This window comes from Haliaeetus leucocephalus, unplaced genomic scaffold, assembly GCF_000737465.1.
Source record: "Haliaeetus leucocephalus isolate CR32 unplaced genomic scaffold, Haliaeetus_leucocephalus-4.0 Scaffold76, whole genome shotgun sequence".
Lineage (NCBI taxonomy): Eukaryota > Metazoa > Chordata > Aves > Accipitriformes > Accipitridae > Haliaeetus > Haliaeetus leucocephalus.
Window position 1 is genome coordinate 2950754 of NW_010972512.1, and position 67887 is coordinate 3018640.

A 67887-nucleotide genomic window follows, 5' to 3' on the forward strand; every position below is an offset into this window, starting at 1 on the left:
TCTTGTGGAGGACAGGCCAGCTGAGAGAATAAAAGGCTGTAGTAAAGGCAGGGGATTACACAGTCCAGACACTTGGAGCTGAACTTAATCTTCAAGTCCATATTCAGCAACTTAGCAACAGAAATCAGTCACTGAGAAATATCGCGGAGGACTTTTGCCACCCAGCCACCACAACTACAACCTGTGAGTATAAATGGAGAGTGTTATTCTGTTTAATTGCTCAGCTAAAGGAAAACTGGACAGATAGAATTCTGTGTCAGTGTTCTTTAAAAGCTGTTTACATTTAAATGCTATCTTGATATTAAGAACTGTTACAAAATTAATAATTTCTTAAAAATGGGAATCTTAAATCTTCAGAATAATTGTTTAAAAGTATGTAGAAAAGATTGCATAGACAATATTTTTTATTGAATTTTAAGAAGTCAGTATTTGTTCTTTACAAATGTGTTCCTTTGATCTCTCATAGCCATCCACTTAAAAGATAAAGAGAAGAGAAAACTGTCAAACATGATTTGCTTGTGGTTCCTATCTCTTCTTGCTTATGGTAAGTGTGTATTTCTCTGTGTAGAAAACTAGTTGAATGGTAATATTAGTGTGACTGTTCTGTTTGAGCTCAGAATTAAATAGAATTTTTGAACCTGACCTAATTAAGTTGAGGCTAGGTTCACATAGAGTAACCTCTAGCTAGAATGGCATGTTTCCCTGCTTGCCTGTCAAATACATAATTGGCTCCTGTAGTTTGCTATGAAGTCTGCAAAGCCTTGTGTGATCAGACGTAGTTTCACAGGCTGAAGTCCCTGCAATTGATGCTGACATGCCTGTTTTGAAGCTTGCCAGTTGATTGTTTATAAAATAATTGCCACTACTTTTTAAGCAGTTTCAAATATTGGCAAGTTTGCAATATTTATAGAGCTTTATATATCCTCTCCTAGAGAGAGGAGGGAAAAAGTCAGACACCAACTTTTTGACATCTTTTCATTCTAGGACTTACAATACTGCAGGGGGTGAATTGTTGGACATACCATTATTCAGACACAAACATGACCTACAGGGAAGCAGAGCTGTGGTGCAAAAAGAGGTATACTAACATGGTTGCCATTCAGAATAAGGACGAAATCAACTATCTCAATAACTTCTTACCCTTCAATCCGGGTTACTACTGGATTGGAATCAGAAAAATTAATGAGGTATGGACCTGGATTGGAACTAACAAAGAACTAACAGAAGAGGCAGAAAACTGGGCTTCAGGTGAGCCAAATGGCAAAGGGAACAATGAAGACTGTGTTGAAATCTACATCAAAAGAGGGAAGGATGACGGCAAATGGAATGATGAACAGTGTGAAAAAAAGAAGGTCGCCTTGTGCTACACAGGTATGGTGTGATAACGGCCATTCTAGTGTGACCCTGTGGAGATGAGATGGTGGGTGGGATGAGTTGGTTAACGTAGTCTTACATATTAACTACCTGACCCTGTAAGCACTTGTACGCTTATCCTTACTTACAGGGCTAAGGTTGTTCTTGTTCCAAGAGCTGGATTGATCTCACTTAGCTTTTAGCTCCCAAAATATTATACATCTTTTATGCGCAAATCACCAGACCTTCTCTATAATCAGTGGAGGGAAGCAGGCTCTTCCAGGTGGTGACTTTCATTCCACTCTCAAGTGGGTGTCTCAGCTAGATAAGAATTGCCCTTTTGGAGGCGTCTGCCTGCTGACTATAGACCACTGGATTAGATAGACACTTTGTGTAAGAGATGGCTAAGGCTAGGTCAAAACACAAATGCAAGTGAAATATCAGCCAAATTAGAGCTGTGGTGAGTTAATGAAGAATGTACCTGTTGAGGATTTCTACCTACCCCACTGTTGTGGTTTAACCCCAGCTGGCAATTAAGCACCATGCAGCTGCTCACTCACCTCCCTCACTTGGGGGGGAGGGAATCAGAAGGGTAAAAGTGAGAAAACTCGTGGGCTGAAAGACAGTTTAATAGGTGAAGAAAAGCCGCACATGCAAGCAAAGCAAAACAAGGAATTCATCACTACTTCTCATCGGCAGGCAGGTGTTCAGCCATCTCCAGGAAAGCAGGGCTCCATTGCGTGTAACGGTTACTTGGGAAGACAAGCGCCATAAATCCAAGCATCCCCCGTTCCTTCTTCCCCCAGCTTTATATACTGAGTATGACATCATATAGTCTGGAATATCCCTTTGGTCAGTTGGGGTCAGCTGTCCCAGCTGTGTCCCCTCCCAGCTTCTTGTGCACCCCCAGCCTACTTGCTGGTGGCGTGGGGTGAGAAGCAGAAAAGGCCTTGACTCTGTATAAGCACTGCTCAGCAGTAACTAAAACATCCCTCTGTTATCGACACTGTTTTCAGCTCAAATCCAAAACATAGCCCCATACTAGCTACTGTGAAGACCATTAACTCTATCCCAGCCAAAACCAGCACACCTACGGTATATTGTTCCTTTTGCATTTTAAATATTGCTACTATCTACCTGAGAACAAGTGGTCATGGAATTTCCAGTTTGTTTTGCTATATAAAGTGCTTGATTAGTGCCAGAAAGATAAACAAAGTGGTAGCCAGGTTTCATTAGTGGCAATTGATGATTCTTTTATAATTTGCTGTATTTTTTTCTTCCCCCCCCCAGCTTCTTGCAACCCATCTCTCTGCAGTGGCCGTGGAGAATGCATAGAGACTATTAACAATCACACTTGCCATTGTAACCCTGGATTCTATGGGCCTGAATGCGAGTTTGGTAAGATTACTCCATCCTGCTTTTCAACCAGGGCAATATTCATGCTAGCTAGTGTTCAGTTTGGCTTGTTGATTCACCTGCTCAGCCAATGAGACTGACTGTGTACGTTCTTGTGTTTCTTTGAAGTTGAGAGTTGTAATCCACTAAAGAAACCTGATCATGGGAGCCTCCAGTGTAACCATCCATTGGAGAACTTCAGCTACAACTCATCCTGCACAGTTCAGTGTGAGGAAGGCTATGAACTGACTGCATTGGAATCTGTGTACTGTACCTCTTCTGGGGACTGGTCTACCCCCCTTGCAGCATGCAAAGGTGAGCTTCTCAAGCATGATAGGTGAGCTTTCTACATTATACATAGCTCTGTAAAATTGAGTGCTGCTCTGTTAGTAGGTACAAATTGAAGTTCTGTCCCATTCCTTTGTAATTAGTTATGTGGTAAAGGTGCTATTTTATTGCAGCACACAGGTCTTTTTGCTCCTGAAGAGATTAAATAGGCAGGATGAACGTTCTGGCCCTGGTCTAGATTTCCTTGTAGGGAAAGACTTTTCCACCGCTTAGTGGGGAACAAGGAATGGAGATGACCTAGCTTTGAGACTGCTCACAACAGGCCAGTTAGTCCTGACTGCAGGAATTATTTTTGAGGTGTTCAGCTTAGAATAAGCTACTGTTTGAAGCAAATAAAAGCATCAAACATCACCAAGCAGCAGTCAAAATGGGAAAATTTTGGATTGTAACTAGTTGCTGTCATGAGCTGCAGATGAATTTGCAGCCTTGCTTTAAGAGTCAGTCTTCCATTTTGAGACTTTCCACTCCTATCTGCTTTCTGAAATGGCAGCATAGTAGATCTCGTTTTTAAAGCTGCTTCCATTTAGCCAATATGTTGCTAAGTTTCAGGAAAGAAAAAAACTTTTTATGGTTTATTGCAAGCTAAGCTCTGTGCTGTTTCTTACGCATTTCAGCTGTGACCTGTCCTGCCTTAGAAATGCCTGCTCATGGTGCTGTGAACTGCTCCCATCCCTCTGTGGAGCTCACCTGGGGTACCACCTGTGAGTTCACCTGTGAGGAAGGATTTGCCCTGACAGGACCAGCCACACTGCAGTGTGGGTCTTCTGGGGCCTGGGACAGGCAGCAGCCATCCTGTGCAGGTACCTTTCCTTATCCTGCTCACCTGAGCACTTGGGGCTGTCAGCATTGGTGTGTTGAATTCCTGAGGCATCTGTGCTGATTTCTGTTATGATCTGTGTGTTGCAGCTGTGAGATGTGAGGCTGTAACCTGGCCAGAAGAAGGCTTTGTGACCTGTGACCATGCTCCTGCAGATCTCGCCTATCGCTCGCGTTGTGATTTCCGCTGCAGCGAGGGCTACGTTCTGGATGGCCCATCCAGCATTGAGTGCACGGCACAGGGACAGTGGTCAGAGCCAGTGCCAAAATGCAAAGGTAGGATGTACTGGGTTGGCAAATACAGTTTTCTTGTCACTGGAGAACACACTGAAATCCATATTCCTACAGGGTCCTGGCTCCAAACTAAACTCTGTGCTGTCTCGTGTTTTCAGCTGTGATTTGCCCTGCCTTAGAAATGCTTGCTCACAGCTCTGTGAACTGCTCCCATCCCAAAGCCAAATGAATTTGAAAAAACAGGGTATATGTACTAGTGCAAAAAACAGGGCCAAAGACAGGAAAGTCCTTAATGACTCTTAACCATTTCTTTCTGTATTTCAGTTGTACAGTGTGAACCACTGAGCTCTCCTGAGAAAAGCTCTATGGATTGCTCACATGGTGCTGGGAACTTCACGTACAACACAGCCTGCCACTTCAGCTGTCTAGAAGGATGGAGGCTCAATGGTTCTCATGTTCTTGAGTGCAATCATTCAGGAAACTGGAGTGCCAGTCTGCCCACATGTGAAGGTATTTTACCTGTGACTAGCCACAGAGAGGTGGCCCTGGGTTTCTAGTCAAATGAGGTATGGAAGGGTGGAAGATGTAACACCAACAGTGAGACAGAACTTCTAGTGAAGTCCATGAATTAAAAAGCCCAACAAAATCTCTCAGTATTTTTTTTGAAAATAGAAGAGGGGAAAATTCCTAAAAGGTCTTGGTGAAAAATGTTCATTTCTTATCCAAAACCAAAAGCTGATCTCGGGTTGTTTTGTTTGGGTTTTAATTAAAATATTTCTCATGTTGAGCTTTTTCCATATGAATAAAGAAAAAAAGCTTTTCTGGAGAAACAGAACCTTGTGGTGAAATCTGCATCCATAAGTCTGTTTCTCAGAGGAAAAGTTTATAGATTTGTTAATTTGGTGTGATAGTTTCTTGGGTGAACTCCTTGGCCAAAAGACCTCACAGAGCTTTTCTGTCAAAGGCTGTAATTTTACAGGTCAGAAGTCTCAGTCTTGCCTTCCCATTCAAGGCATTAAGAGCTCTGTCACTGTCCTTAGTAGGAACATCCTTGCCCTGCCTGAAATGCTTTTGCTTGAGGTTCTAAAAGCTCAACTCCACTTTATTTGCTTGAGCAGAACTTAGAACCTTGAATAATTTAATTGGTCTCAACAGGATTGCTCAAAGAGGAAGACAGTGAGAATTAAAATATGAACTGAAACATGAAAAATAAAAGATGAGCATAAAGTGTCATGTGAGGCTGGAAGTTAGACAGACCCTGGTATAGCTAGCTTGTTGTCTTGCTGTTGCTTTGTCAATGGGTGGGATAATTTTTAGTATGCAGCTTTTTACCTTGTGTACAGAATGTGTCCTGTCTCAGCAAGAGAAAACTTAAGGGTTACAAGCTGCAATTCTGGTTCCTCTTGAAAAGCACAAGATAAAGGAAGAAATAGAGAGGGCTTCAAAGACCACACGTGACTCTTGATCTCACTGAAATTTTTTCATCCTCTCAGCTTCTGAACAAGTCAGCCATGTCTCTGTGGGCATAGCAGCCACAAGTGCCTCTCTGTTGTCCACGGCATCATTCCTCCTTTGGCTTGCAAGACGTTTCCGAAGAAAAGGTGAGCAATTGGAGTGGGTCCACTGGTTTTATTTACCTTCCTGAAAAATTTTCAGTGGAGGGAAAAAACACCCCTCCAAACCCCAATACCTCGCTTTTTGAAAAAATGAAAATTCCCATACTTAAAGAAATTTCAAAGTTATTTTCAAGAAGCCTGCATACATGCCATGTTTGGCTTTTGGATGAACATTTTAAAACAAAAAATAGTAAAAAAATTAATATTTAGAAAACAAGAATTAGAAGAAAAAAGCAACATTTTATTTATTGGTAATTACTACCAGAGAAAGTGAATGGGTATTTGAGATGGGGCTAATGACAACATAGTAATAACTGCCTGTGAGATTTATTGCTAGATAATGGCTTTTTATCAGATATTCAGAAATGAGAGGGGTTTTAGTAGAAGAAAAATTTTGCATGATGGGGCCTTCATCTTGAAATGCTAATATCTTTTCTTATTCTTCTTGCAGCAAAGAAATTTACTCCTTCCAGGTAAGTTCCATCTCAAAAAAAAAAAAACCCATGAAAAACACTGCAATCACTTTGCTAAAATCCTTTTGATATAAACCAGTTGTCATGAAAGTATTTTTCATTTCTGTTTTTTTTTTATAGTAGCTGCCAAAGCCTAACCACTGAAGGTAGTTTCCAAAGTGCTGGCCAGAATGTCTAACTCTGGGTGATTCAGGTAAGCACATGAGATAGCTGCACTCACAAATTGTCTTCCTTTTAATCACACAAGCAATCAGAGCTGTTAATTGCTATACAATTGCTGAAATAGCAATATGTGCTTTGGGGTACCTAATAGGCATCTTGGCATTGCATGAAAGTTCTTAACAAGACTCATGGATTTATTGCTTTAGAAATGGTTATTCAGCTTCTTAAGGATGATTGTGCTTAGCATTCTGTCCAGCTGCATATAGTATTAGGAACACTTTTGTGCATTTTTGCTACCTGCTGCATACAAAGTTCCTCTGAAATGAGAGCAAATACAAATCTATGCCAACTTTCCAATTTATAGAGGAATTTCGTTCTCTCTGCAGGAACTGAAGCCTTCTTTACTTACGTCTCAGAGATTTCTGGAGAATGAAACTGCATGCAAATCAGCAGCTGTCCAGATGTTTTTACCGCTTGCTGACAAGATGATTGACCTTGTGTATTGTTCAGAAATTTTGAATCCAAGCTGTCTGGTATTTCCACTGAAGACAAGCACAGAGTAAAACTCTGGCCTTCTGGCAAAATACTGTCTACATTCAGTCATGTAGTTATCAAAACTGGGAGCTTGCCATCTCTTGTCCAGATGGTGAGCAAATAGTAAGCTGCTGCCTAAAGAGGAGGCTGGTTTCTCCTCTGGTCTACTCAAAGGTACCTAGGTGAGGTGAAGACATGCATTATTTCACATCACTTACTACACTGCTGGAGATGTCTTCTCTGGAGTCATATGGGTTATACTTGTAGAAACAGAGTAATTGGGATGAAAAAAATATTCATTGAATAGCTTTGAAACCATTGATCTGGTTTGTTGTCGAAGTCAGTTTATTTTAAGAGGATGTCCTAGTCCATAAATATGCCTGTAATGATATGGGCCATTATTTGGGTTTCTGCTGCATGTCTCAGAAAGCTTAGGGACTTTAAACACTTCCTTTTTTTTTTTTCTTTTTCTTTTTTTTTTTTTGTAATAGCACTAGGGAATCATAGTGCATATACTAGGTACTCTGGTTTCTGAATGCAGCAACTAGATCTGAAATGATCTTATCCCTGTGGGATTATGCACTGTAATACAGGTGTATACATAAATATTTAATTGTGCATTTTTTACTGTGGATATTTCTGTGCTATTAACTGTAAATGTATTGTAAAATACTTGTTCCTGAGTAGGTCTGTGGCCATTGATCTGGGCCCAGGTAATTTTAAAATAATTCAGAGGTGTTTGTAAGGATTTCATGCCTGCATATGATTTACAAATAAAATGGAAGCCTGAGATTTGTGTATATATATTGCAAGTATGATTTATTATGCTGTTAAAGGATTTCAAATGAGAAAGTCTTACTTAAGTTATGTTTAAGTTATAATCATAAATTAAAAATCTCTGACATAGAATCTGATACGTATTGTCCTATTTGTAACGGTATTTAATGTTTTAATGTAATGCTCCCTTTTTGGAAATGTACATCATCTAAATGATTTAGGTCAGCTCTTAGATACAGCTTCATCAGGAGAACTTGAGGGGCTGGGGGAAGACTGGCTAAATAGCAAGGCTGTCCCTTATTTAGCTGTCCGTTTTCATAGCAGTCAAGGAAAGAGAAGCCAGCAGATGGCACTGACTGCCTGGGAACTAGCACAGCCAAAGCTGGACCCCAAACCAGCATTCCCAGTTCTGAAAGGAAGTAGGAAGGCTCAGCGACGTGTCCTTGTAATGCAGGTGCCTGGACCAGCAGTGAGCTTTGCGAGAGGTATGCTCAGGAGGGCGAGGAGAGCAGAAAGAGAAGCAAGTAGGTGATTTTGGTGCATAGTTAACACCACAAACCCCTCAGCCCATGCAGGTCTTTTGCAGACGTTTCTGCTGGGAAGTTAGCTGAGCGTGGGAGACCATGGACTAATAGGTGAAAGCACAGCTCTGGGGACTAGTGATGACTGCTGTTTATGGACCTTTGCTCCCACCCTGGCTTGGGCTGGAACCAAAGACTCTCCCATGGGCTTGTGCTGGCTAGATTGCAGTGATGGCCAGACACTCCTGTGGCCACCCTTTCCCAACCCCTGACATAGCCAAGGAAGCTGTGCTGTGGCTCTCTGTAGCTGCTGCCAGGAGCCAGGCCTTGATTATAAACCATGAGATGCATTCCTGCCCTAGGCAAAGCTCAAGAGAAGCCATCAGGCCTGTGAGCAAGGGAGTCAATTAAGAGGTGCTGTGCCACAGTGGACAGGGCCCATTGCTGTTTATCCCAAACCGATTAAAGAACTGAGAGCGGCTGTCAGCGCTTCCCCCGCCTTGACAAGGTGGGGCCCAACCATGTGAGCAGATGTAGAGCAGTAATCCTTTAGGTTCCCTGAGGGGACGTAGAGATTAGCCTGAAACGCCCTGCTCTGAATCCCTGCAGGAGCTGTTTTGAGAGCTAAACCACCACATGGGTCCCCCAGCCTGTCCTTGTTGTTGTCCTCTATATGCATGGCCCCGTAGCATCCTCTGGAGAGAGTCGCTCAGGCCAGCATGGTTCCTACCCTGCTGCAGTCAGGGCAGCCCAGCTTCTCCTTTCCTGACCAGAGATGGTGCTTCTAGCAGCTTTCCCTGGGATCTTACAGGGGCTTTATTTCCAGAAAAGAGACTATAAAATTATCCCTTCTCTTTCTCCCAAGCCTTCATCCCTTGTGACTTCTAGAGGCAGCAGGAGCGAGACCACATTTGGGTGGGATTAGTCCTCTATCTCTCCATATATCCCCTAGGCCAGACAAAGACTCCCTGAAGGGGATCTCCTTCCTTGCAGTGACTTACAGGTTATGTCTACCCTCATAATTAATGTTAGTCCAGGGCACAGGCAAAACCCTAGCCTGTGCTTGTCCAGGTTGCTTGATACTTGGTCCTCTCCTGGCACTGTTTTTTCCTGCTTCAGGATATGAATTACCAGTTAGGATGGCATGGTGTGTCCAGGTCTTTAGGATCTTCAGGAAGTTGGTTTATTTGCAGTAGATGTGTCTCTGTCACGGTGCCTGTGAACACAGCTCTTCTGTTGTTTGCTATGTGTATAGCTCCCATGCTGGCAAGAATGGCCATGGGAATGCTTGCTGGCAGGCAGTCATTTAGTAACTCCCTTATATCACTCCTCTATATGGTGCAGTGCTGTGTGACCACCGAAGGGCCTCAGGGTCTTTTCTGGAGGGGCTTTCCTTATTTTCTGTTGTTCCATTTCCCTTAAATTCCTCAGCTCTCCCTGGGCCTGTGGCATTGTTCAGAATGGGGTCCGTGTTTTGCCTGGCATCTTATTTCGGAGCAGATACCTGCTTGTGCCGTGACCTATGGAAGCTGTGAAGGTGACATTAACTGGGAGGCACGCATGTCCTTTCACAGCTCTGCGTGTTTGCTGCTTGGCAAGGGGATGGTTTTTGTGGCATAACTTAACACATTCCTGATGAACCGAGCTGCCTGGGTGGCTTTAGCTTTTTACATCTGTAGTCTGACAGAAGGGGACTTAGAAACAAAATTTCACTTAAAGTCTCAAACAGACAGTGTTTGATTTGGGGTGGGTGTTTCGGTGGCCCTTGATGATATGGACAGTATAAGACCTGCCCAGATTGGGTTTGTGCCTTCTGTTTTCATAAGCAATTCGCCATCAATCAGGAAGTCATTTACCAGGCCCTGGCTGAAGTTGCCTTCCACAGCTCCAGTTTTCAGGGGTTGAACTGGACCCAGCATTTGGCCAGCAGTTCTTCATTCACGAAGATGAGTCACTGCTACAGGCTCTGGAGACTGCACATCTTTGCAGGTCCTTGCGTGCTTTGCTGAGGACTGGCAGCACAGACTTTAAAGCAGCAGCTCCCACAGGAGTTGGTGTTGTGATCAAATCACTAACCTGCTCAGCTCCTGCTCTGGGAGCTGTCAGAGGATATTAGGGCCAGGAGGCCAGACTGCAACATACAATGTCTGTGCAATGCAAAATACTTAAACTTCTGTGAGTCTGGTTTCTGTCCTGAGTCTTAGTCCTGTTTGGATTCCACTGGTTCTTGCAGGGGGCTGGCTCCCTCCTCTTGGCTTGAGCACGCTGCTAATATGCGGCTGGTGGTGGGTATTTGGTGAGGGATCTTCAGCCCATAGACCTAAGGGAGCAAGTTGCTATGGTGAGCTCTTGGTCAGGGACATAAAGATCCACAACATCGCTGCTCCCTAGGAGCCATAACTCACATCAAAGGAGAAATACAGCATGGGCTTGCCCATGGACGGGCAGGCCATCCTCCTGTTGGTAGTGGGCAGTGGAAGCTTGGTGGAGGGCAGAAAAGCAGGCATCAGAGCCCAGCCTGTCATAGCATTTGCACAGTTGTACTATGGAGCTCCCTAGCCGGGTTTACAGCCTCTCTCATGCACATGTTTAGGGAGAAACAAGCAAAATTGCAGGTTAGATTTGACCAGCGGAGTCAAAACGTGCTGGATGGTTATTGCTACTCACCTGGCACTACTAAATCTCACCTAGAAGGGAAGCTGACTTGGCCAACATAGTTCAGCTGTGGCTCCAGTGGTGAGAAAGAAATCCACAGCCCAGAAAGTGTTTCCACAGCTGATGATGGCCAATGCTTTTTCCAGCTCAGGAGAGCTGCTGCGAAGAACAGGACAGTGTGCAAAAAGCACAAATGCCTCCTCAGCGAGGCAGCAGATGCCCCCGGGCAGCTGCCAGCAGGTTTTCTACCTGCATTCCTACTTCAGGGAAGGACATTCCCTGAAAAGCCCAACAGTTGCTTTGACTTTCAGCCTGGGCCAAGTGGGACCTTCATCAACTTCTCGCCTCGCCAGCTGCCATGAAAGCAGTGATGGCAGGTGTGAAATTGCACGTGACTTACTTGCTTGCTTCTGGCACTCCAGTGCTGTCATTTTGGGCTTTTGACAGCCTCTGAGTGGGCAGGAAGAGTGAATCACATTGAATCCATGCCTTCTGGAGCAAGCCTTGGGTCATAGAGCGCTTGGGTGGAAGAAAAAGAGTTAAAGGGGAGACAGGAAACACTTTGTTCAGGGCTTATTCCACAGGATGATTTCTGGGAAAGGAGGGGCTGCAATCAGACAGGATGTATTCACTTTGGGATCTTGGGAAATCAAGCCTAGCCTGGCCTAAACCAAGAGGAAAATATAGTGCAGCCCACGCTGCAAGAAACAGCGACGTTCCTGCTTCACCTTATCTTGTGTCAGCACAAACAATCCAGATAACATAAAAATCAGACATGGTGAAATGCTGGCTTCACATGAACAACCAAGATATCCCATGGGGAAATGATACAGTTTGAGCGGAAAGACAGTGGGAGCTGTCCTAGAAAGCCCCATCCTAAGACAGAAAGGGCCTTCTCCAGTCCTCACTATTTCCTCCTCCTCCCTTGCCTCAGTTGGTACCAGGAGCCCCAGGTTGGTCCCTGGGTGGAGAGCAGGATATGCTGTCTGTGTCACGGGGCTGTTCCCAGGCTGGAGTCTGATCTGCATGGCCTTCAAAGGCAGCAGAGGAAAGCTCTGCAGATGAGTTAGGAACTGCTGGGTCATTGTCAGAGAACAGAGATCTTTGTTGCTTCACAGCAAATCACTTTTGACCAACACAACCCCTGCAAACAACCAGATGTATCGGAGGTTCTTCTACTGTCAAAGGCACTTGTGAAGAAAAACTCACCAGTGTCAGTAACCTCTTGCAACTAAAGGCAGAGGATTTGGCTGAAGCACTTGGCAGTGATGAAGTAGTCATCATGGAGTCATGCAGGCAGGAGCAGGGAGACAGCCCACGTTCTCCACTGCTCTTCCTCCTTTCCTGGAGGGAAGAACAGCTCCATCTCTGTTTTGCACGGCCCTTCTCGCCTGCCACTTGCACTCTTCTTCCTGTTTTTTTTGGTGGGTACAGGGCTTGGGGTAGAGGTGAGAGACCCTCGCCATGTGCCCTCGGAGGGAAGAGTGGCAGTTTGCATTGTGTGGGCAATTGGTAAAGCCACAGTGAATTTTGCACGCACTACTCAGACATGCAGCGTTTGCTCAGGGTGGTGGTTTATCTGCACTAAAGAAAGGCCAGCTATTCACCTGAATGCATTTGTCACTCTGCTCTTTTGAAATGGGGCAGCTGGATATTACTGCTGAGGTCAGTACAGATCAATCTGGTTCATTTTCTTCTCCCTCTATTAGCACTTTCTTTAGGAATATTCAGTGCCCTGTTTAATTTGCCCTGCCTGAGTAGAGGGTTTCACTTCTGGTATAAAATCCTAGCTGATGTGCTGGGAGGAGACCACTCATTAGAAAATCCATGCCTTTCCTAGGATTGAGTTTAAAATCTGGATTTTGAAAACATACTAGACAGGAAAAGCTTCTTGTAAAGTAACTGTAATTACTTACAATCAAGACTTACTGAAGTCATGTAAGCACTGAAAAGAAGTCAGATACAGATCACCCTTGTCTCCAGACTGCAATTCATTCAGTTTGGCTGCATTAAATTCAGAAGCGGTTCCTTTAGGTGCTGGCAAAAGTGTTTCAAATGCTGCCAGACGAAGCTAATAACACGCGCACACACACGCGCGCCCACGTGCACACACACAATGGGTCAGTCAATGCTTTTGTCACTTTTCCTTCCTGTTTCCCTGCACACACACATGGCAGATTTTGGTTCTCAGCCCATTAAATGGTGAATGACCCTTTGCAACATCCTTCCCTGTCTACTAAGCGGGAGCAAGTCTTGCGGGTCAGCCTTTTGGTGACAGAAATTGGTGATGAAGACTCCGTGGACTTTAAAAGCACTTTATTCATGTTCCTGCATGAGCGGTGGAAATGGCAGTGGTTGCAAACAGCAGACAGGTAGTCTCTGCTTTCATGTCCGCACCGAAGTGTAGCTCCAGAAAGTGATTCTGCCTCAGAGAAATGCCCTGTGCAAGGATGAACCATCTGTCTTGGAGGAGTTTGGGGAACATGGGCTCCCCTGGCCTTTGCAATGAGCAAAGCTAACTCTGAAGAGCAGGTTTCTCCTTGAGCTTTCACCCGAGGAAAGAATTTGTCAGAGGATCTTAGGAAATGGCATTTGAGGAGCCCTCAGAAGTTGCAGACTCCAAACCCCTGTCCCAGGCTATGAATGATACTGCAGGTGGAAGTTGGTGCTGTGCACCCCGGGCAAAAAGCAGAGGCTCTCTGAGAGGAGCCTGGGTGGCTCCCGGTGCAGTGGCACTCCATGTCTGCAAGGATGCTCCAAGCAGCCCCAGGGATTTGGGTGCCCAAGTCCCGGACAGTGGGGTTGATTTGGTGTCTGAATCTCTTTGGCTGTTTTGGAAGTCCCAAGCTGGGGCTATTTGCTCTTCTAGCACTGAGCTTGTGGCCTGGAAAAATGAGCACTTGGTTTAATTCCCCAGCACTGCTGACAGCTAAGTCTGGGAAATTCATGCCTCTACCTTCTGTCTAAAACAGAATCATAGAATCATTTACGTTGGAAAACACCTTTAAGATCATTGAGCCCAACCGTAAACTTAACATTGCCAAGTCCCACTAAACCATGTCCCTAAGCGCCACATCTGCACGTCTTTTAATACCTCCAGGGATGGTGTCACAACGATACTGAACTCCTTAGAGAAGAGCTTTGGGACCTCCCTAGGGAGAGCAGAGGACCTGTACCAGGGGAATGACAACATTCTTATCCTCCTGCCCTCTCTCTCTGCTGCTGGATATGAGGCCAAACAGGCCTTTGCTCTGATCTGGGACAGCCGTCCTTCTGTCCCCATGTCTGGACTGGGAAAATCTAAGCCTTCAGGGTGTTTGGATGCTGTGGGAACAGGTGCAATAGGAGACCTAAAAAACAACAGATCAGAAAACATATGGGACCACCCCAGCTCTTAATTAACCTAATTGCTGTAGCTTCCACAAAGGTCTGTATGTTTGCCTAGCGTGTTGTTTCCAGTGCAGGCAAGCACCGGTCCCTGCGATAGAGTGCAGCCATGGTAATGCTATCAGCAGCGCCTTCCTTCCCAGAAGGGGCCCAGCAGGCCAGACCACCTCCATAAAATCCAGCTGGTGGGCCCAGGGTGCAGGTCCTCGTACCTAGATGTACAGCCCACCCCTCATGAAGAGGTGCTGTAGGCTTCTCTGGAGAGAGAGTGGGGGTGAGGAATGGGTTTCGAAAGCTAGCGAGGGTTGTTACAGCCCAGCAGTTTGACTTGTCTGCCTGTCCTCCATCAGAGGATGTCACTTGCTGCAGGGGCAATGAGTCATCCAGGCTGCAGGTGGTCGGCTGATAAATGTATTGAGCCAGCTCACCTGCATGTTCAATGGCACAGTAAAACCACTAGATATTTATAGAAAGAAATTGCATCCTGACTGGCGAAAAGAGAGCACGCTAAATGCTCTTTGGTTACAGAGCACAGCTGGGCTGCAGTCCTTTATTCAGGACTTCAAACCAAGAGAAAGGGTAGTCGAGAATCTTTACTAACCTCTTGATGCTCAAGACAACAGCAAGTTTTTTTTCACTGCAGAGTCACTCTTCTGCACTGAAAGTATTTGGAGAACAAAGTCACTCCCGGTTTAGTTAAATATTTGTCTTTTCATGGCACTGAATTGTAAATAAAACTTGTCCTAAAAATACTACAGATACCTCAAAGTTTCCTGAGGTTCAAAGATGTCCTCTAACAACAATCCTCGTGTTGTGCTGCAAACTGAAATCTGAAATCAGTTGTCCAGATGTCTGGTATAGAGCAGCCCAGCCGGCCAGCCTGCTCCTTGTAAGGGAGCAGCCATTCCCACATATGTGTTTCACTCCAGCAGAGCCTGGATCCTCTCTGAAGCTCAGGGGATGGAGACTTGAAGCACAGCAGAAGGAGCTGCCTTGAGAGGTGCAGAGATGCTAGCGAGTGAGGAGGGAGAGTGCAGTATCTGATGTGGGCACATCTTGTCTGGCCAGCCAAGCCAAATGTTTATTACCTTTGGATTCACCATGCTGCCCAAAAAGCAAAACAGACATGTAGTAGTGTTGGCAATCTCTGTAGGAACCTCCTGTCTGCCAGATTCTCTCTCCCTGCCCTCCCAGCAGGTGCCAGCTGGGTTTTTGCTTTCTTTCATCCTATGATCATGTTTCATCAAAGCAAGCACAGTCAGGGGATGCAAAGCCCAAAGGCTTACTAAAATTAGGCCTGATCTTTGGTCCTGTTTGTAAGTGTTTCTAGGCATGGTGACATCTGACATACAAACTGACTAAAATGAGGGTTTGCAAGTCCTAAGTGCAGCTATGTATTGTTGTTTGCAAAGTCCTTTGCAGCAGCTGTGTGTCTGTTAGAACAAAACAGCAGCACACAGGCACAGATCAAAGAGCCCCCGTGAAACAGATTTCAACATAGACAAGCAGCCTACGCTATCAAACTAGCTGACAAAGGAGGATCATGGGAGAAGCACCGCAGCTGTGATTTTGACACAATCAAACCATGTTCCATGCCCATGACTCAGTACTGGAGTCACACAGGTTCACTGTGGAGATCTCTGGATCTTCTGCAAAAACAACGAATGAACAAGATGTTAAGTCCCAATTAAGTTAATGGGGCTTAAACAAATCTTTCTAGTTGAATGTAGTGGTTTGTGTTTTAGTGGATCTGGGTCTTGCTAAAGCTTCCCTTCCCCCTTCTTACCATCAGAGCTACTTAAATAACAGTGGTTAGCAAGGAGGAATTACGAACAGCAGTTCAAACCCCAAACCATGACCAGAATAGGTGTTTGGAGTGCCTGTATGAAATACCTTCAAAGAGGTGATGAATTAGCAGCAGAGGAAAGGAGGGAGGGCAAAAGTGTGGTTGGTGCCTGTTTTGTAAACTTAGCTTGTGGGGTTTTGAGTGAAGAGGAAGTGTTGGATGTCAGGTCTCCGGTTTGGCTGATTGCCTAACATGCCATGGACATCAGTGCCCATTGGTAGTGCTGTCCTCATACCTGGGCTAGAAGAGCATTCGCTCAGTGCTGGATCTGAAATAACAAATCATCCCAACTCTGGTCTGCTCTTTGGGCAACAAATTTGGTCTAGTTCAAGTCTTCATGAAGACCTGGATGGCCAGAAGCGCTCCTCCAGGCCTATGCTCAACCTGCCTGCTGCAGAATGGGCTTCTAAAGGGCATGAACCAAGGTGAAGGTGATTTCATCTTGCAGCAGCCTGGGTATGCCATGATACACCTCTGGTGCAGAGCTCTCTGTTTTCCTTTTCCTTGCTACATGGTGTCCTCATATGCTGCAGCTTGTGAGAAGGAAAAGGGGGTATATGGGGTGCATCATGCCCCAGGATGGGGATGGAGCTCTGGTCTAGGATATCCTTATGGGAGCTGAAGGGATGCAAGTTGAAAATAAAAAAAGGAGGTGTTCTCCACTCTTCCTTCACCTGTCCTGGAGATTGCCCTCCTCGCAGCTCTCTCTCTGCCCTAGGGAGACACAGGGAATCCTGGTGGTAGCTCTGGCTTGGGGTAAGGGGCAGCTTCTGAAATGGGCTGCTCCTAGACTGTTAGGAGCTTTATAGGCCAAACCCAACATCTTAAACTGCACCTGAAAACAAATTGGCAATCAGGCCTAATGAACACACTCCCAGGAAGCTTTGCAAGCCATGCTTTTGTTGCGACTCTGAGTATAAAGGTCTACAGCCTCTCATTTGATGAACAGACAACAGCATTTTTTTTCCTCCTAACAAGGTTTCCTTAGAAATGGATCCACTGCTGAATCCCGAGTCTGCCTGGCATATTCCGGGGGACATCTGGCGTAAATTCTTCATTATTAGATTACATTAGTTGCAGCAATAATCATTCACATGGGATTATTACATCCAAGCTTGTCTCATTGCCTTTATCCTTTCACACATTGTCTTTCCTGGTTCCCCTTCAAAGGGCTGTTGTGAGTCTGTGTTGGAGCAAGAAATTAACTTGTTAGTAATTTATGCATCATTTCCTCCAGCCACATGTATTTAGGGCAAGATCAATAAAATATAATAAGGAAGTGGGTGGGTATTGTCACTGTGGGGCTGAAATAATTCCTTTGGTATCACTGTAAATCCTTCCCTCGCATATGAAAACCAGCAATCCTCTCCATCGTTAGCTTATTTTGCTAGACTGTATCAACAGGACATTGAATCAGCTCCTTTGTGTGCTTGCAGAGTTCATGTCCTGCTACTTGTGCTCGTAGCCACACAAAGTGCTCCAAGTGGAGGTTTAAGATTTTGAAAGAGCAGTGTTTCATAGCCTTTCTTCTGGCTCCTGTCATATAATTAAAGCTGTGCCACCTAACACTGGAGATTCATTTCTGGAGTGGTTCCATGCTCTGGCAGCTGCTGTAGTATCTTAGGTCTGAGAAAGGGAAAGGGATAGCAAGAGGGATCCAAGCACCACAGCTCAGGGCACCAAAATCTCACTGCTGTAGGAACTGGGGAGGCAAACCTGAGTGGATCTGAAAAGTCAGTGGCAGGTTTGAGAGGATCTGGAGTCCCTGACTAGTGACCTGACTGCTGGGCAGCCCTTCCTGGGTAAAAACAACAACAAAAAAGGAGTTTGGATCCATCTTACCCACAGCAGTGTAAGGATGTAAGAGGAGCAATGTTTGTGGGGAGAAGAGACAGCAGACAGAGCACACTGGATTTCTGTGGCTCCTAAAGAGGCCCAGAGCTGATGCCACAGGGTATCTTATCTTTCCATGCCTCTCTTCTCACCTCCTGGCTCCAATCCAGACTACCCTGCAGGGGAGGTTCAGCTCCATGAGAACTTGAATCTGGGGAATTTGTTGCAGTTTCAGATTAAGAATTTCCTAAAAGTGCAAGAAAAATCAAACCAGCAATTCAGCGCCCTTGCCAGCTCTGCCTGTCTGGACTCCCTGCGGCTGTTTCTCCTGTGGGAATGTCTTGGTGGTTGGCACTTAGGAGGAAGGGGCTGTGTGGCCCACCTTGGCTTTAGCAATGCTCTCTCTGCTGATCTGAAGGGGTTACAGCAATGCAGAGGCTGCAATTTCTGAAAGTGTCTGGAAGGAGAAGTCTTGAGATCACTCTTCACTCTGGCACCTGCATTTTTGTTGCTGTAAATGTGAAGCAGTCTAGGAGAGGGAGGTGGTTAAAACCCCCTAGCAGGTCTGACTCACATCCCAGAGGAATATTCTTTGTGCGGTTGGGCTGGGCTGGGCAGCACACAGTGTACGGGATGGGGCAGTGAAGTCAGAGCAATCCTGCCCTCCACAACCGCGACGATGTTGACACAGCCTGAAGGGGTGCGCAGAGGAGAGGAGATCCCAAGATTATCAGTGCAGACAGAGGAGAGGAATGTTGTTTGCTTGTAGCTCTTCTCCATCAGGACTGGCAAAATCCAAACACAGAGGGAAGATGCAGGCAGACGCCCATGTACAATTTGAGAGTTTAACAGAGATAAGCAAGCTCAGGGACAAAGCCAGGGGCTCTAACTTCAGCACAAGAAAAACTGGTCACAGTGCAGGCTGGTTGTCTTCTGAAAGCCTTCTGGAGACAAGGGTCTGTCCAGGTCACCTGCAAGCAGCTAGCGATGCTGCCCAGGAATGCGTACAGGACATCGCTCCCTTGTCACCTGCCCCCACAGTCCTCCGACAGCTTTGATGAGGGAAAAGCCCGCTATGCCTGGTCTCTACTGGAGTCCAGTGGTGATGTGGCTAACTCTACCACCTTCTCAATGGCAAAGTTTGTTATCAGACAGACAGAGTGGGTAGGCTTGCAGATGAGAGAAAAAAGACCAACTGGCAGAGAGAAGGAGGAAAGCAGAACTGAGACAGATGCTCAGACATGATGGCAGTTGTTTGCTTGGTTTCGTTCCTTTAGGAGCTGGGGTTAGAAAAGAAATCTCCTCCAGGAGACGCTTTCTCAGCAGAGCCACTTCGGACCAACTCCTTTGCGTTGCAGGGCTTTTCCTAGGCAGCCTGCGCAGCCAGCCCTCCCCCCAGCATTGCAACATCTCCCGCTTTCCAAAGAGGCAGGAGCCCAAAAAGCAAACACAGGAAACCCCAGCCCTGGTCAAGGTCTGGGAGGTAAATTTGTAACTTAGGACAGATCGTGAGGATGCTGCTCCGTAACGTGTAAACACTCTTTTCTTTCTCCAACAGCCCAGCGCAGCTGAGAGCTGGTCGCAAAACCTCCCTTCATGGTCGAGTCTGCTAAAGAGACAGGACGCAGGTTGGAAATGCAGCCGGGCACACAGGCTCCTTATCCCCTGGAGACGGGCTCCTTCCCTCACTTCTGTAAGTCCTTGCCCTGACCCCACACGAATTGGCGGTGCTGGGCAGCAGTGCGGGCTCAGCTGTGGGTTGGGCAGCAGCGCGGATGGGTGGCGGGACACCACTGTGGCCATTGCCAAGAGCCGTGGGGTTTGCCCAGCCTCCTGGGCACGCTACTCCTATAGCAATAGGTGTCAACTGAACGGAGCCTTTATGGGAGTTTAATTCAGGTGCAGGTTTTGGAAAGAAATCCTCGTAGTGCTGTGCTGCACTCTCCATTGCAGGAGGGGAGGCTCAGTTTAGATGCTGGGTAAAGCTATTTAACAGGAGTAGTGGCAATGTGATGGGACAGATGGGCTGGGGATAGAGGTGGCAGCTCTGTCCCCAAAGGTCTCTGGTCTGATTTGGGGCAGGAAGATGGGTGAGATGAGCTTGTCAGGTCTCTTCCAGACCTGTTTTCTGTGAGTCTGTGCTTTCCTCCTGCAGCAGAGGGAAAGAAGAGTGTTTAGGGTGTGGAAGGCAATACTGTATTTATGGGTGAGGGCTGCGATGTCTTATACTAAAGGAGTTCTGGGGGTCAGCTCATAAAGGTCACTAAAGGACAGGTGGAAGTTACATGTAAAGCCAGTTAAGAATTTTCCATAAGAATAATACTTTTAACAAAGCGGTGTTTCTCCAAAAACTGAAGCTTTCCCTGGATAAATACTGATTTTGTCAAATATATTGAATATGTGCATGGGTATGTACAGAGCAAGAGAATTCCACTGGGAAAATGCCATAATGGTGTAATTAATTTCAGATCCCTTTGAACCTTGTTTGTGTTTTGACCTGACCCAATGTGTTTCACTACCTCTGCTGCATATGAGCCTCTTTGCAATATATGTATAACAATATTCTGACCAAAAGGAATATGTTTACTTGCCTTTATATATAATTTCCAAGTCACATAAAATTTAAACCAACATCTTCTCTTGCTTTCTTAGTAAATACGTCACATATCCATATCAATATCAAGTTTAATTAGCATCAGCAGATACACTATTTGTCTGATTCCTGTATATCAGGTAAACCAGTGGCACAACGCTGGAATTGATCCAGTTGGATGCAAAGTAACCTTTACACTAGGGCCCAAACCCTGGGAATCGAAACCCACCCGTCTTAGGCAGATCGCAGGCTGGAGGGACTGCAGAGAGGGCAGGAGATATTAACTGAGTCCAAACGGGCAGGCAGCATGCTGAGATGACAAGGTAGCAGGCAGTGGGCAGGCGTTTGCTGGCTCTGGCTTGGGCTTGCGGAGAAGTTGCTTTCCCCTTCTCTCTGCCTCGCTTCCCTCAGCTACACAGCCCGTGACTGTCCTTGGTGTGTGGTGGCAGCCTGTGGGGCACAGCAGGGCCCGTTTTCACGTCCTATTGCTAATGTCTGCCCCAAAGGCACATTTGCTGGCGTCCAGGACTCACTGAGCTGGTACCAGCTCTGAGCATGGCAAGGGACTGGTAAATCTGTCCTGCCGTCTGGGCTCAGACCACCTGTGAGGCACACAAAGAGCCTGTGGGTTTAAATCCTTCCCTTGAGCAGGCTAAGGGGAAAGGGACTTCGGCAAAAGGCAGGACTGAGAGCTAGGCAGGAACTTGAAAGCATTTTGGAAAAGCCACCTAGGCTTGTGCCTGGTGATAGTGCTGGTGTACAGCTCCTTGCATGAACCCTGTGCAATTCTAGCAGGGTTTCTGTAATGCCACACAAATGGGGAGGTGATGCATGGCTGTAAGACATCCTTGGTATATTTCCACGCTGGCAGAACTCATATTATAACGAGGGCATTGACGAATTGTTGAAATTTTTTTAAAATTCTATTTATTTATTTTTACAAGTACGCCACTCAACATACCTGGATTATAAAGTGCTCCCAGGGTGAGGGGAGTTTGGGTCAAATTCCGTCAGTTTTGGAAGATTCCCTGGCTTTTTGCTGGGTTGATTCACCTTACACATGAGAAACTGCCAGCAAATGCCTGGATGCTCACAGCTCTGTTTCCTACAGAAACCTGGGCAAATAGGTGTGCATGCAAGTAAAAGACAGAGAGAAAATTATGCTCTAGTCTCAGAGATCTAAAAAGCTGATCTGGGTCATGAAAACCAGAAAGGCACCCATCCCACCAGCTTACTCCTCTCATCCTTCAGGATGAAGGAAGGGCACACAAGAGCTCTGCCTGGTGCTCAGCCCCAGTCTCAGTTTCAGGCTTAGTCCACAGACTCTGTTGTCTGGAAGTGATCTGCACAGGATTTGTCACCAGCTGCAGCCAACGGAGCCCAGAGTTGAAGTGTAGCGTGTGCTGCCAAAACCAGCTTGCAGGTACTCACAGGTTAGCCCCTTCCACTCTGCATCTGCCAATAAAGCAAGCATCCTTCCCATGCTGACTTTTCCCAGCTGACCTTTTTAAGCACGGTTGCAGGTTCTGCCCAATCTTCCCTTTGACAGCTCTGAAGATTCATTCCGAACTTTGCGGAGGCAATTGGTTTACAGGAGGGATCAGCAACCTTTCATGGGTGCAGGGCCAGCTTGCCTTTGTCTTCTTCAAAGACAAGCTCACGCATGCTTGAAAACACTTGCAGGGAGCTGGGAGATGCTGCCTTTACAATGGACGAGATGGTCCCCGTCAGACAGTGAGCTCGGAGCTGGCTTTTGCATGAGAAAAAAATTTCTGTATTGAATTCAGGGAGCTGGGAAATCACAAGTGACTGAAACAATAGGAACAAATCCTACTGCAACTTTCATGTAACTCCAGTGATCTTCTAGGGAGAAGACTTTTATTGCTGGGCCTACTCCTTGCAGCAGAGAGGGGACAGTAAAAGCCCTTTAATTAGCTGATGAGGAGGGGGTTTCTCCTAGGCTAGACCAAGAGTGTTGTAGTGGGCATTACTGCAGTGATAGCAGTAGGGGAAAGGGTGGGTAGGTGTTTCTTGCAGGTGTTTTGAGTGTCCTCTTGACCTACTTCAGCTGAAAACTGAAGGCAGGCTGCCTAAGGGCTTTTTTACCCGGAGTATGAGGTTAGAGGGTGGTTTGGAGTTTTTTTTTCTTTTCTTGCTGTGATCCTGCTTGGTTTCTCTCCTTGGTTCTGTTGCAGTAGCTTGCTGAGGTGATTCAGAAGTTGAGTTGAAAGTCCTCACAGTGTGCCTTGTGCGATGCCTGGCTTTGCTCCGCTCTTCCTGTAAGTCTCTTGCTTGTGCTGAGCCATCTCCTATTGCCAAGTGGGTGCTGCCTCTCTGGGGAGGGGTGCTGGGCTGCCCTTGGGAAAGGGAGAGGATGGGGAGCAGGGTTCTGTCTCAAGGCTCATCCACATGTGTCACAGTAAGGGCAGAGAGGAAGTCTCTGGGAAACTGCAATAATGCAGTAAATGAGAGCAAAACTGAATGTGCCAGGATGGGGAGGCACAGTGTGGTGTAGCGGTGCATTGCTGTGCCCCGAAAGCAACAACGTGTAAGGTCTTCTCTATCTGGGTGCCATGAGCTGTCTGGAGTAGGTTTCTCTGTGCCCTCTCCTGTGGAGGAGCATCACATAGGCATGAGCCTGAAAAAGCCAAGCAGCAGTGTGGTGGCTCTGATGTGCCAGGATGCGAACGCCTGCTCTGTCCTTGATGTCGGTGGCTGCTGAGCACAGCTCTCTCCTCAGATGGGCCCTGCTGCCCTGTGGGTTTTCTGTAATGCTCTTGTTTGCTTTCTTGTTATTGCTTTTTAACAGGAAGCTTTTGACGTGATTCTGGCAGAAATCGCTCTTGCCTTGGCCTGCCTCTTCTGAGTTTTCTCCAGAAACGTTGTTGGATCCTGAATGAGACATTTTGGGGTCAGGTCTTGGATGGCCCGTTACCTGTGAGGGGTGTCAGAGGCGGTGGCTGTGGTGTGGGGAGGCCAGGCTGCATCCACACCCAACTGGCAGAAGTGCTCTGCTGGCTGGAGTTTTGCAAGGGCTTTATCTGTAGTTTATGGCGTAGCCTGTATTACTGTGGTTCTATATATATATTTATTACTAGAGTAAAGCCTCTGTGTTCAGTGCTTTGAGGAAGAGAAGCCTTACACTGCAAATCTAGTTGGAGAAGCTGTGTTCAGAGACCGAGAGAGACTTGGGGGTGGATTCTCCTCTTGTTGGCACCAACCCTGCTGGGCTTGAGGGCACAAAGTCGAAGTGCAGAAGGAATCTGGGTCTCCTTCTAAAAACAAACAAGATCTGAGTTTGCAGTCCCTCGGCACCCTGGGGAGTATGTGGTGCTTCTGCTGCAAACCCAGAGCAGATGAAATCGGCTGGGGAGTTTGGCCGTTTTGAGGTGCAGGCTCGCTTCTTCCCCTTGGGTCCATCTCCTTGGGATCCCCAGCTGAAAGGAAGGCATCAGAGCAAAGATGCCTTGGGCTGGGTGCTGGGGCCATGCTTGCTGGTCCCAGCAAGGTTACAGGAGGATACAGCAGTGTTTTGGGAGGAAGGCTGCCTTGGTGTCTGGCTGGCCCTGGGGACAGTGAAGGGGTTAAAGCCCAGCCGTTCTGCCCAATCAGTCTGGCTTGCCTGTAATAACCAATTAACGGAGTGTAATTGTGCAAATCCATATGTGGCAGTAATTACCAGGGAGATTAATGGATTCCTTCCTTTCTAAGCGAACCCACCGCAGCTTGCCAGCGTCCCCCCGCCACCTGAAAGGACTCAGTGAGGGGGGGAAGGCAGGAGCCGCTCTTCCCTGGACACTCTGTGATGAAGCCCAGTGGACAGGGAGGCCCCGTGGGGACTGCGCGGTGCTTGTTTAAATAACCCTTTTCATCTCCCTGCGTTTCCTTACATACAGCTCGCTGCTCCCTGGCTCGGACCCGGCCTCCCGAGGACAGTTCGTGCCCAGCCTGCCAGGGCCTGGGCTGCCGCGTCCCTGCCCTCCCCATTGTCCATTCATTCCCTGCTCTCCTTTCCCCTGTTTAGCCCTAATTGCTGCAGAATATCGCGTTTGTTTGCCCTCTTCTTTTGTAGCTTTGTTATTTTAGTTGCAATGGGTAATCCAGCAAACTGTTAAAGGCATACATGAGGCAAGGAGGGGACAGCAGGGCGCTTGGGGCAGGTTTTCAAGCCAGGCAATGGGGTTGCATTTATGGGGATGGCAGCTTGCAGGCAGGCTGGGTTTGCCACATACTCTAGGATGGGTTTTCTTAGGGATATATGGCCACAGACGTGAGGAGCGACCCTGGAGCAGGTGAATACTTCCCCCTCCAAATGCTCTCGGTGGGGAAACAGGGCACCAAGTCCTGCTGAGGGAGAAGGGGATGCATTTGTGGACCTGTCCCCTGGCAGGTCACCACCTGGGCAGCACGGGCTCCATCCGCAGTTGTAGCAGCATCTTGGGCACTTGAGATGAAAAACCGCCTGTCCCACCCAGCAGCCCTGGCCAGCCTTGCCTCTACATCACATGTGCGGGTCTAAGCCCTGCTGACCCATGGTGTGGGGGGGAGCTGGGAATAGCTCAGCTCTGTTTCTGTGCCGGGCAACGATCCCTGCCCCTGACAGATAGCTCATGCAGAGAGTCAGCCCGTGGGGAGGGCTGATGTGCTAGCCAGGGAGCCATCCGTCTCTGGCTGCACGCACAGGGCTGCAGGTGCCCCAGGGGCAGCTCTGCTTGCTCAGCTGGGGATGGGGCAGGTGGCTGGGGAGCCAAGTGCCCTTTAGAGCCTGGGATGGCAGGGAGTGGTCACATCATATCTCACATCAAGCATCCTTGCTGCGTTCCTCATCAGGCCGAAACAGCGATGCTGGGATTTGAACTTGGGTCTCTGATTTTTATTTTTTGTTTGTTTGTTTGGGGTTTTTTTTACACCCTGTGTGTAGGCTGGGACTTGGACTTGGGGTAAGCTGGAGCTGTATGGGCTGGGTGAGAGCATCCAGTGGGTGTAAAAAGCAGCCAGACAGAGCCAGGCCAAAGGTCCATCTTGCAAATGGTAGATGCTTTCGGGGGAGATAGGAGCAGAGTGTGCTCTAGTGTCCTTCCTCCAGCAGGTGCTTCCCAGCAGCCTTTGCCCCGAACTGTTCTGCACCTTCCCTCAGCGATAACTGTGTGGGTCCGGGACTGGCTGCCCCCAAAATCTGTAGTGATAGCTGCACAGATGTCCCTGCAGAGCGCTGGGTGGCCCTTGTCTGGCTGTTCTCTGGCAGCTCTGGCCCCGTTCACTGCCACGTACACAGTGATGGACGTAAATGACCTTTTTCTTATTGCTGACTTGTTACAAAGGCCAGGAACATGGCTGCTCCAAGGGAACAGCTGTGCAAGGTGCTCAGCAGAGACATAAGCAAGGCTCTTCTCCAATGAGGGTTACAGGTGATGGGGGAGATTCTTGCCTGGAGGTGATGGGAATGCACAGAGAGGTGCATCTTCCTAGAGGACCAGGAGAGGTGGAGAGCCCTGACAAATGCTGCTTTGGGGTCTGTTTGCTTGGGGTCTGGGGAGCTAGCCTGCACTGATAGCTTGGTTTCCAGCCAGAAAGAGGCACTGGAGCAGCTCTAGGGTATTGCAAATGGGATAGGTTTGTTTGTCAGAGCTGTGTCTGTTGGTGTCAGCTGAGGCCCTTGACTGTTTTAGTTCTTCCATTTCACCTGACCAAGGGTTCATCAATACTCATCTTCCCTTGCTGCTGTGTTATCCTAGGTTAGAGGTTATGTGTGCCAAAGCATGGCATGGAAATGCGTCTCCTGGGTCTGCTCGGCTTGCAGGAGCTTGAAGTAGCCAGGTCTTGGGGGACCAGCCTTCCTGGAAATCTTCCCACCTGGCACAGGTGCCCAGGGGGATTCAGAGAAGTACTTGGGGCACTGAGGGATGTGACTTGCCCAGTTTCTGGGATGCTCGAAGCGTTGGGTCTTTGCTGCCCTGGATTTTAGGTTCCAGGGCTTCAGGATTTAGTGGATAGGTATGACTTAAAAGCCTCATTAATGAAGTGAGCCAGGAGAGTCTGGTATGTGTGGGTATGGCTTAGCTCTTAAATGTCCAAAGTTCCCTGTGGGAACAACCCTTGGCCTGTGCTGACTCCCATACTGTGCTTGGGAATTATCTGATGGAAAGTGCCAGGGACTGTTTTTACAACCAGCAGAACAGTCCCAGGGACCATTCCCTGGAGCTGGTGAATTTACTGGAATAGATTAGTCTTTAGGGCTGTGCTGCTGGTCTGGGAAGCTTATGATCAAGAAGGGACTGGGCTCTAGATTTTGCAACTAAGATACGTCCAGCTAGCAGAGGAGATAGCTCTGTGTTGGAGAAGCTGCTCTGGGATCTTCAGGGCTTGCTTTAATAAGCTGATTTAAGTCAGTATACATCAGTGCAGTGCCAGTACTCAGGCATGCATTGCTGTGCCTGCATCATCCCAGGTCCTGTCTCTGCTTCTGCTGTGCAGAGGCTGCTCCTTCTGCTCAGAGGCTTGAAAGGACAGGGCCAAAACATGTGGCTGTGGGCAGGTGCTCACTTCTTTCTTTCTATTGGGAAGAGGTTGGGGGGCAGAGAGCAGATATTTGACAGTGCCAGCAAATGTCATTCCACATCCCTGAAAATTCTTCACATGCTTGCTCCTTGCTGCTGTGCTGTCTTGGCTCTGTGTGGTGTGGTCTGTTCTTGTCTTGATCCAGGGCTGTTCCTTTCTTTGGGGCACAGGGATTTTTGTCATGCTCCCATGGCTTTAAATACCAGTGGATTTTCCATTTGATAGAGGGGAGCATGTGGCTTTTGAGAAGAGAATACGTTTGAAAGGCAATGGAGGGCATTGATGAGGAAAGGGATGCTCACTGTAGCTGGCTCCTTACCTGCCCCTCACCTGCACAGCGAGGCGAAGGGTTTTAAACAGTTTCTGCAGGGAAGCATTAGGAGGAACCAATCTCGTGGGAGAACATTTTGGCCGAGTTTCATGTTGTGTTTGTCTCCCTTCAGCTGCCATTGGAAGGTGAGTCCCAGGGGAAGGACAGCCACTAGAGCAGAGAGGTGTGTGTATCTGTCTGGGCAAGGCAAAGAGGTGGCTTGGTCCCCTGAATGTCAAACAGACCAGGCTGGCTGAGTCTTGAAGTGATGTTGGTTGGATCTATAGAGAGATGAACGTGTTGGTTTTCAGTGAAGTGGAAGTCAGCATGGCTTAGGGGATGGACCTAGACTATCAAAAGTGGAGTTGTCTGAGCCACCAGTGGAGGCAGAGGCAGTGAGGGCTGAGCTGAGGTCTTTGTATCACTCTTCTCCTGTCTTTTTTTTACTGCTGATTAATGAAGGGCATCTTTGGGCTTCAGCTCATCTTAAATTCATTTTGTGCCTCATGCTTGGGCAGCAAGACTTGCTTGTGCTTAATTTCTTCCAGTTGCCACACCTGGGCTGTGTCTCTGGATCCAGTATTTGTGGAGAGGCTGCATAGGCACGTCTCTGCAGCATAGCATTGAACACGGTGTGTCTCTGGGCAAAGATGTGGTCTGGTTTATTGTTTGGGGGGCTTTTTTGTGTGTGTTTCTCCCCCACGGTGACTCAGAGGCATTATAGGTGTGAGCTGGGGGCTTGCAGTCTGCAGGGCTGCTGTGGTAATAGTGCTAGGCCAGGGCTGCTGGATCAGAGTGTTTGGAGCTATGGAAACTTGTTCCAAGACTTGCTTGAAACTCAGTGGAGCTCAGGAGAGCCATCCCCAGGAAGATCCTGTCATTACAGAGACAGATGAGATCTTTGTGCTTTAGAGGAAACAGCAAAGCTTTGAGAAACCTGCCTCTCCCTCTTTCATGCAGACACGCTTGGGTTTTAGTGGTATTTTATTTCCTTCCTTGCTCTTAGGGGATCCAATGGATAGGCTGAAATCTACTGAAAAAGGGTTAATGAGCCAGTGGGATCTGCAGAAGTGAAGTGGAGGTGGGATCCAGGTGAGCTGCCTGGCTCCTGAGGAGCTGCAAGCATCCTAAGAAGGGGGCAGCAGCCCACCCACTATCCCACCAAGGCTTATAGAAAGTGCCTCATTGACTGGAGCAACAGCTAAACTATGAAGACAGCTGGCTGAGAAGTGCTGACTGAAGCTGCACCTTGGCAATATGGTAGATGTGGCTTTTGGGCCCTTGGTCCAGATCAAAAGCTCTGTGGCCGTGTGACACAAAGTGCTAATCTGGTGTAAATGCCTTCTCCTTCTTCAGATCTTTTAAAATTATACTAATGGGCCAACTTGATAAGGCAGGCTTTATCCTGGATCGGATACAGTGGGTGCCAGAGACCGGATTGTATTGTAGACGTAAAAGTGCAGGAGAGACAGGAGTGATTCAATGAAAGCCGGAGCCCTTGCTATGGCATTAATGTGACAGTGTGCAGTCAGATGCTTGCACTTAATCCAGGCAGTGCTCCGTGGAGAAACCCAGTGTGAGCAAGCTTGAAGCTGTGGCCTTGCTTGCTTGGAGAGAGCATGGTTAGAAATCCAAAGGTCCATGCTGATCTCTCCTATCCCATGTCAGGATACAGAGGGGCCTGGGATGAGGTGTCTTAGGATAGATATCAACCTTCTGGGCTTTTGGGGCCTGTCTGTTGTGGCTGGGACCTTAGGGACCGGACTGGGCTGTGGCTGGTGATGGCTACTGTGCCTTCAGCCATGAAGGTATTGGTGCTAGCCCCTGATGTGAAGCTGTTCCTCTTGGATGCCTCCAAGCCTTCCTCCCCTGAGAAAGTAGCTACTCGGAGCAGAAATAACCCCTGTTACCTTGAACTCCAAGATATCCATATTTGCCTGTCTGGTATAAATAGATCATCTGAGGCAGCCAGATGTGATGGAGATTGACAGGTTGTCTCTGGAGTTTTGCACTTGCTGAAGCAGGAGGAAATGCAAAAGCACGAACGTGGGGATGCACAGAGCGAGAGTAGCAATCAAAGCCCCCAGCTGCACAGGAGGCTGTGGCATCTGCTGTGGGGGATGCAGGTGGGAGCCCTTTGTGGCCTTGTGCGGGGCAGTGATGTGAGAAGACCTTCCCCACCCTGTGCTGAGCTCTGGTGGCCATCAACAAATGCAAGGTCCAGCAGACACCTCGTGTGGCTGGCCTGTCCCCCATCAGCTGTGTGCCACCCAGCTCTAGCCCTTGCCAAGGAGGGGAACATAGTCTGCTCACAAAAATCCAGGTTTGTCAGCAAAAGAGAATGAAGAATGGAGCAGGATCCGGGGGGGGGGCGGGGGGAAGGCTTTTGGAAAGTTTTGCAGGAGTTCTGCAGAGGTAGGTGGGGGGACCAAGTTTCACTTAGGTAATTTGTTTTTGGGTAATCAGAGAAGCCCTGAAAATCTGTAGGTATTTTGTTACTGAGGGATTGTGGGTTTTTTTTAGAATTCCTGTCCCTACAAGCAATAATGCAGGCTTAACGTGGTCAAGGAACCATTTCTGTTGAAATATTTCCTCTGAGAAATGGTGGTTGTGGGAAAACAGCAAAATTGCAGGTAGTTGCATGGACTGTGTCTTCTAAAGTTTCTCTGAGAACTATTTTTCAGGAGAGGAGGAAATGTTGGTCTTGAGAGTGTAGTTTTCTTTGAAGGAAGGTAACCTAGCTGTTTTGAAGCATTTTGCAGAAATCCCAGCTTCACATCATGTGTACAACAGTGTTAAAGAGGGGCTTGCATTTAAACGACAACCCGTAGGTCCTCTGGCACTCTGACTGGAAAGTTTGCTTGCAGCGTGGTATCAAGGAGGTATCAAGTGAACCTTTTCTTCACCTGTCCTTTGAAAGCCCCTTGCTGAACACCAAATAACATGTCAAAGTGGACTTTAAGAGCTAAGTGTTCATTTCCCACCAAAATCTCCTCTGGACATGAGTGCCTTTTGGTCAGAGACCTGCCTTTGGATCTGAATGACTTCAGCACTTGCCCGTAGAAATCTTAGCTTAATTCAGTTCTCATCCAACCTGGAATCCTGGTTTTATAGCCCAGTTTGCTGCCTTGCACCACTGACAAGAGAAGTCAGGTGCTTAGCTTGAAGTGCAGAGGGATGTATGACTCTCCCAGTTGCAGTATTGAGGTTCCTTTTTTGTCTCCCTGATCTTTATTCCAGCGAAGCTAAAAAGGTGGAGTGACTTGTCTGAAAGCAGGCAGGGAGCCATGAGCTCCCAAACCCTGAGTTAGCACTCTGTTGACCCAGCCATTGCTTCTTGATACAATGCATGCCCAAACCTCCATGTGGTGTAGCCCAAATCTCCTGTATTATGGGCTTGCTTATTCCCTGCAAACCCAACCCAAAGCAATGGATGCTTTTGACAAAAAAAGTATTTTCCAGAGGGTCCAAATGACTACTTTTTTGGATCCACCTTCCCAGGAATACTCTGCTGCATGCTTTTCTATGACGCTACTGCTGCTGACCTTTCTGCTCTGGCAAGGGGGAGTCGCTGGGAAGCACATAGGCAGTGATTCTTTGCTGTTACAAAGGCCGGGATTGTTGGCAGCTTGACGCCCCAGAAAGTGTCTAATTGACTTGACTCTCTCTAGCTGGGCTCCAAATGGATTTTCTGCCTCAGGATATCTCGGCATTATAGTGGACCTGTTGTTTTTGCTCCTCGCATGATATTAAAAAGTGCATTGTTGGAGCAGAAAGCGTGAGTCAGAACGGATGTGCGGAGGGAGCTGCCTGTCGCCCTGTGAATGAGCGCCAGCGCAGAGGAGCGGAGCAAGATGGAGGTCACCTGCCATCTGCAGTTAGGGGCTGAAAAGTTTCTTGGAGCATCCTAGAGAATGAGCTTGGCTTGATGGTTTAGATGACACTTCATATTCAGAAATGGACAGATGTAAACCTGCCCTTTGCATCTCAGATAGGGAGCATTAGCATAGAAAGATCTCTTCGAGTAACTTTGCAGTGTTTGCCTGCTCCAGTGCATCTCCAGTGTGGGCTTGGTCCGGGGTGCCCTTTGGGCTGGGCAGATGCCTTTCTCGGGATCTCTTGTCATCTGGCACCAGTACCTAGGAGTGTCTCACCTGCACCTGTGTCAAAATGCTTGTGCCACCACTGGTGCCTGCCTGGGGAGGTAATTCCCCGTAGGAGTGGGCAGCTGGGCCCTGCAACCAGCAAAGCTGCTGGAGGTGCTTAGGCAGGTGTAAGAGGATTTGGTGACACTGCTGATTAGTGTCGAGGGCCTCATTATGGTGCTGGTAATTGAAGGTCTCCCAAGGTTTAAACAGACTGGGAATTATCTGCCCTCAGAGGCTGCTCTTGGCTGCATGGGATGGTGCTTTCTGCAAGGTAGGCAGTGCCCTCCCTGGAGTAGTCTGGTGCTGGGGATGGTGGCCCATGCCCTCCAGACCCTGGGGAGGGGACCCACATCAGGTGGCAGCCGTGGGGCTCGGGGAGAGATGGGGAAGGCCTGGGGAGAAGGAGAGGGCAGGCTGTGTTACTACAGGTGTGTTTGTGGTGTTGCTGTTTGAATATGCTGCTGGTGGTAATTGCATTAGCCTGGTGGGGCTCTGGGGCTAATTTCATTAGCTTGGTGTCTGTGGTTATTGCTCTACAAGAGACAGTGGTGAGAAAAGGCAGGGCTGGGTGGGGAAGGGCTGATGCAGTAGCTCCCTTCCCCTCCATCCCCAGGGAATCATAGGGGGCACCTTGCTTCTGGTGACTTTTGCCTGTCCCAGGCCAATGCCAACCAGTACAGCAGCTAAATGAGGTTGGGTCAGACCATCAGTTAGCCTGGAGAAACCTAGTTTCAAGTCCCTGCTCTGCCACTGCCTTCCTGTTTGGCCCTGAGCATGTCACCTGGTATCTGTGTGGCCTCCCTTGGAGGCAAGCAGGGAGGGGAACAGGCATTTTGGCTCCTGTGGCACTCAGCCTGGTAGCCCCTGTTGCACCTCACTAGCCATGTGAAGGGAGCCCCAGCTCTAATGGCAGCACCCTGTGGGCAGTGAGTTTTCTCTGGGACTCTGTAGCTCTGAAGCAGTGTGTCAGGAGGAAGATGCACGTGCAGCTGTAGGCTTGTGAGGGCTACAACCTTTTTATTTGCATATGCTGTTGCCACATGCATGACCGTAGAATGCCTCTACCTTTAAACAGAGATGGAATGGGGGACTGTTGGGATTCTTGGTCATATTTGCAGTTTTCCTGGTGCAATCCAATGTGCAAGGGAAAGGGACCATATTTAATCTCTAGCTTCCCTGGTTCTGGGGCAGGGTGGGATAAGATTATTCTGCTTTAAGCCTTCACGTGTTTGGGGTCTGGCTCCAGAGACCAGCAAGTCAAAAGGCTTGGTGAAGTAGCACTGGGAGGTCTTTGAGATGCTATTCCAACACACTGCTGAAATATTGGCTGCGGTACAATGGCCTTGGAAAGCTAATGGGCAGGTGAGCGAGTCAGGTACCCCAATGCGATGTTAGCATCTCAGCTTGGATCAGCACTGCTTTATCGGGAGTCCCACTCTGACTGATGCCCCCCAAGGTGTGGCTGCTGGATCACAGTCAGCAGCACCGAGTCCCATCTGGGTGCAGCATGGCAATGGTTTTCCGTCCTAAAATAACAGTGGCAGTCATAATGTCTTCTCCTTTTATGTAACAGGGGGGGGGGGGGAGGCGGGGCAGGCAGAATAAAAAGCATTCAATAATTTGAAGCAGTGAATTGTGCAATGAATTGTAGAAATGGGGGGCTGCCTCTGGTCCTGCAGTACTTCTTAAGAGAGACTGGGTTGGTTCCTGGAGTCTGTCACAGACTGATTTGGGTACAGGGGCTGGAGCTTCTCTGCACCCCGAAACCCATGGTGGTCCCCTAAATGAATTGCCTGATGCTTGCTTTGCCGGAGGAAAGTGCCTGGAGGGCTTTCCTTGGAGTTGCTTATCATGTACATGTGTTCTGCAGCACTAAGCACTCACTAACCCAGATCTGCTAAAAATCAATAAAGTAATCCACTTACTGCTTGGGACTGCCAACCTTTTTAAGGAGCTCAGAGCTGTTTTGTCTTCTTTCCTCTCCCCTTTCTTCTAAGCTGGAAGAAAGAAAAAAGGGATGGGGAAGGGGGTGCTGGCAGAGCTGGACTAAAATCAGGCTCTTTGCTCTGGGCAGATCAATAAAAATAATTCCCTACTAAAACTTCATTAGCATGGAATTAAAGCTGCTGAGATCCTGTGTGGCTGGTAAGAATTAATGGTTCTACTAAATCTCAGCACGGTTGGTGCTTAAAACGCAAAGCCGCTTCGTTGCTCACACCTCCCAGTCCCAGTGCTGCTGGGGCTGAACTGGCCGTGCAGCTGGCTCTGCTGCTGCTCTGCCCACGGCTGCTCAGCGAGGGCACAGCCCTCTCATCCAGCCTGAGGGAAGGGACAAGCCAGGCTGGGATGGTATGAGGTGTGACTCAAGCAGGTGGAAGCAAAACTGCTGAGCAAGAGTGGATTTGTCTTGAAACAAGTGGCTTAATTCTGAGTGCTGGTGGGCACTTGGGAACTCGGGGTAGATGGCCCCAGTGCATCTCTGTGGGGTGATGGACAGATGATGGGAAAGGTCTCTGGGTGGATGCTGGACAGGCAGGCTTCCCGTCATGCCAGAGCTTTTCCCTGAACGGGATCAGAGAAACTTTCCTCTGACAGACTGCGTGTGGGGCTGTACAAAGTCCCTCTCTTCTGTGGCAGTCTTGGATCTTATTGAGAGTGTGCGTGTGTGAAAATCGCTTCTTTTGGAAGCAGATTGTTTGTTGGGGTTTTTGATTGGAAAACGTTTCTTTCAGTCTTGTCACAGAGAAAAAAACTCGCCCTGCTGAGAAATTCAATTTTCTAGCCAAAGATTGAAACAAGCCACCTTGCAGCCAGCTCCTCCGCAGCGCTCTGGGTCTCTGCCTCCAGGACCTTGGGGCATCCCCAAGTGTGGCTGTTAAAGGACAGCGCTGGAGGCAAAGCCAGCATTATCCTGAAATAGCAAACTTTGCTTACAGGTTAGAAACCCCTGTGGTTGCCAGTGACCTGCTGCCCCTTTGATTAGTGCAGGGTGAAGACTGTTTTGGAGGGACCCATGGGTGTGTGAGACTATGGCTGGGTGAGTGTGGGGCAGCACCCACCGAAACAGGAGGTGTGCCTACGGCTCCTGCACCGGGATGTAGCTGTGAACACTTGGAGGAGGACTGGGCCTTGCTGGGGATGTCCTTGTGGTATGTTGGGGTGGTGGCAGGGGAGGACACAAGCTCAGCTGAACACGGAGAGGGACAGGACATAGCACCGCCATCAGTTCCTGCTGTTAATGCTCTTGTGCTGGATATCGAACCCTCTGGTCTCCCTTCCCCGGAGCTCAAAACTTGTGGCTTGCGAGTGGGGTGTGTAAGCATGCCACTCAGCTGCTTCTCCTCCTCTGAAACAGTTCTGCAGTGCCATTAATGTTTGTGCAATAAAACAAATGAGATGTGAAAGGTGGCCAGATAGAAAATACAAGAGTGATCTCTTCTGTTTGTATTCCCCCTGCAAGACTGCAGTTACTTGGGTTTTTTGCCTCAGTAGAACCTACTCTGAATACTGATTTATTTTTTTTATTTATTTTTTTTTTAACTGTGAGGGGAAAAACAGTGCATGTATGCCTGGAGTACAGCTAATGGGCTATGCAGAATGCTGATACTGTTGCCTGCAAGTCTCCTTGCTCCTGAGAGCAGTCTGGTTATCCATTCATTCTCCTACGTGGAGATGCACTCCCAAGTGTTAGGTTGCCATTCCCAGGTAAACTCCAAGTACTGGAGTTGATCTGATGTACCTGCTACCCATGAAGAGCTGTGCGTCCATGTCATGGTATCCTCCTGATATTGCACATTACCAGGTCCTCGCACACAGCTGCAGAGCAGAAATGGGAGGAAGCCAAATCACCTTTTAAAAATAATTTAAAAGTTATTAATATGAGGGAGGGAAAAACCCCTTTCCTCGCTTAAACTCTCTGGCTAGAGAGAAATGGGTATGGCAGTGTCTGAGAGTGAAGGAAGAAACAGAGAAGGAAGAAACAAGAGTAACCTTTCCTTCTCCTGCACACGCAATACCTCGGGGCTGACAGCACCTCAGTCAGCATTTGCGTGAGCTGGGGCTGGATGCTGTGAACAGCTCTGTGCTGGTATATCGCATGCCTTCCCCTTGTAGCGGGCTTAATGCCAAAGGGCAGCATGGGCCCTCAGGTGACCTGAAAGGGGCCAAGGCCAGCGGGCCCTTGAAGGATGCCAAACACCCTAATCTGCTGTGCTTCCCTCTTTTTGTCTCACGACTTGTATGGCATCCTCCCCATCCTGTACGTGCGGGTGGTTCACGGTTTTCCTGGGAAGGCAGAGCCCCTTGCTAGCCCTGTGCCCCCTTTCTCTGCCACATGGCTGGTGCCAACAGCAGGGCTGCAGCCCACCTCCTCCAACACACACTCAGTCAGTGCAGACCTTGGTCTCCGATGGCTTTACGACCTCAGGCAAAATTCCTTCCTTCTCCATTCCTTCGAGGTGACTTCATCAGAGGTCACCCAGATCAGAAACCAGAAACAGTGGGCTGTGCTATTGCCTGCATCCCTGCCTCTCCCCAAAATTGCAGCAGCTGTGCAGGGGGCTTGCCAGGGAACTGGGACTGCTCCCCCTTCAGACTAGCAGTCACTGGAGGAGGCAGTGCTGGAAACTGCATGTGGCTTTGCCCCGATCTGGCAACTGGCTGCTTGTTTCTGCTTATTTCTACCTATTTCCTGCAGTACTTCACTGTCAGGGTGGGTGGGCTTTAAATTGAAGTTGTGGCTGTAGGTATGGGGCTGTCTGTGAAGCTTACTGCATTCTGCTGCCATAGCTGTCAATGCTTTACTGACTGTGTGGTGTGGATCGAGCCCCTGGGACTCTGTCCCATGTCCCCACCTCATTCCACACAGCTTTAGTAACCGGCTAATGATGCTTTTTTTGGGGTGGTTTGGGTGTCTTCTGGACTGCTTTCAGTGGGGTTGGGGAGGGGAGTTGAGCTTCCGACACCGCTAGCCCCAGTAAGGTCCTGGTCCTCCTCAGCCCTGGCTGTGTTTCCTAGGGGTGACCACGGACGAGCACCGCAGGGGCCATGACTCGATGCCAGGAGCGCAGCTGAGGCAAGCTCGGCGCGGGATGGGAGCGCGGAGCTCCCTGCCCTGCACATCCCTAGCCCCAAAGCGCTGGGATGGTTGCACGTGTGCTGCCGCCCTCTCAGCCAGCCCATCATCAGGGCACCGGCCCCTCTGGGCGAGGGTTGGTCCTTTGCGTGTCTGGAAAACACCTCCACATGGCTGGGGCTAGTATAACTAATAAACTGCATCGAGTCTTCACTGGTGGAAAAGCAAAGCACCCCCCTCCTTCCCCACGATGCTCCTCCCCTAAACAACTTAACCTCCCCCCCCACCCCCAATATTCTGATCTATACCGGAGTCGTCATGCATTGATCGGCGTCTTATCTGGGCGATTATGCTACCCGGACGGTCTGCCGTGAATTTGCAGGGAGCCGAGACAGCTGAGCACGGGAGCCAGCCCTGAGCGGCGGAGAACAAGAGCATGTCTCATCCCGGCGAGCAGCTGCCGTCGGCCTGAAGCAAGGATGAGGCCACGGGAGAAGAAGGCAGCTGCCCCGGCACCTTCCGAGAGCCCCCGCTCCTGCAGAGCCATGTCCCGACCCCAGCGGGTTGCACGGCACTCCGGGCGGCTTTGAAGTTAGAGGAGGCAGTTGTGTTCAGAAAGGCAAGAGATGAACTGAAGATTAAACATGTATGGGAATTATCCTCACTTCATTAAGTTTCCCGCGGGCTTTGGCAGTAAGTATTTTACTTGCGTTTGCAATCTGTGCCTTCTGGGTTAGGTGGAGGAACTGATCCCGCAGTAGGAGTATGGGGGGGGGCAGGTAAAGGGAATTTAAAAACACGTTTAACCTAGCTCGTTTGTGGCTGTAACCTACATTGCCTGTGTGCTTATGATTGAAGCTCTCCTGTGATTATATGTGCTGTGAACTTCAGCACAGCCAAACCGAGCTGCCTGAAATTATGCAGGCTTGAGTCAAACCACGACTCTTTGCTCTGAAGTTTAGTATATGGCATTTGAGAGATGCATGTACGTGTTTGCGTGTGATGGACTGAATCTATGCGTTGAAAGAATAGGATCAAACCAAGTAATTATCTTTCTAATTGCATTTTTATGAAGTTGTTGGAGGAAAAAATTCCTTTTGAAACATAAAACAGCCCCCAAGAAAATCTAAAGAGGGCTCTTTCCTTGCCTGGTGGCTGTCTCCTGCCCTTCTGACACAGATACCACCATAATCGCGTGAAGCTGTGTCAGATTAGCCAAATGAGGCTGCACAGTGAGATAGCTGTCTGTGAAGGGCTGCGTCTGCGTGGCTGTGAGCTGCAATACCCCCGCGCACGCCAGCTGTGAGAGAGCCCCAGTTGCAGAAACCAGAACTGCTCTTGGGAAATGGGCTTTGCAATTACTGGGGCTCGCTCATTATTTTTATCTGAAGTTATTCCCCTCTTGCCCTAACGGGGGGGATGTGTAAGGGGAATGGGTTGAGGAGCTGTAGGGTGCTCCCCAACGGAGGCAGGGAGTGGGCAGGTTGGAGCGCTTGGCTGCGAGGAGCTGGGAGCACCCACGTATCGGCTGTTGACAAAATATTGATGCTGCTCCAGGGAAGTTAAAGTGCATTGTTGTTTATGAATGTGCAAAGTCTTAGTATCTCTGGAAAACCCCTCGAGTTGTTCCCAGCCCTTCAGGGTGGGTAAATGCCTCCAGGACTTGCTCTGGATGCCCCCAGGCTGCATACATCGACCTTTTATTTCTCTGCTAGAGAAGAGGTTTGTGCAGGCATTGAATTGCACGTGGGATGTTCCTGCTACGTGTATATTTTTTTTTTCCTCCCTCTTGCACCAGATGCTCACCTCTGGTAATTGTCCAACTCCAGAAAAGTCATTGGTATTGCATCAAGTCATCCCCAAGTTTCACAAGCGCTTGACTTTCCAAAATACCTTTTTAGGCAGTTTCTGCAGAAAAGAGACGACTCGCTGGAAGAATCTATTGCTCACTGGTGGTTTTAAGGAACAAGCAAAGACAAGCCAAACTCTCCTATTGCTGCAATAAGAGTAAAACAATGGAAGTGTTGTTTGTGTTTAATTTGTGGAGTATTACGAATTTACAAGGAAGCGAAAGAAAAGTGACATTCAGACTCATCTTCATAGGAACCAGGCACAGATCCCTGTAGAAACAGGGGTCACAGCACTCAGCATAGCCTTTGGGAGATTTCTAGGAAAAGAAATTGGTAGTAGGAGCAGAGGTGTTTCTGCTCCACCAGTAAAGGCAAAGGAACTATTCTCCAGCCCACGGACAGTTCAGTGTATTGGGACTTTAACTTTCATTTAAAAGTATATTTAACTGGTGTTTTAACCTGCTTCTAACTTGGTTTAGAAAAACAGAGGTGTCTTCTGCAGGGGAACTGCTGACAGAGACGCAAAAGCATTGCCCAAGTTTTGTTTGGGCTGCTTTAAAACAGCTGCTCTGGCCTGGCCTGTGCTCCCTGGACGCTCTAGTCCTGCAGGTTACCACTCACATCTACACCCCCTCAAAGCCGGAGGGCTTCCATGCTTCCATCCAGGCTGGTGGGGCTGGGGACCTGCGGGTGGTGTGGGGGCTGTCTCTCCTTGGGTTGTTGGGTCTGCAGAGAGGGATTTCTGGCTGTTTGAGAAGGCAATTGCTGCTCTGGCCAGACAACTTTAGGGCCCATGAGCTGTGCGAGAGGGCAGTCAGGCTTTGAGAGGGATGAAGCAGGGCAAGATCATGGTGACCATTGATGAGATGGAGTGTGTGGCAGCTCCCCACCGCCTTGGGGTCCTCGCCACAAAGCCCATGAAGGCAACCTGCATCTCCATCAGGCCTGCAATACGTCTTTGCTGCTCCCCCCTCCTTTAAAATAGCTATGAAACTGTTCCTGGTCCTGCCTGTGCTGGCACCATGAAGGGGGACATCAGGGCGGTGGAAAAGGGCAGTGTCCACACTAGGCTGTCAGCTTGTTGCATTCATTATTCTTGCACCATGTTGCTGGCGGGCACAGTTAAGGTGATGTGGCTGCTGCTGTTCAGTGTGTCTAGATTTTATCATCGTATTCAGATTTCCTTTAGCTCTGAAATTCTGGGCTTCATTTTGAGCATAACAGAAAAAAAAAAAAAGCCTGTATTTGCTGTCTTCTTTCTTGCATTCAAGTAACTGTTACATATGCTTTAACTTAATTTTATCTGCATTCAGGTTAAAAATAAGGTACATGTTTTTGACAGTGTGTATAACTGTCACTTTGATCTTAAATGTCTGAATAACACCATCGAATTTGGCTGAGAATGTACATGCACAAATTGGTAATAAGCAGATGATCTGAGATGACAAAAGGACAGTCAGACGCTAAAGTATTACAGATGAGTTTGTAGACTAGCAGGGAAAGTGTTCAGATGAGTGACCCTTAGACATCTAAGGCAGGAGACTTGCACTAAGGTAGATGGATTTGCCTTCACAGCCTGGGCTATAGGAGCAAGGAAAGGGCTTCAAAATGCGTTTTTTATTCTCCAGAAGGATGCATTTCATCCGGACCCCAGCTCCCAGGGCAAGGAAAGATGCTGTGCTGGCTGTCTTCTCTCTTTGAGCACTCTCTGGCAGTTGGTTGGGGACAAGAACTAACTTGGCTCCTCCACAAAGTCTCTTTTATTAGTACTCATGTAATTTGGCCTGTGGCCACACCACCTCCGGCTGCAATCTTGTCAGCTCTCCCAAGCAAAGCAGGGTTAGGCCAGGTCGTTTGGGGGATAGGGGGAAGAAAACCCAGGCTGTGCCTGCAGTGGGGCTGCTGCCTGGCTGGTGGGCACCTTTTTCACCTGTGATGGTCCCAGGTTTTGTGACCTGCAGGATGCTTTTTTCCCTGGGTGTTACAGCTTGCCATGTCTGTGCCTGTAACTGCATATGTGAAGATGGAAGAGGGCTCTTTGGCCCAGCAAAGGTGTGAGAGAATCCAGTGACTGGGCAACTCCTGCAGCCAAAGCAATGCAGATTTTTTTATTTTATTTATTTTTATTGTTTGGTGGGGTTTTTTTGTGTGTGTGGTTTTTTTTTTTAATTGCCTTCAATTGCCTGGGGCAGCCACAGACCCTGCAGCTGGTGGGATCCTTTCTGATGGGGACCTGTAGTCTCTCCAGGAGTTTAAAGACCACTGTAGGAATTTGTGCCTGTTTTTTCAGTGGGAAATCTGATCAGACAATCATGAAAAACCCTTCAGGCCTCAAATTCAACAACTGTTATTTCTTTGGAGATGAGAAACTTTATCCAACTCTTATGTGTTACTGTGGTCACCAGGGGGGATGTGATACCTTGTTAGGGTGAGTACATTTGCTTTGCAGTCTTTATTTTAATTACCTGACAAGCAGTTGATAAAGGAGTCTTTGGTTGGCAAGATCACCATGGTCATAAAGTTACCCTGTAATGCATGGCTGCTGTCAAAGTCATGGCAAAGCCTGTGTAGTTTCTGTGGATTTTGCTCCTTCCTTCCCTCCTCCTTCGCTTGGCTTCCCAGAGAGGAGAATATGTGGTTGCACTGCAGGTACGTTTTGTCCAATGTCCTTGGACATATTAAGCTATTGAGCCACTGTTCACTTTCAGTCAAAGCAGACCAAGATCTCAAAATAGCATCTGATGCTGAGACTGCACCAGGGCAGGTGAAAGTCTCGTGTGCTTCCAGCCCACGGCTTCTTGTGGGTCAGGTTTTGGGTGGCCCCTGTTTGCAAGGGCGGCACAGGAGCATTACCTGAGAGGAGAAGGAGCAGCTCTTCCCACCACCTGGAGAGCTGAGGGAAACTTTCTCCTGCCCTGTGCAGATCCCTGTCGCAGAAGCCGCTGCTCATGTATGTGCCAGCACACCTCCAAAAAGTTTTTTCACCTCCATGATGTTTACTGTCAGGGGGAGGCTGCATTATTTATTGACTCAGAGTTGACTAGGGAGATGGAAGCACAAAGGTTACTGGACCTTAAAAGAAAGACAAAAACAATAACCTTTCTGTAGGATATTAGCATGGCAATCTGTACTGCCTGTGGAAATCTGCTTGGACAGTTAAAAATATCACCAGAAGGGGAACAGTTTTTCAGTTTATCTTCCATGTATTAAATAAAAACTGCTTCTGCAGTCATAGCAGCAAAACTTTGATTCCAGTTAACACGGGTTCCCTGCTACATAACTGCATCCAGTTTCAGGAGTGTTTCTCACAGGTATTTTCCCTTGAAGGTCGTCCCCAAGGACAAGTTGCCTGCCAAGCTGTACCTCCCACGCACGCCTGTGCTCCTCTGTTGAAATCAGCCCTTCTCTGCATGTCTCTTCCCACTTCTTGGTGCTTTCTGATCTGCGGAGGATGAAGTATCTGCAAAGTTTTGCTAGTCGTGTGTCAGGCGGGGCAACTTGCACCTTTAATTGTTCATGCCAAGGAAATGAATCCTTTCCGTGTATATCTGAGGCCTCAGAAGCACAAGTGTGGTTTTTGTTATTTGAACAACTTCAGCTTTTGATTCTCTCTGACATTAAAAACAAAACTGTGAAGGTTGAAAGTATCATCATCTCTAGGCTTGCCCTGGATCTGCAGGTCTCAGGAGGTAGGATTGCTTTAGGCCTTAGTTGAAGAAAGACCCCGGTGGGTAACACAGATACCTTGCCTCTCAAGGCTTTGCTAGGTGTTAGAGCTGAAGGGGTATGAACCAAGACAAACTTGCAACGCATGTTGGTTAAATAGACAGCGTATGTAGGGCTTGGATGTTTCTGGTCTCTGTGCGTTCTCGTTCCACTTTCTGCTCAAATGTAGTTGCTGAGACTGGTGTTTCCTGCCATTATTTGGGTGAAAATCAAGATAGCTTTATCGGTTGCAGCCTGGACGCTTCTCCTGCCTTTGCTGAAGCATTTGGGGTCACTTGCACACTCTTGCAGGTAGCCTTTGCCTCCACGCCTGCCCCAGCTTTACCTGTGAAGTGCTCACAGCACAGAGGTATCCAAGCTGGCTTTATCAAGCTAGCATTGGTCCTGGACCAATTTAGCTGTGTTAGCCCAGACCTGGCTGTTTAGCATTGGTGTGGTGGACCTGGAGTTTTGTGCTCTGCAGGTGCATCTGTTGGACACCTATGCATCTGCTGTGATGTGGACGGTGTTCTTCTATTCCTGATTTTATGAGGCTATTCATGCAAGTTTGCCATCCCTGGACTAGGATTTTGCTAAAGTGGAGGTAAAACACAGGTGGAAGTGGAGTATCAAAGCTTTGTGTCCTTGCTCGGCTTCAGTTGCTGGTGGGTGAATTTAACACTTGCTTATGTCCTCAAGGGCACTGTTTTCAAGATGCAGAGAACCGAGTGGTTCTTAGGGTCTTCCCTCATTTTTTTCTAATGTCAGCAGGGTTGTCTATGCTGACGTTGGATATGATCCTTATTCTGAATGCTAAAGCAACAGGATCTGTGTGTACGCTTCCAACCCACAGCTGCTGTCTGCAGCAAGTGATGTGATACATTTGCAGAGGCAGTTTGAAACAGCGAAGCACTCAGAAGCAAGTGTCTTCTTTTTTAAACTTTGCTTCCTACAAAGAGAAGGCTGGAATGTGTGAGTTTCTGTACAAGGAAGCTTGTGGAGGGTTGATAGAGGCACTGGGTTCTCAGGACACTGCATGTTTGCAGTGGAGACATCAGAGAATCCGCACAAGGCAGTTCCTGCCTGTCCTCTCTTCCCCTGCTCCTCCAGGAGAGAAATAAATACGGTATCAGGCTTCCCTGAACCTCTCTTCAGGAAACTACCTGTCCAAGCATTAATGTGGATGGGGGAGATGGGGAAGAAAGACGTAAACAGCCTCATTTGTGGATCAGAAATAAGCTGGTCTTGAATCTGGAGTCGGTGGTTGAAAGCAGTAGCAAGCCCAGATGCTTGGTGCAGGGTCTCAGCTGGTCCTCCCCAGCAGACGTGGGGGACCTGGCCGGTCTGGGAGCCGCATTCGGTGCTCGCGGGCAGGGGCTGTGCCGGCCACAGAGCCCTCGCCTCCTGACGCAGGGCTGCCCGCCGCTCCGTGGGGCCCCGCCACAGCTGGCTGAATCCCCGGCGTTGCTTGTCACCTCGCATTACCTGATGGACAGACTCCAGGCCCGCTTTGGCCTGCGTAAATGTCACCTGTGCCGAATGCTGCTGGAGAGGCGGAGGTGGCCAGCTGTGGCTGGCATGAGTCCTGTCTCCCCAGTCCCCCCTGCTCTGTCCCAGAGCTGCTTCCCTACTGCAGAGCAGCTCCTTGCTGGCCCCACTCTGCTTCCACCCTGACGCTTCTGTTTGTCCCCCAAATGATGGGAGAAAATACCTCGAGGAAAGCCGTGCCATCCCTGCGAGCTCAAGGCCTTTCTGGTTGCTTTCTGTTGGGACGTGGGACATGGACCGTCAGTATTTTCCTGCAGATCATTTTGTTTAATCATTTTCAACCAAAATGAATCAGGCTTGCAATCTCTGTCTGCATTGTCCAAGCCACCCTGGCTCCTTTGGGCTGATGAAACGACTTGGAGGGTACTCAGCTTAGGGAATAAGTAACCCCAGTGTCAAGGATGCTTTAGCATGGCTCCTCCTGCACACCTTCTGCCAGCTGTGCAAATTGTTCCTTGCACAAGCTGATAACCTGGTAGCAGTCACATCTTGTATCTCTCTTGGAGCACTCCAGCCTGAAAATGAGAAGCTGAGAGGAGTGTTTCCCCAGGTGTGGGAGGGTGCATTTCTGCTCCCTCAAGGATTGACTTGGCAAACTCATTGCAGGGAGGGACTAGAAGTTAAAGTTTGGACCACCTTGCAGGAGTGCTTTGCTTTGATGTTATTTTTTTGTTTGGTTGGTTTGTTTTGTCTCTGCTTTTCTAAATGGAATTTGTATTACAGTTTATAATGGATGGATAAAATTGTTCGTTGGTAAATGAAAAGTTAACACTGATAGTTTTGACCAACAGATTTGTCACAGCCTTGGCAGGGCAGCGTGGTCAGGCACTGTGCTTTGTGTTGTCAGGCCCTGGCAGAACCTGACTTTGCTCCTTGTCCTGGTTTCAGCTGCGATAGGGTTAATTTTCTTTCTAGTAGCTGGTATAGTGTTATGTCTTGGATTCAGCATGAGAAGAATGTTGATAACGCACTGAGGTTTTCAGTTGTTGCTTAGTAGTGTTTAGACTAAGCCAAGGATTTTTCAGCTTCTCATGCCCAGCCAGCAAGAAGGCTGGAGGGGCACAAGAAGTTGGGAGGGGACACAGCCAGGGCAGCTGACCCAAACTGGCCAAAGGGGTATTCCATACTGTGTGACATCATGTGCGGTATGTAAACTAGGGGAGTTGGCCTGGGGGGGAATCGCCGCTTGGGAACTAACTGGGCCTCGGTCGGCGAGTGGCAAGCAATTGCATCGTGCATCACTTCTGTTTTCTGTTTTGTATATTCCAATCCTTTTATTATTGTTGTCATTTTATTATTGTTACTATTATCATTATTAGTTTCTTCCTTTCTGTTCTATTAAACTGTTCTTATCTCAACCCACGAGTTTTACCTTTTTCCTTCCAATTCTGTCTCCCATCCCACTTGGGTGGGGGGAGTGAGCGAGCAGCTGTGTGGTGCTTAGTTGCTGGCTGGGGTTAAACCACGACACACCTCTGTGCTCTCCAGTAGATATTTTCATTTATCCATCCATCTCTACCAGCAAACACTCCTTCATGCATTCATGCTTCCTCTTTGGTGTCTCATTGCTGGGGTAAGAGAGGTAGGCACAAGCTCTCCAGGCTTCCTGGCTTTGACCTCTGATCCTGCCCTGGGAGCTAGGAGATTCCCCTGGCCATAGCCCTCGAACAGTTGCCTCTTGGCATGGACACAAGCACACCACGGGGCTTGCCCTGGCCAGCAGTCTCCTTGGGTGAAAGCCTTGCTCTGGGTCCTTACAAAACTTGGAGCCTTTCTAATGGAGAAACTTAGTAGTGACAGTGTTTCTGTAAGGTCTGGTGTAAATGCAAACAGTTAAGTAACTCTCCTGGGAGTCTTTTCTTATTGGTTTAAATCTTCTGCATGATAGTTTCAAAATATGCCCTTTTCTGTGTTAATGGAAAAGGATGAAGAATCATTCTTCTCCTTAGCTGTCCCGATGTGATAGATTTCTGCCCAATCTCCCCTTCAGTGGCTTATTTTCCAAGCTGAATGTTCCTCAAAGGCAATGTTGTTTATCTAGCTGTTTAAAGAGGCATAAAAACAATTTCTTTGTAAGTCTGTGCTACAGATGCTGGGGAGGACTGCATGCTATGGTACCAGACTACTCGCAGGTGATGAAAAATGCATTTGCTTTTCTCTGAAGCCAATAATGGCACAAGTCAGGATGGCCCTTTTAAGTGCCAGGAGACAACCCAGGTACCTCTGTGAGCTGAGCGTTTAGGTAAGTCAGGGGCCAGGCAAACAGCACAGCTTCTGTCCACTGCTAAAGGCTCTCCTGGCAGCTGTCTCTGGGGCGAAAGTCTTTTGCGCTTGGAAGCCATTACGAGGTAGGGATTTTGCTGTCTACTAACAGAAACCAGGCTGCGTGTCTCCGTGATGGTGGCAGGGGGATGTGGGGTGACTCTCTCCAGCAGCAGGCAGGAGCCCTGGCTCTGCCTCCAGACCGCCTTGCTGCCTCCAAGGCTTCTGCTGTTGTCATTGAGCCGGCTTCCTCTTGCTGCACATCGCTTTCCCACTGGGAGAATTGATCCAAAAAGCCAAAGCAAGAATTGACAAAGACCTTTTCTCCCCCTCTCTCTGCAGAATTAAGTCTGAAGTGGGTTGATAACAGCGGATCGAGTCCTCCTTGACTCTGACAAATGTCTTTAATGTTATTCAGCAAGCTGACCTTTTCCCGTCTTTATTGTGCATCTTCCCTTTGAATCAGATTTGATTGTTACTTCAGGTAAAATAACAAACACTGTCACGTAAATAACTTTGCAATAATGTTAAAAGGAGGAAAAAACCAAACAAAACACCAAAGCGTTGCCTTACTTGCAAATGCAATGGGAACAAGCATCCTCTGTGCCAGCCATGGCAAACCAACTGTGTGACCTTCCCACACAACATCTTTGCCTTGCCACTCCAGGGAATGATCTCCTGTGTTGAAAAACCATCAGAGAAACAATGGTTCATTGAAATGTTAACAACAGCTAATGCTAACTGGGGTTGGTAAATTCTAGGGGAGGGAGAGAAGGTCATATAAATCCTTAAAATACAGCTAGATACATAACCCGTCAGGACTAGTGGGCATTTGATGCCCAGATACCCTCTGAATATTTGAGACTGGTCTTATAGAAGACAGCGTTTAGGCCTTGGGTGACGTGTTCAACCTCAGAGACTGCCCTAAAGTGGCAATGATCAAGGTTATATTGCTTTTCTATGCTACCTTTTCCCCAGCAGAGTTCAGGGGCAGATTGATCTTACGGGGCTACCGTGAGGCTCAGTTTGGCTATGTGCACTGGAGCTCTTTAGTGTGGAAGGAGGAAACCCTCTTTCCTTGTGGCTGTGAGACCGTCTGCCCAGGTACGTCTGTGTGGCCACAGTCTCTGCTCTGTCTCGTACTAAGTGAGGAAAAGTAATGGGCAAAATATTTTGTGGGTGCCTTGTCCTGTCATCTGCGTTGCTAGCATGTCATGGGCAGTTTCTGTCCTGCATTGCTCCAGCTCCTTCTGAAGATGCTGGCATCAAGATTTGAGAGCTGGAGGAACACGTGAAACAGCACGGTGGAGAGGGAAGTGGGTGGGAAGGGGAAGAGAAGCCTCCTGAGCACGATGCCCAAGCCATCGCAGGAGCGAAGGTGCTTCGTAAGACATGGGGACTGTTTAGGGTTTCTAGTCTGGTTGGTGGGGATTTCATGGTTTCAGATGTGCGCTGTCTCTAGAGCCGGCTTGGACAAAAGAAATAGGACCTCAGGGAATAGTTCAGAGAAAACCAGCCTGAGGCAGGCAGGCAGCAGTGCCTTCTTTCAAGTCAGCTGAGGCACCAAAGCAGTGAAGGAAGATTTGATTATTAAGTATTATCTTCATAATATGTTTTATTGCTGTACATAACTCTATTTCCCCTACCATAACCAATGTTTTGCTGTTTACCTTTATAGCATAAGGCATGTTTGCTGATTGGTTTTGAGCCTTGGCCAGCAACTAAGCTGACATGACCAAGGCTGGGCAGCTGATTGCTGTACAGCCGGCCTCGCTCATAGTGCATTTAATCTTTCTGCTTCTCCCCGTAGATTCCCCTGTTCACGCCAGCTCCACATCTGTGAGCCCATCGTCAAGCCTTTCCACGGGAAATTCAGCGGAGGGGCACCACAACTACCTCGAGGCCCCTGCGAACGCCTCCCGGGCGCTGCCGTCCCCCATGAACGCGATCGGGTCTCCGGTGAACGCGCTGGGCTCGCCATACAGGGTCATTGCATCTTCCATTGGCTCGCACCCCGTCGCTCTGTCCTCAGCCCCAGGCATGAATTTTGTGACACACGCCAGTCCGCAGGTAGGCAGATGTGCACACTTGCTTCGCTACAATTCATGGTGTTCGGTCTGGGTAAAGTCCCAAAACCTGGGGGAGTGGGTTGGCTGGTGGGGAGTCTGGTGTGTTTTGGCCACTTAAGGAGATCAGCTATAAAGAGCAATTTCCAGCATGTGAATCTTTCTGCCTATATCATCCTGGCACAGACATAGAGAAGACACCTGTATATATTTCAAAGTACCCTGCACAATAAGAGGAGAGAGCTAATTCCCAGGTTTGTTCTCACTATGGGTGAAGTCCGGTTCTCCTCCGCTGCATCTATTGCAGTGTGTATGTGGAAATAATTGGGATAGCCAAGGGCTGCATCATGTGAAGCATTCCCCTTCTTCCTGCAAAAGCATATCTGTTTTGTTTATTTGGAAAGGAGACGGACTTTCTGGAGAGAGACAAATGTTAATGCTAAATGCCAGCCACATACTCCGCGTTGCATATAAACTTTGCCTGTAGAAAAATGAAGCGCTCCCGTCCTTAATGCCTGAGCTCACTCAGGTGCTGAGGTTTCCCCTCCAGACAGGGGGAAGACCCAGGCATTAAGGTTGGTGCCTCCCCGGAGCCATGGATGGGCTGGGAGCCTTCCAGAGTGGCTCTGTGGGGCAGGGACAGGGACTCGCTGGCCCAAGAGCCTGACACCACCTCTGGCATGGCTGGGACTGAGGTGGCGGTGTGGAATTTTGATAGTGTGCTGAAATGTTCTGGGAGTCCAGAAAGTAGTGGACATTCTGCCTTTTATTAACAAGACTTTGCGTTTTATTAGTGGGACCTGAAGGTAGGGAGTGCTCAAGAGCCTCACGGCTCCTGCTGAGGCAGCAGCGGGGAGGTGGTCCCCGAGCCCTGTCTGCCCCATACCCCAGTGCTACACCACGGTCTGTCTGAAGCTTTTCCTAGCACCTACCGCCAAGGCTGGAGAGGATGGTATGTGGAAGCCCCTGAAGAGCTCTGAGAGAGTATAAGGGTAATTTGGCAGGTTTGGCTTGCCTTTCACCAGCATCCTCAACTCCTGCGTGGGCCTGGGCTGTCTGCAGTGAGCATCCTTCCTCCCCTTGCACCACCCAACTGTTCCCCATCGACCCGATGATATTTGTGCCCGTGGCATCCAGGGCAGGGACTTCATGGTGGTGGAGCTGGTGGCAGCACTGGCTGCATGGGAGCCTTTCCTTTGGGGTTGGGGATGGTCGGGGAAGCGGTTTCCCCAATCCGGGCACTGTGCCAAGTTCCCAGCTCCGAGGAGCGGGCTTCATTTGTGTTGCCTCTAATGCAAGGAGACAGCTGGGCCTTGGGGATTCGGCAGGGAGGCAGCTAATGGATTTGGGTTCAAGGAGTTGTCCCAGATATCATACATGATTGCACTTAACCTGCAAGAGTCAAGCTCCAAGGACAATGATGGCTAAAACTGCCCCATTTCCCTGCCCCCCCATACACCCTTACTCTCTGTTATTGTCTCAGAGTGCAGCCAGAGAGAAAGAAAAGGTGGTACCTGAGCTCTGAGTAACATTTTAAACCATAAGAAGTTCCTCCTGGCTCAGCATTTTGCCAAGAAGAAGTTTTAGGGTAAAAAACAGGTGGCTGGACACTTGTGGGGAGGAAGGGGTTGATTTCTCCTTTCCTAGGGCCAAGTGCAGATTTTGAAGCATGAGGATTTACAGCTGCCAGTGCCTGGGCTTGGGTCTCTGCTGAGGAGAGCGGACCTCTGTTCCTCTGGGCAATTTTTCCCTATACACTTTTATTTTCCAGTGGGGCAAAATAACCTGGCTCCTAATGTGGTAATTTTTGGTGGATAATTTGTATTTTCAATGCCATCAGACCTTTGAAGCTTTGAAAATGAAGGGACAGTGGTGAGGGAAGATGAAAACAGGCTTCACCTTTTTATTTTTCTAATGACAGGTCCAAAAATCCCAATGGGATGAACCCTTCTTGTTCTTTGCTGAAACTTCCTGTGGAAATTATTATACTTTTTTCATGGGAAATGGGCAATTTCTTGGAGCAAATGGAGAACTTGCAACAGCATGCATGAAATCTAGTGGTTTAGAAGTTATGGAGACTATAATGAAGGCTGTAGCTGGATTTTCATCCAAAGCCTTGTTTTCTGTCCCTGCTTCCGCCCTCTTGCTGGGAAGAAGAACTTTAGCTGATAAATTGGGGTGACTGTTAAAAACAAGCTCAATGATGAAGAAACCATCCCCAGCCCTCAAAGTATGGCAATGGGAAAGATGATTTGATAGTGGTTTTGGAGAGACATTGCTCTGCCCAGACAGCTTTTGACAAGACGTGTTCAATGGCCCTTAATCCTCACTGCCCTGCCAACAACAGCTCGAAAGCAAACAGCAATAAACCGAAGCCCTGGGCAACATCAGGCTTTGGTCTCTAATCGATGTCAGTTTGTAACCTTTAACTTGCAGCAACCATGAGCAGCTCCTGGGAATCTCAGCTGGGGGCTCTAGGCCGTTTGCCTGCATCTCACTGCAGCTGATTTTTAGATGCTCCGCCTTGTTTTTTTTTTTTTTTTTTTTTTTTTTTTTTTTTTTTTTTTAAATCTGGCAACCCCAAATCTGCTCCATTTTCCAGCCTGTGATAGCATTTGGGAACCTAAGTCCGAGGGAGAGACCAAGATGGCCATGTTTTCATGTGTTTATGCAGATTTGCATATCATGAGACAGGGAAGGTAGCCTACTTAACACTTTTTTTTTTTTTTTTTTTAAATCATTACAGCTTCCCTAGCCATGCAGCAGTGCAGGTTTAATTGCAACAGATTGTCTGGCTGCAAAGCTCTTCCTTACTAAGCTGTTAGTGCTCGAGGCCACAAGCAGCCAGTGATCAGCATCCTCTAATGACGCGGACAGGATCCCACCAGCCTTGTCGCTTGGAGGCTGTAAGTGAGCAGCTGAGGGTTGCTGTCTGCCCTTTTCCAGCTCTGCTTAGTCCTGGCTTTGGTTACAGCATCAGAGCAGGGTGAGAGGCAATTCTGCTACCAGGCATCTGCTTAAACTCCTCCAGCTGGATTCACCAGAGGATGTCTCTCTGCCCATGGCAGCCCCATGGAGTTGCAGGGGATAAGCTTGTGGGACGAGCCCAGCAGGAGCATCAAGGGAGGGGTCAGCTCAATTTGGGGATGGTTTCATTGAGGTATGAGTCTCTCTAACCTGTCTTGTGGTTTCTGCTTCTGCAGCTCAACGTCCTGAACAATGTCAACAGCTTGGAGGACGTAAAGCCCTTGCCAGGTCTCCCGGGGATCGGGAACATGAATTATCCATCCACAAGCCCAGGTTCCTTAGCCAAACACATCTGTGCCATCTGTGGGGACAGGTCCTCAGGTAGGAGGTTTTTTTTTTCTTGGGGAAGGCTTTGTGTAATGAAAACTCCCCTGATGCTCTGAAGCAAGGCTTGTGCAAGAGTGAGCACTGTGGAAGCTCACTGGGGCCATACTGGCATTGCAGGATTCGTAGCTGGGTCTGGCTTACCCAAGGGCAGGCTGTCTGTTTTGCAGATTAGTTGCGCTGTGCCCAGAAGAGAGCAAAACTAAAAGCCATGCTCTTCTCCCTTATGTGTATAATCTCATTTTACATTTTGTCCCTGTTTATCAAAGGTAAATTTACCAGAATCGCTTGTGCTTTTACTTACCTGTGCTTTGTAATAGCTGGGCTTTGGCTGTGCCTGGGTTTTTTCTCCTACCCCAGAGACCTGCAGCCTGGCTGGGCATTGCAGAGCCCCTCTATATCAGTGCACCCCACTTGCTACCTGTGGCTTTTCTGCACTTGCACTGCAGCTAGATGTGACTCCATGTCCTTCCCCTGGGATGCGGTCCCTCCTTATCACAGGAAAGCAGTAGTCCTATAGTTTGACTGCTGCTGGTCACTATTGCTGTGAAGAGCCACTAAAGCCAAGTCAGGCCTGCTAAGGTGTTACCCTGCAGCCAGTTTTTTCACCTTTGGGGTTGGTTTGAGCTCCTCCATGCTGAAGGGAAAGGCAGATGCCTGCCTGCCCGTTGATGGCCTCCCCTTGCCTCCCCAGGGAAGCACTATGGGGTATACAGCTGTGAGGGCTGCAAAGGCTTCTTCAAGAGGACGATCCGGAAGGACCTGATCTACACTTGCCGCGACAACAAGGACTGCCTCATAGACAAGCGCCAACGCAACCGCTGCCAGTACTGCCGCTATCAGAAGTGCCTCGCAATGGGGATGAAGAGGGAAGGTATGTGCAGGCTAGTGGAAGGAATGGGCTTGTAGAAATTTTCCTTGCGTTCATTAGGGTAAATCTGGCTCTCGGTGGCCCTCCAAGGCTGGAGCATTCCTGACAGCTTCAGGGTGTTTTTGACCTGGTTTTGTAAAGGAAACAAGGCTGCTGGGGAAGCTGTCACATTGTATTTTTCTTCCCATCCCACCTAACCACCCATACTGGTGACTATTGAACCTATTAACTGATTTTGACCCATGCTTGCCTTTAGTTAGTGGTCCTTAGTGGCCTGGACACCTTGGACTCTCCTGTAAACCTCTTGCAGCCTGCTTGTCTCCTGCGTGAAGAGCAACCTCCTTTTTTATTTTCAGCTTACTGGCTTCATTTGTCACCACCTAATTCTTGCACTGGAAGATAAGGGTGAATAACTTATTTCTATCTTTTATTTTATAGTTCTCTGTCATTTCCACTCATAACCTCACCTTTGAGGATAAGCTCTGGTACAGCTCACATCCTCTGATGTTTGTGCTGCAGGAGAGCGCTGTATGGAAGCAGTTCATGCAGCCTCTTCCATACTCCACATGCATTTACTGCAACCCCTGAAGGACTCTGTTTCTGGCCCAAACCATCTAAGGTGTTGATCTGGAGCAAGGATCTGACCTGAGGCAATTGGACTTAGAGGGATTTTGCACTGATTTTAAGGAAGCCTCCAGGAGCTGCTGAGGGTGACGTGTCTGCAGTGTGTCCTGCAGCCCTGCCTCTCCCCCACGCAACTCTAGAGAGTACGAAGGTCTTTGTAAAAGCCACCACCGTGTGAGTCTCTGGTGTGTGGTGTGTCGTGGTTTAACCCCAGCCAGCAACTAAGCACCACGCAGCTGCTCACTCACCCAGTGGGATGGGCGAGAGAATCAGAAGGGAAAAAGGTAAAACTCACTGGTTGAGATGAGAACAGTTTAATAGAACAGAAAGGAAGAAACTAATAATGATAATAATAACAATAATAAAAAGATTGGAATATATAAAACAAGTGATGCACAATGCAATTGCTCACCACTTTGGCCAGTTTGGGTCAGCTGTCCTGGCTGTGCCCCCTCCCAACTTCTTGTGCCCCTCCAGCCTTCTTGCTGGCTGGGCATCAGAAGCTGAAAAATTCTTGACTTAGTATAAACACTACTTGGCAACAACCAAAACCACCAGTGTTATCAACATTCTTCTCATACTGAATCCAAGACATAACCCTATACCAGCTACTAGAAGGAAAATTAACTCTATCCCAGCTGAAACCAGGACACATGGAAAGGCAAGCCCAATGGTATGGGGGTTTATCTGTCCACCTCTGCCCCCTGCAGCTAGCTGCTCCCTCCTTGGTGGAGCAAGGACCGCTGAGCTGGATTGTCTCCCAAATTATCCTGACAGATGCAAGGTCAGGTAATGACAACTAGCACAGTATTTAAGCTGCTTTTTTCCAAGATAAAATAACTGTGCTGCCTCCAGGGTTGAATGCTAGCAGGCAGTGTAGCTGTCCCTTTTTGGAGGCCACACTGTCCCCCTGCAGAGAACGCAAGTCAATCCTTGTGTGGGAGCTCAGACTGTGCAGCCCAGAGCCTGGGGAAGCAGCTGTAACACTGGGCAGAGGCTGAGCCTCATCCAGTTCCCTGTAGCATCATCGATGCTGTGCTGCCTCAACTGCTCAGGGCAGCCGAGGACTGCGAAATGCCGAGCTTGAATCAAAAACCTAATCCCAGGCACAGCTCTCCCTTCCAGCTGGGTGCAAAGTGATTCAGAGGACCAGGGTGTCAACATAACTTCCCTTTGCAGAACATGAAAATTTAAACCGCAGAATCTTGGTGGATCCTGCAGAGGTTTGGCTGCAACAATCACAGGAGCTTTCCAGGAGCTGCAGAAACTGGGGACAGATTGCAGCTTGAACAAGGAATGCTGGATGAGTTTGGGGGCTGAGTGATGGGACTGGTATTTCCTTGGCATGCTCTTTCTTCAGCTAAGATTTTGATGGCTTTAGAAACACTTCCCTGGTTTCTTCCATCCATTACCCTAAAGAGGACAAATGCTTCCTCCAGCTGGCTGGCACATATATGCATCCTGTGTTGCCCTCCCTTGCCAGTGCCAGACTGGATGCCCCGCTGAGCCATCTCCTTGGGTGCTGCCAGTTCCCCAGCAGCTGGGCAGTATTGGGAAGCGCATCGTCCCAGCTGAGAGAAACGCAGGGAATTGCTGAGCATTGCAAAGTGGTCAGGAGTCTCAGTGCTGAGGAACCTCCTGTGGTTTGGCCCTTCCCCTGAAAGCACCCTAACATAAGCCAGGGTAAGGCAAGGCTGATGCAAGGGCTTATTTCCTGACACCACTGTGTACAGCAGAGCAATAAAGACAAATGGGAAAGAAATCTTCTGTTCCAAGTATCTGACCTAAAACTTGTCACACCCTTCTTCCAGCAGCACTTCCCTAATTGAGAAAATAGGGATCAAAATCTTGTGCAGGCTTGCTGTGAGCTGTGGACTTGCTGAGCTGGTCCCTTCCTTGGTGTCCCCTGGTGTTTATGCAGGTCCCCTCTCCTCTTAAAGGACTTTTTATCCCTTGGCCTTGGTGTTTTTTTCCACACCTCTGGATAGTGACTGCCTGGTGCTTAGCTAAAAGGTAGGGAAGCCATTAAGCTGTTGAATACTGAAGCACCAATGTCTGCATGGCAGGGGCCAGCTTTGCAGCCAGCTTCTCCCCCACTGAACCTTCATTTTGGGTGTGTAACTGCCTGCAGCTCAGTACAGGGTGTTCTCTGAAACCAGGCTGGCTGCCTACCTGTCCCTTAGGGGTTACAGGGCATTTTTGGCCCCTGCCTGGTGCTGTGTGCTCACACAGGGGAGTGATGCTAGCAGGGCTGTAGTTTTGGGACATTTCTCCCCAGCAATGAGCTAAACTGATAATGACCCCTGCTGGTCACTTTTTTTTTAAGCAGGATTTTCTTATTTCCCTTTGGGATTTCTCCAACAAAAATGTGCACCCAGGACTTCTGCTGAGCACAAGGCTTGGCATACCACGTATATATGTCCCACACTGACCTGTCCTCCACACGCCCAGCAGCCCTGGGAGTTAATAGCCGAGATCTGGAGAGAATTTCAGTGATTCTGTTCCTCCAGTCAGTAGATACTTTGGAAAATGTATAGAGATGGGAGAAGAGAGTGAAGACATTGGGGTATTCAGAGGTGCTAGGAACTGCTTTCTAGTGGAGAGGGTTGGGAAGAGAGATGGTGGAGGGAGAGGTGACACCAGGGCTGGGTCAGGCTGGGTAATCTTTTGCTCAGGAATGAGATAGGCAGCATGTGTGGATCCAGCTGGGAGCGAGGGACCGTCTAGCCCTGCTGCTGGATGCTCTGGCTGCTGTGGGACGGTTTGAAGCACTTCGCGAGCACAGCAAACCTCAGTGTCTGGGTGCTGGGTCCCTCCTGCCTCCTCCAGCATCTAGTAACAGCCGATTCCAGGCTGCCACCTGGAGGTATCAATTCCTCTTTCCTCTATTCTGGAGCTTCATACCTAGGAAATCACAACCTTTTGTCAAATTTGGAGGCCACTGGTCTACAGCAATCCCAAAGTTTTTTGGGGGGATGGATATCTGAAATATCTCTTCTTCCAGAGGAAAGGGGACCCACTGCAAGCGGGTAAGTATTGCTGTGAATGTGAAGAGCTGTGTTTCTGTCCTGCAGCTGTGCAGGAGGAGAGGCAGAGGAGCAGGGAGCGTAGCGAGAATGAAGCTGAATCCACAAGCAGTGGCAGCGAGGACATGCCGGTGGAGAGGATCCTGGAAGCCGAGCTGGCAGTCGAACCCAAGACAGAGGCGTACAGCGACGTGAACACAGAGAGCTCAGTAAGGGCCACTAACATCACTTGCAGCTTGAGATGAGAGCCTTTGAGGTGCGATTTGAAAAGATAAACCCCACGTGAACGGCTAGCATTTTGCAAGGGGATTTTGCTTCGCACCGACTAAAAATCACCAGCAATTTTTCTTTTGAAGCTACTCTGAATGACAATTAGGAAACAGCCTATACGTTATTTTCCTAGCATTTTTTTCCAGTTCCCGTTGGTTTCAACGAGTAGATAGGGCAATAGCTGGATGCTGGAGAGTCTGAGCCCTGTGCTGGCTTCCACAGTTGCACAGCCCTGGACACTGCTTTTCTGCCCCAGTGACCAAGACTGGAATGGAGCTGGGCATAGCAGGTTTACTGCTGTGGTTTTACTGGTTTGGATAAAACTGCTGTTCATGCCCGTTCAGAGGCTGCTTGATGGCTTTTAGATACGCTCTGGGAGCAGGACTGCAGCCTGCAATGCAAGGCTTGCTTTGCAAAGAACAGCAAGCAAATGGAAAAGTCTAGCAACCAGATGATTTGCCTGGTTGTAGAGGGGATAGTAGTAATAAGTATCTTCTTTTCCCACAGCTGAGTTTATTGGCAATTTGGTCATTTTGCTTGTGGCTCTGAGTATTGTTAACTTGATCCAATACTGTGTCCAGTGCAGACCGTGATTATCAAAGATTTTTCATTGACAAATTCTCCTCTTTTCCTCTGCTCTTTTCCTTTTGATATCACTTTTAATTAGACAAATGACCCTGTCACCAACATATGCCATGCAGCTGACAAGCAGCTCTTCACACTCGTCGAGTGGGCCAAGCGAATCCCCCACTTCTCCGACCTGACGCTGGAAGACCAAGTCATTCTTCTCCGGGCAGGTAATATCCCCAACTTGTGGCCTCTGGGGCTATTCCTGGTACCCCATCCCTTCTCTGGGCTGTGTGCTGTGCCAGCCAGGCTGGATGGTGAATGTGAAATCCTGAGCTGATCCATTCCTGCTGTCACAGGGCAATCAACCCGTCCTGAGCCATGATGAGCGGTTGGCAGAGAGGTTGTGGATGGGGCAGTGGAATCTGTTGTTTGTTCCCTCTTCATGCAGACTTGTAGGAGGGTTGGGGAAGGGTGAATAAATGTGACTTGTTAATGCAATTCCTGTAACTGCAGAACTTACTATGTGTGGGGCACGTTAGTGTGTAACATGCAAAATGATGTACAGGGGTTGCTGATGCAAGGAATATGTTTTTCTTAGGAGGAAAATCCAGCATATTTTATTTTATTTTATTTTTCCTCTCCTCCTTTGAGTCTTTTTCTGCACCTTCCTTGCTGCTGGTCAGAGTTTACCACCCCTTGCAGCATTGGCAAGGGTGCAGTTGGTACCTGGGGTCCCATCTCTCCTGTAAGCTGAGTCTGAAGCCAGCAGGGAGAAACCAGCTCTCCTGCTCCATGTGGGGCTGATTTTTTGCTGAACTGCCTCTTGTGTCCTGTCCACCTCCTCTTGCAGGCTGGAATGAGCTGCTCATTGCCTCTTTCTCCCATCGCTCTGTGTCAGTGCAAGACGGTATCCTTCTGGCCACGGGCTTGCATGTGCACCGCAGCAGCGCTCACAGTGCTGGTGTGGGCTCCATCTTTGACAGGTATGTGGCCTCTTTCTGTCATCCCCTAGCAGTGGCGGCCAGGCTGGCTCTGTCTTTCCCCTCTGGATGGGAAACATGTCCTTAGTGAGAACTAGAGCAAGCCCATGGTGATTTGGGGCAGAACTAGCTTAGAATGAGGAGGAGAGACTTGACTGGCTTAAAAACCAAGAACGGGGTGAAGGCACCTTGGAAAGGGATTTGTAGCTGCAGAAGCAGATCTTTGGTTGGGTGTGCAGGGGAGGAATGCTTCTTTGCCTTCTCTCAAGAGTAGTCAGCTGTAACTGGATCTAGAGCTAATACTGATCAGCAAGAGCTTTAGCTGGCAAAGCCTTAAACCCCAACTTGCTCATATGACAACTGCACATGTACTGTCCATGCCATGCCTGCTCCCTGCCTGGCATGTGCAAGGACAGTGCCCATGTTTTGCACGGTGAAATGCGGAGAAAAACCCATGTGGTTTTCCTCGAGTGAGGGCAAATTGCTCTCCATAGTCTGAACAGCACAGAAACTGTGTGCTGAGCAAAGTGAGAATGGGAGCGAGTTTGATGCTCAGGTCCCTGGATGCTGCTGATACACATGTAGAAGAGCAGTGTGTGGCATGGCTGTCCCTCAAAGCTGCCTCTTCCTGCAGAGAGGAATGGGGGTATTCCCAGTGCTTGTCCCAGATGTTTTTCAACCTCCAGCCTTGCTGTCTGTACCTGTCTCTGATTGTCTGCCCACCCGTGTCCCCCACATGCAGAGTTTTGACAGAGCTGGTGTCCAAAATGAAAGACATGCAGATGGATAAGTCGGAGCTGGGGTGCCTGCGAGCCATTGTCCTGTTTAACCCAGGTAAGTCTGAGGCCTGGGGCAGTCCCAGGTGACACGTGTGCCCTCTGGGCCACAGCAGGTCACAGGCAAGAGGGCTGTGGCAGTGAGCATTAGGACTGCAGGCAGATTTGTCCCAGCCCCTGGGTGCCTGATTAAAGAAAGCCCAGGTCCTCTCCCGCCCGTGCATGCAGTCACGCTGCTGGCAGTGGAAAGGTCCCCTCTGCAGTGATTTTTTTTCCCTACCCATATTCTCTCCCTCGTCCAGATGCCAAGGGTTTGTCCAGCCCCTCAGAAGTGGAGTCGCTGAGGGAGAAGGTCTATGCCACACTGGAAGCCTACACGAAGCAGAAGTACCCGGAGCAGCCAGGGCGGTGAGTGTCCCCAGGCAAGGCAGGCAGCTCAGAGCAGCACAATACCCACCCTGGAAAGAGGAGCCTGAGGCAGGGGTGTCTGTTCTAGCTCTGCCTGAGCCACCCTCAAAGCCAGGGCAGGACACCAGCCAAAACTGCCTGAGCAGCCCAGCTCCTGCAGCACTGTCCTCTCAGCCTTTAGGGTGCCGGCGAGATGCAATTTTCTTGCTTTTCAAATCCAATCCTACCCTCTGCTGGTCGAGCTCTCAAAACGCTGGATCCATCCCCATCGCCACCAGCCGAGCGACGCACCCACAGCATCTTCTGCTATTTTTGGCTCTAGATGTGAGCGCAGAACGCTGCAAGCGGGACTTGGGGAGGGGGAGGCAGGCTGCCAGCTGCACCCCCCCTGCAGCTGCGCCTCAAAACAGGAGGCAGGGGTTGGCAGAGGCAGTGCCGAGGGGTTGCGGACCCTCTCAGGAGGCTGGGGATTTTTGAAGGCGGTTGCAAGAAGGATTTAAATGGCACCATGGACATGTAAGTCACTAGTTTCAAGTCGTGGAGAGAGAATCTGGACTTTTTTTTTTTTTTTTTTTGGGGTTTTAAAAATGCTAAATTCTGTTTTGAAGAGAGACATATTCCTTCCGCACATGCAAAGAGAAATGCTTATTTTGAAAGCATAGGGGAATCTAAGGCAGAGAACTCCCGAAGGCATTTTGGGGGAGAATTGGGGTTCTGCTCTCCCAAGCACCTGGCGCAGGCTTGGAAACACGTGGGAGGGGGCAGCCAGTGCCTCCCGCATGCCTCTGACTCTGCTCTCTTCCAGGTTTGCCAAACTCCTCCTGCGCCTGCCGGCGCTGCGGTCCATCGGGCTGAAGTGCCTGGAGCACCTCTTCTTCTTTAAACTGATCGGGGACACCCCCATTGACACCTTCCTCATGGAGATGCTGGAGACACCCCTGCAGGTCACTTGAGGGTCTGGCTCCTCTCTGGCCAGACCCTGGCCCCCCGTGCCCCTGCACAGCCTCCTACCCCTCTGCTCTGAGCCTGCAAGAGCTCGAGAGATGTCCTCCACCCTCCGCTCCTCCTTGGTGGGATTGTCGTGTTTTGTACAGCTGTAAATCACCCCCTCTAACCCTCCCCTCCCTGGCCTGGCTGTGGGGGGTCACAGATCCTCTGACCAGCTAACCATTCCCCTGCCCCCCTGTACAGATAATTGCTTTAAATTATTTTTTCACTCTCAATAAAAGCCAACAAAACAAATAAAAGAATATGAGAGGCACTGATTGGAGCTGGCAGAGCCGTGTCCTCTTTTGCTGCGGTCACATGTCTGGCTTGGGATGGGGCTGAGGGACACCCTCCTGAGACTTTTGGGCAGGAACATCACTCGGGATATCACTGCTTGTGCTGATGGGCACAGTCCTCTGGCCAAGAGAGGACGGGTATTTTTGCTCCTTGCTCCTGCTAAGGAAAGACCTGGAGAAACTTGCTGCTTTGAATAGGAACATTTCGTTCCACCATCTTAAAAAGAAACTCTTGGACTTTGAGTTCTTTGAATTTTTAAAGTAATTTAAAAAGTGACTTTTTAATGTGCTTTTTATTTTCTGAGCTAGTCTAGCCAGTGAGGGAAGAACCAAAGTGCTTCATTTTGGTCCAGATGGAGTATTTTGGGGTGACCCAAGCCTGGTGTGCTCATGGATAATTTTCATTTTTCTGAAGCTTCATGGATCCTGTTCTCAGGCTTCATTTTTTTTTTTCTCTCTGTATTTTTGCACTGGAAACAGGCTCTTCAACCCCAAATTTATAATCTCATACCTCCATAAGTGGAACTTGCAGAGAGGGAAAGCACAAGACATTCTAACAAACCTGCCTCAAAGGTCTGCTTGGTCTTTCCCCTGCTCAAATGGCACTGCTGGAGCTTCCCATTGCAACTGAGCTAACCAGAGTCAAATGAGTTAAAGACATTAATTTGTTCAATATGCGGAGCTTATCCTGGTGGGAAAATGTCCTCCCAGGAACCCAGCAAAACTGTCTGTATTATTATTCATAAAACAGGTGTAGTGTTAAGTGATCTGCCCCTTCTGACCCTCTCAGCAGACAGTGCGGTGAGATGCAGCCGTGCCTCGTCTGTCCGCGTGACAGATTGCAACGCTGCCGCTCGGCGACTCGGGGAAGTTCGAGGGAAAAGAGTAGTGACAACAGGAAAGAAAGAAGGATAAAAATGAAACATTTTGTTAAAACTCCCACACGGGGACATGATTTATTCTCCAGTATTTCACTGTGAGAAGGAAAAAGAGAATCAAAAGAGCAGGAAAAAGAAACAAAACCCCCAGATTATGAAAACTCTGATTTTTTTAATTTTCTTTTTTTTCTGGTGACACTGAAAAAACAAGGAGAATTTCAAAAGAGGTGAAAAGCGCTGGCCAAGAGGATATTTTTAATTGAAAATTATTTTCCATTAAAAGGCAAGTGTTTAAAGACAGAAAATATTCAACCTGCTCATTGTCCTTTGCTAGAGTTCGAGACACTGCCTGCAGACTGGTCTGGGATGATACCCACACCATGCTGCTGGTTAGACAAAGCAAGAGGTTACCTCCAGCCTCGGCTGCTACAGGCTTCCCCCTCTGAGCTGTGGGCTTCTAAGAGCTGGTCCCCAGCTAGCTGGGTTGGGTTTCTTTTCTGATTATAAAGCCCTGAGTTTCTCTTGACCTCCTTGCTCTCAGGTTTGATGGTTTAAATCAAGGAGGTTGCATTAGCAGGCTTAGCGAGAGAAGGACTGCAGGAGCTGATGCTGCTGTCTGAAGATAGACCATGTGGTATTAATGGCTTTTTGCTGAAATATATAGAGGAAAACTTGAGGGTCCTCATGCTTGCAGCAGACCTCTTGCTAAGATGGTGTCCGAGTGCTATTTTGGAGTGCTGCAGGACTTAGCGGTAACTCGGAGTGTGCTTTGGCTCTGGGGTGAGCTGCTGCAGCACAGAGGGCTGAGCCAGCTGGAGAGGGCAGGACGGTTCCACAGCAATAGTGCTGTCTCTTTCAGAAGCTCACAGGCTGTCCTCAGCGTACAGTTGCAGCTGTGATCATAAGCGTTTACATGGAGCTGTAAGGTTGGCGTTTAATTTGGTCAAGACATCCAAAAGCGCTCTGGGCCATGCTCAGCCCTCTCTGATGGGGTTTAATGTAGACAGCATGGTGCCGCTTGATGGCTTAATTTGAGTCCACAATGAGGGATTCAGAGTCCCTGATACTTCACAGTGGCAGAACAGCTCAATACAGGGGCAACAGAGAAAAATAAACTGGGCAGAAGAGTGGGATCCAGTGTGTAGCCCAGGTGGCCCTGCATGTGCCACTGCAGTCAGGGCAAGTAGAGCTTGCTAAGTCCCATGAGCGATTCACCGCGACTGTCTGGATGCTGATCTCAGTCCGCTGCCTGTGAGCAAATCGAGACCACTGCCTTGAAGTTGGAAGTGATGGGATACAATAACCGAGACTGGGGCAGGAAATCTCAAAGCGGATGTTTGTGGCTCCTGGATACCCCTACTCTTGGCAGTCTTCCTCAAGACGCTGGGTAAAGGTGGTCTCTGGGTTCTGGGCCACAAGGTCTCCAGGTTGCACTTCAAGCTGGGCTTGTCCTCTTTCTCCAGATGACTAGTGGGTTTTTTGAAAATTTTGTGTGCTTGATCATCTGCTTAATGCATAGCCCACCACACACTCCCCCACCCTGTGTCTGGTAGGGCAGTGAGACCATGAGACACAGAGTATGGCGCTCTCTGTAATCATTGAGAACCTGAGGTTTGATGTAATCTCCTGAATTTGGTCCTAACCCTCAGATTCCTCATTCATGTTGTGGGCTTCTCTACAACGGTGTCAAAACGCTGCCCAAAGAGCAGTGCTTCCCCTAGCCTTGCAAAACGTGGTGGGGAGTCTCTATGGACACCCTGAGGAGCAAATCCCACAGCAGTTAGTAATAACTTAATGGTATGGTTTTCCTTCAGGATGAATTGCTGCAGAACAGCAGCTTGGCATGGCTGGAGCTTACCCAATCTGCAGCCCTGTGAAAACCTCATTTTTATAAAACAGTAGCAATTGCAATCATGGATAAGCCAAAGAAAATTTCTGTCCTTGCACATACATTCAGCCCCAGCTTGTGTGGGGTTGTAGCTGCACAAAGAATTCATAAATAGCACTGAAGAACTCAAAAAATCAAGAAATACCGAAGTTTAAGTCCCTTCCAATGTGGTCGTTTTTCCTTGCAGACATATGTCATGATGGCGCCTCCACAATTCAGGCATAACAGGGTCCAGCTACCCACCCTTCCTACTGAAACCTGGCTCCTCCTATCTCCTGAATTTTGCTCTTGCTGGATTCCAGTTGCTGGGTCTTGCCACCACTTCGTCTGAAGATCCAGTCATTGGTTTCCCCATGATAAACCCTCCTAGCCTCAGATTAAGCTCTGACATTTTTTCTTTTGCTCTAGGAATAATAAATAACAGGCTCTGGGAATGACTGGCCCAAGGCAAAGTGTCATATTCTCTTTCCTACCACGCATCGCATCTCATGAGCTTTCTGAACTGGCAGCAGGTCCCCCCACCGTGGACAAGCTTTATTTTAGTGCACAGGCCAAATGTTTCAACACATTTGTTAATTCTGAGCTGCTCACTCTGTAGTGCACCATGGGGGGGACTTTGAAAAATAGCGGGTTTAGCCACTTACAATGAGGACCTTGGAAAATTAAAAAACCCTTAATCTCCTCTGCTTGCGCTAAGCTGGAGTTGTTTCTCACTCAGAAATCAAGCAGGTGTGTTTTCCTGCCCTGTCTTTGTTTGGGTTCTGTAATGGCTGCTTCAGTTTCTGCTGAAGTTCAACAGCAGTGGTTCTGGATTGGGAATAGAAGAAAATAAACCCCAAGCTATAAAGGTTTGAGCTGGTTTGCATTCAGTTCCGCTCTGGGCTCCCTGCTGAATTTAGTGATTCAAGGGCATGTCCTATAGGCCTGGGATGACTTTCAGACCCCGACGGTGTGACTCTGAACTGAGTGCCACCACCACTGGTTTTTTGTTGAGGACCTCTTGTCTGGGCTGGGCCCTGGACTGCCTTCACCATCACACCTGAGCTCCCCTGAGATGCTCTCTTTGCTGCCTGGCTTCTCTGCTCATCCCCTTTCTGTCCCTCCCAGCTCTCCGCTGTCCCATCAAAGGCCCAGGTGGGAAGCTGGGGAGGCTGTGCTGACTTGGTACCTCCTGGAGCACCAGAGGGCACAGGGAGGAGGAAGAGGAGGAAAGACACTAATGAGGAGGTACGTGGCGCTCCCCAGAGCTGATAGTGGCAGTGGGAAGCAGCGTGTGTATCTTCTTTCAGGGGATGATGGCTTTTATTTCATGGCAGAGTAGATGTGGTGGAAAGCATGATACAAAGACAGAGAAACCCTGATAAATCCCCAGGTGTTTGTCAGCATTAGTGGACAAGGACCAACCTACACCTAGACAAGGCCAGTGCTGCCATCCCATACCTCTCTCATCTCTCTCCCTGTGCCCTCTGGGCAATTAGCTGTACCTGAGACAGGCTTGGTTGGGGGGATTCCAGTGGTAAAGGGAGAGGATTTTGTCACTCCAGGGATATTTAACAGCATTGTGGCTGTGGGCTGGTTTCTGGCTTGCCTGTCCACCAGGGCTGATCAGCCCAGCTGGGTGTGCAGCAGCTGATGCCTATAAAGGGCTGTGAGGGTGGCAAAAAGGAGAAGGTGGTGTGTTCTTTATAGGGGTAAGTGGTATAGAGGGATGTCTCTGGGTGGTGGGCAGGGCTTTGTCTTCTGGGTTGAGCTGGCTTCAGGCATTAAAGGCACTGTGATGGTGCTGGCTGGGTGGCCCAGTGACTCCTGTCCCAAGGGAGGCGGCTGGAGCGCGTGTAGGGAAGCACAACTCAAACCCACCCTCTTCCTTGGTCTCCTGTGGGCCTGCTTCTGGGCCTCCCTGATCCTCCATGGTTCTGCGTCTGCTTTGCTGGGCAGAGTTAAGGTGATATTGGAGGAGGGATCTGGCTCCCTGCTGTCTGGAGCTATGTCTGTTGCTGTGACTGTGGCTACCCACTCTTGGAGCCGAGTGCTGTTGATGTCCTTCCAGCAGCGAGCGGTGGGGGCCTGCTGGTCCACTCAAGCTCCTTGGCACAAAACATGAGAGCTGGGCAACCCCAATGGGGAGATGGCTGGGGGAGATATGCAGCCCTTCTTCCAATGCTGTGGGCTTGTTAATTTGGTAGGCAGCTTCTGTTTAATGCTGTTTTTCTCAGACGACCCAGTTTATGTAACACTTGGCTGTCTGCAGACCCTACAGTTAGAAGGAGAAAGCCTAGTCCTGCTTCTCCTCTGGTTTAATTCTCTTCAGCTGCTGACGCTGTGGGCTGCTGCACCTAATTCAGCCCTGGGTGAGCTAATCATGGAAACCCTGGCCTTCAGAGGCTGCAGTGAGCTGGCTGAAATACTCCCCCCAATCTTTTGTAGGGCCATTGCCCAAGGTGAAAGTGTGCTTTGGGAGTGAGGGGGTTTGGAGCGTGTTTCTTGCATATTTTACTGGTTCACCTGGTGACCATCCTTTGCAGGAGACCGGGTGTGCTCCAGTACCTGTCATCTGTGTGGGAGCTGGTGGATGTGTGTAAATCACAGGCAGCAACACCCTGCTGCAGCCCCCTTGGCATTACGCACGGGACCCATCCCTCAAGCCTGATGCTTCATAGACTGAGCTGGGAGTTGTGCAAGAGAACTGCAAGGTAAGGCATCTCTAGATCCCTCCTTGCCTGGAGAGGAAGAGGAGGGGGAACACCACAGGGTGATAACATCCAGGGGGGAATGACTTCCCTCCCAGCTGTTCCTGCATCTCTGATCGGACTAAATCGGATGGGTGGTCTGAGTATATAAGCAAGGTGCCCTGTACAGGGCCACAGTTTTTAGCAGTGCTGAAGGATGGCATTCTCACCCCGTGGGGTTGACCCCTGGCTGTGTAAGGGAAATCTACTGCCCTGCACAGCTCTGCAGCTGTGGTGGGTTGGGATGGGATGGCTGTGCTGGTTTGCACAGGAACAGCAGCACGTGGTGCCTGGAGCCCCTGGTCATGCTGCAGTCCTTGCTGGGCTGGTGTCTTTGCAATGGGACTCCAGTAGATCTGGCTACCCAGAAACTTGGCTGGAGCTGCTCAGAAACCTTCAGGAGAGACAAAGAGCCCAGTGCCTCCCTGCTGCAGCTCAGCCTTCCTGGATGTGAGGGATCGGAGCTGTTCCACGCTGACCTGCGTGATGGTACCGATGCCTTCATGCCCAAGCTCCCAGTGTAGTTATATTGGGATACAGTGGGGCCATCCCAGGACCCCGTTTCCCTCCCCTATGGGATTTTGGCACGGTGATGATCCACCCATGCTAACCTGGGGCCTCTCTCCTTCCTACGAGCTCCCAAAGGACATGACCTTGGTCCCTGCATCACCCACGTCATTTGGGCGTGGGGAACGCTTGGTGACGAGGATGCCCCACGGAGAGGCTGGGAGCACTCCCTGCCCCTGGTGCCAAGGTCACCGGTGAACGCAGGAGGTGAGGCTCCTAAAACCCTCCCGTCTTCCAGGAGCCTGGAGTGGGTCCCTCGCAGCTCTGCAGCCGTTCCCCCGCCCCCCTTCCCAGCCGGCGAGGGGGGACCCAGCCCTCCTCCGTGCCGGTGGAAGCCGCGGCCCCGCTGCCCAGGCCGCTCCGGCAGCGGCAGGTACGCGGCCGTGGCTCCGGGCCTTGCGGGGCCCGTGAAATTCCCCGAAAAATAGCGATTCCCACCCCCCCCGCCGCCCCCAGGCAGGAGAAAAGGGGAGAGCCGGGCGGGACGGGAAATCGCCGGGGCTGCGGGAAGGCTCCAAGTTTCAGCTTCCCCGGTCGGGCGGGATCTTTCCTCCGGGGGTTTCCCCTCCCCGAAACCGATGCGGTTTGGCGGAGCCGGAGCGGCGCTTCCCCGGGGCCGCCTCCCCCTGCGGCTCCGCGGTACCGGCGCCCGTAGCGGACCGGGCCCTGCTCGGCGCCAGCGATTACCGGCGACGAGCCCTCCGGGACAGCTCTCCGGCTTTGGTGGTGGTGTTTTGGTTTGGGTTGTTTTGGGTTTTTTGTTTTTCCCCTCCCTTCCCAGCGCTCATTTTCCTTAAATACTGGGGAGCGAGGCGCCCGGGGCGATGCGCAGCGCCGGGGAGCGCATCCCGCCCCGGCCGCTGCCTCCCCCGAGCTGGAGACCGGCTTTCCCCCAAAAAAACTCCCGGCCTGAGCTTCTCCTGGAAGGGGGAGCTGATTTCCAGCCGGTTTCACTACCGGGAGAGCCGCGGTGGCGGGGCACCACCCTCCACCTTGTTTGGTTTTTTTGTTGTTGTTTGTTTGTGGTTTGTTTTTTTTTTTTTTTCCTTGTCTTCTTTTTGGCTTGCTTTCGAAGAAAAGAAGAAAAAAAAAAAAAAAAAAAAACCACAACAACCAGGGAGCGGAGCCGGGGCTGCCCGGCCGTGCCCCCCGGAGCCGGGAAGGGCCGCCGGCCCCTCGAGGCGTGGCGGGGCCGGTGCCTGTAGCCAGGCAGGAGAGCGGGGAGGAAACTTATTTCGAGTGGGGTGGAGAGGGGAGGGCAGGGGGTGGGGGTCGGGCAGGGAGGTATCAGCTCCAGGAAATGTGCCTTGGCAGCAGTCGGACGGGCGCTTCCCCGCAGGTTGGTGCGCTCCGCTCCGGAGCCGTCCGGGACGCCGCGGTTCTCTCCCCGCCCGGGGCAGCTCCGGCGGCGGGGAACCCGGGGGAGGTCAGCCCGGGGAGGCAGAGGAGCCGCCGCAGGACCCCCCCGGAGCGGTGGCTGCGGACGCTTGTCCCGCCGGTTCCCCGCAAGAAGGCGTCGCCCGGGCCGCCCCAGGTAAGCGGCCGAGCCCCGCCGACGGCAGCCCCGCATCCTCCCGTCCCGCTGCCGCGGGGGGCCCCGGG

General features: G+C 49.2%; 2 protein-coding genes across 2 annotated transcripts; both read left to right on the forward strand.

Annotated features, from left to right (window-relative positions):
* The first annotated feature begins 34 nt into the window (after positions 1-34).
* SELE (selectin E) lies at positions 35-7404 on the forward strand. Its single transcript, XM_010581613.1, has 12 exons — positions 35-183; positions 467-544; positions 985-1371; positions 2644-2751; positions 2878-3063; positions 3711-3896; positions 4003-4188; positions 4471-4656; positions 5640-5747; positions 6214-6235; positions 6356-6428; positions 6784-7404. Exons 2-11 carry the CDS (start codon positions 508-510, stop codon positions 6411-6413), a joined length of 1464 nt encoding a protein of 487 aa, XP_010579915.1. The 5' UTR covers positions 35-183; positions 467-507; the 3' UTR covers positions 6414-6428; positions 6784-7404.
* A 29820-nt stretch (positions 7405-37224) lies between these two features.
* On the forward strand, positions 37225-60176 carry RXRG (retinoid X receptor, gamma). The gene is made up of 10 exons (XM_010581627.1): positions 37225-37326; positions 47809-48068; positions 51268-51412; positions 52110-52289; positions 55985-56145; positions 56874-57003; positions 57627-57759; positions 58499-58590; positions 58835-58940; positions 59746-60176. Exons 1-10 carry the CDS (start codon positions 37278-37280, stop codon positions 59891-59893), a joined length of 1404 nt encoding a protein of 467 aa, XP_010579929.1. The 5' UTR covers positions 37225-37277; the 3' UTR covers positions 59894-60176.
* The last annotated feature ends 7711 nt before the right edge of the window (positions 60177-67887 follow it).

Coding starts and splice junctions, on each gene's coding strand:
- SELE (XM_010581613.1), top strand. CDS start 508: ATGATTTGCTTGTGGTTCCTATCTCTTCTTGCTTATG. Junction 2,752..2,877: donor TGGGCCTGAATGCGAGTTTG/GTAAGATTACTC, acceptor GTTTCTTTGAAG/TTGAGAGTTGTAATCCACTA. Junction 6,236..6,355: donor AAGAAATTTACTCCTTCCAG/GTAAGTTCCATC, acceptor TTTTTTTTATAG/TAGCTGCCAAAGCCTAACCA.
- RXRG (XM_010581627.1), top strand. CDS start 37,278: ATGTATGGGAATTATCCTCACTTCATTAAGTTTCCCGCGGGCTTTGGC. Junction 48,069..51,267: donor TGACACACGCCAGTCCGCAG/GTAGGCAGATGT, acceptor CTGCTTCTGCAG/CTCAACGTCCTGAACAATGT. Junction 57,760..58,498: donor GTGGGCTCCATCTTTGACAG/GTATGTGGCCTC, acceptor CCCCACATGCAG/AGTTTTGACAGAGCTGGTGT.